The following is a 68589-nucleotide window of genomic DNA, read 5'->3' on the forward strand; positions in this document are numbered from 1 at the left end:
TCCCTCAGCAGTGCCCGGCCCCGGGTGGTCCGTCCCGCCCCGGTGCCCGGTTCTGTCCCTCAGCATTGCCCGGCCCTGGGTGCTCGGTCCCCTCTCCGCTCCCTCCCCGTGCCCGCTCCCCGCCGCTCGCAGTCCTCCGAGCCGCCAGGGGGCGCGTTGGCGGAGCCCGCCCCTCTTGCGGCGCTCGTGCCCGGCGGCGGAAGGACGCTGCTCCGGCACGTGCCCATGGAGGCCGGCGGGTCCCGCCGCCTCAGGTGGGGCGGAAGGGGGGAAAGCGGGGAGGCACCGGGGGAACCCGCGGTGAGGGGGCCGAGGAGGTGCCATGGGGAACCGCAGACACCCGCGCTACGGGAGGTCGCGGGAGCACCGGGGGAGCCTGCGCTATTGGGGACCGGGGAGGCACCGGCGGGACCCGCGGTAGCGGAGAAAAGGAGGCACCGGGCGGAGCCACTGATGAGAGGGCCGGGGAGGTACCGGGGGGATCCGCCATACGGGGCCTGGAGAAGCACCGCGGGAACCCCCGGTACGGGGATCTGGAGGGGCTGCCGAAGCACGGGAGGACCGGGAGGCCCCGGGGGCACTGCAGTCCGGGGTCCCGGGGCTGGCGGCCGCTCTCCCGTCCCTCACCACCCCGCTGTCGCCCGCAGCACGGCGGAGCTGCCGGAGCGTCGCCAGGCCCCGCGGAGCCCCCGCGGGCAGAAGGATTTCCTCCCCGACGGCTCGGCCCGGCAGGCCGAGAAGCTGCGGCGCTGCGGCGAGGAGCAGTGGCGGCTGCTCTGCGAGGAGCGCCCGGAGCGGCCGTAAGTCCATCCCCGGAGCGGCGCTGGGAATGGCTTTCCCCGTGGAAGGGGTGATGCCGGCGGGCAGAGCACAGCTCTGGGGTTACGGATGCGATCGAGCTGTTGGTAGCAGGAGGTGTTGGTCAGCGCAGTAAGCCCCCCGCAGTTCACCTGCACTCAGTGCCCGTGCTGGAGCAGCAGCAGTGCGACACAGCCTGGCTGTCCCTGAAGGAGCACAGGGACATGCTGGCACACCTGCGGCTTCAGAAAGTCCCTCACAGGGCTCTTGGTTTTCATAGGTGTGTGTATAATCCTGTAGCCATAGCTTTCCTGGGCACGATCCAAGTTACAGAATGTCTTGTAGGTGCTCCTGTGTGGCCTTGTGCCGATTTGACCAGGTGTCAGTGCCCCTGATTTATCAGTCTTGGTGGTTTCAACAGTGCTGCCAGAGTTTGGCGCTTATCACTTGGGAGGCATTCACACCCACCTCTCAACACAAGCCTTCTCTGCTTGGCCTGCAGGTATTAATTTTCCCCTGTGAGTCCCCGTGGGTGGGGTACAGTGATTAGAGCATGTCTTGGCAGCAGCTGAGTGCTGTGTGATACAGAATCACTGAATGGTTTGGGTTGGAAGGGACCTTAAAGATCAGCCCATTGGACTCCCTGCCATAGGCAAGGACACCTTCCACTAGACAGGTTGCTCAGAGCTCCATCCATCCTGGCAGTGAATGCTTACAGGAACGTGGCAGCCACAGCTTCTTTGGGCAACCTCTGTTAGTTCCTCAATATTCACGCATCCTGGCTTAGGCAGTGCATCTCCAGCAAGCTGCTGTAGCCTGTGGACATGTTTCTGTGGTGCTGACTGAAGACATTTTTAACTGGTTGGTGATGATAAAGTGGTGCTGCTAGATCCAGGGGAGGATGGCTTTCTAATGCCTTGTAAAAATGCCGCTTGGAAACTTCCTGCCCTTTGACACCTTCCTGAGCTTGTTTTGTGTTGCTACACCAGGAGCTGGTTTTTTTTTTTTTTTTTGTAGGTCACACTAGCAGTAACAAACTAATCTTTATTCTTCTCAGGGAGAATCTGGTGAAGGCTGAATGGAAACCAGAACAGGGCATCGTGGAGCTGAAGTCCCCTGCGGTGAGTGCTGCAGAGTGTGCTCTGCGCCATCATCTCCTGCTGCCTCACAGATTCCCTAATTTGCTTCTTGCAATGGAAGGGAGCCTGGCTGTCAGCAGGGTACAGAACCAATCAGGGATTTCTGCTCCTGTTCCAGAGAAAGTTCTGGCACACCATGGGGTTCTCAGAACGAGGCAAACAATGTCTGCTGCCCGAGGAAGCTCTGTACCTGCTGGAGTGTGTAAGTAGGATGAGGGCACTGGGCCCTCACTGATTGGAGGAGCTGTAACAACTGATAAACAGCTGATTCTCAAGGAATTGCCTCTTTTAGTGTGTTGCTGATGGACCTGTTGGTCACCAGGCTGTGGGTTCATACCCTGTACTCTCAAGTAGCCTCTGTGTCACTGACAGAGTGTGTTAGTTCGATCTGTGGCCAGTTTGTTCAGCCTAAGCAGAGATCTTTGGGCTTGCTGCTTGGGATTTCTTCCCAGTGTATATGGCAGAAAGAAATTTAAATGTGGCAGACAGAGTAGTGAGACCATGTTGTGTTCAGTGCTCCTCTGCTTGCAGAAATGCTGCTTAGGGATCAGCTGGCTTTCTTTGCTGTGGAAAGGGTTTTTTTTTTGTCTCTCCACCAAATCCTGTTATCAGTAGAATTGGTGCATTGATCTAAAGGGAACTTTTATCCCTCAGCCAAACAAACAGATTGTGAGCATCTGATGCCATCTCTTAAATCCTGGCAGCAAAGGTGGGGCTTTTTTACCCCTGGCATTCTGAGAAATAGTTTGTAAACAAATTGATGGCAATAAAATGGCTTAATCAGATGCTGAGTACAAAACCCCCCCAAAAGCAGAAAAGACCGGTGAGATGCCTTCAGCCTATGTAATGGAAAAGGTGTGGTTCCTAGGGTTTTGTTTTCTTTATGAGTAAACACCATTTAAAAAGACAAAAAGGAGGAAAAAGAGGTGTAGCCTAAAACAACCTCCTGGAGGTCATTTGCTGTTCCCAGGGGAAGTTACCTATGGGATCTCTGGGTCTGTAAAGGAAGTAAATGCTTCTGAGGAGGCACCAATTGATGCCATCTGAAGCTGCTGTTCATTCCTCTGCTCCAGTTCTCAGTTATGCTGGTCATAGGTGCTTTTGTTGTTGTGCTGTATCCTGAATCACTTAGATCATCAAAGTTAATTTATCTCTCCAAGCAGTGGTTATTTTATCAGCTGAGCATTTTGCTTCCAGCTGCATCCTCTGAACAGATGCAGGAGCTGAGAGCTGGGGGTGGGAACTTCTTACCTGGCTGATCAAACCAGGGCATGGGGGAACTGGGTATGAGAAAGGGACTGTAAGGTGGCACATGGGGAGAGATGAATATCATGGCAGGGAGGGTGCTGGGACCAGCTGTCAGGACCAGCGGGAAAGGACAGGTTGTGAGCTTGCATAGATTTGTTCCTGTGACTCACACCAAGCTTCTGCCCTGCAGGGCTCTGTCCAGCTCTTTTACAAAGATGTGCCCCTGTCAATCCAGGAAGCCTACGAGACCCTGCTGTGCCAGGAGGCAATGAGCCTGTCACATTACCAGGTGTGTTGGGACCTCCAGCTGCTGGAGGAGGATGAAGGCAGAAAGCCCAACCTCTGCCACACAAGCTGGAAGCAGGGTAGGAGGATCAGGGAGGGAAGTTATCTTTAGTTGTTCACACTCACCTTCTTCCAGATGTTCAGTTCCTGTTTCCTCACCTTTGTTTTGAGTCCTAACCCTGGTATTTGCTCCTCTGCCAGTGCCACATTGTGTTCACTGTCCTGGTTTAGGGCAATTTTGGGAGAAAAACCTCCAAAGAGGTTTCTTCTAGAAAGCAAATTCAAGTGGCCCCTCCCCCAGCTGGTTTGAGAAAAAGATTTCCTTGGAGAAAAGTGGAAAAAACTGTTTATTCAACAGGCAAAGCATTCACCAGTACGAAAAATGAACAATATTAAACAATAAAACCTTCCCCTCCAAAAGAGATGACAAATCAGAAAAGTCCCCTTTGTGGGCTGTAGCTTGGCTCACTCAGTCTCTTATCAGTCCCTCTGGCACTGGAAATGTTGCAGCCCAGGCCTGGCCCAGTGGGCCACAGGTGTGAGCTGCTGGGGCTCTTCTGGTGTTCAGTCCAGAGCAGGTTAAACAGGTCCAAAGAAGAAGAAAACTCACAGGCCAGGGAGCTTCTCTGCCTCAGCTAGCTAAAAACCAACTAAAAGCGAAAGACAGCTCTGTCCCACCATCTGCCTGTCCGCAGTCAGCACAGCCCAGGAGCAGGAATGTGGAGGAGTGAGTGCTGTTTCTGAAAACAAACTGCATGCTTCTTCTCCCCCCACCTTTGCTCTCAGAACCAATCTTAAAGGTGCAAAACCTATTTCTGGGCTAAATAGATGAATGGGGATACGAGCATCATAAAGTCACCCCAGGACTTCACTCAGTTGTAGTGGAACTGAAGTAAATTGTGTTTAGAGCTGTCATTTAACCTTCTTGCTTTCTTTTGCTCTAAGGTGTTCAGCCACTTGAAGCAACTGGGTTATATTGTACTGAGATTCAACCCCAGGTAACCAACTTTTCCTTCCCGTGCTGCTTTCTCCTTGAAGACCTTGAGACTCTCTGTACCCACTGCCTGGCCCCAGGGAATGGGACCAGAGAAGAGGACTTTGGCCCTGCATTCCATCTCTTGGGAGGATTAATGGCTAAAAGTGGCACTCTACCCTTCCTTGCTCCTCCCTCCTGAGGAGGTGATTTGGAACATGAAATGGGGCGTGAACTGAGGGCCATCGTGGTCCCACTTGGGCATTTTCCGTGTCTTTGGTTGCTGTGTCCTGGGGGCTGAGCAGAAGGTAGTTCCTCTCTACATCACCCTGCTCTCAGCCTCCGTGTTGGTCTCTCCTTCCAGCACTGTCCCATCTTCCTATGAGAGGCAGCTGAACTTGGAAGGTCACTGCAAGAGCTCTGGGAAGCACCATCGCAAGAGGAGGAGAAGTTCCAGCCCCCGGTAAAGATGTGGCCCAAAGCCTTCTCCCATCCTCTTCATGCCACAGCTGCTTTGCTGCAGTGTCCCCAGGCCCTCCGCTGGGGTGACCTTGTATGGCACCTTGCTCTTGGCTGTTCCCAGGCAGTGCAGCACTTTTCCTGGAGACTTTGCAGTGGTCCCTTTTGTCACGTGTGTTGTCATTCCAGGGCTAAGAGGGGCAAATTGCCCCCAGCTGCCCCTGCTGTGGTGCTGAGATGTCAAAAGAGAAGGGTGGAGAGGCCAGTGCAAAAGGAATACATGTCAGGTGCCTCCTCCTACTCTTTCTTAGCAGGAGCACAGCTACCACAGTGCACATCTTGCATTTATCTACCTCCTCAGTCCAACTTACCTGCCAAGACTCAGCAGCAGAGAGCAGACTTGGGTCCTAGGGCTTGCACATGTCTGAAATATCACCACGACCTGACAATGAGCAATTCTTCTCATAATTCTGACAGTTCCCAGGAGGTGGCGTCAGCCTTTCAGAAACGGGGAGGATGAGGCTGGAGAGTCTCTGTTGACAGTAAATCAGTGCCCAGGGAGTTGTGGAATTGTAGGAACTGGGAGATTAAACTGCTGGTCTAAGAACTGCCCCATCTTCTCTGGAATCAGGGTCTGAATCTCACCAAGAAGAGGTGCTGGCAGGCAGGTTTCTGTCTGTGCTGCTTTGGCTGAAGTCCATAGTGTTTGCATGGAGGTGTTTGGGTCAGTGTCTGGGGTGTGGACCTGGCATGGCAGGTTGGGAACATTGTCTATACAAATCAAGGCTGAGATTCTCTTGGGCGTTGAAGTTAAAACTTGTGCAGGACTTCTCAGAAGTTTAATCTGCCTTTGGCATTCACTCATTAGTTTTGCCTGCTTTTTTCTTTTCTCATTTGTCTTACAAAGAAGTTGTTGTAAAGGGTTTGCAGACCTAATCTGGGGGCTCCTGCCACCTTTGCTGTCCTTCCTTCAGCCTTCAGACTGCATTCTTCCTGTTCACAGGGAGCAGGCAGAATTCAAAGGAAAGAAAGCTCTCCCTGAATTTTTTACTGTTCCTTTGTCTTCAGGTTGCATGAGAAGAAACATAAAGTATATGAAGACCTTCCAGAAGGGGCCTCCAGCAAAGATGGAGATGACTATGGAGACTCCATTCTAGTGGATGACAAGCCCTTGTCAGTGCAGCCAAAGGAACCAGGTGCTGGCAGTGCAGAGGGGGAGTCAGTGCCAGTTCCTCTTGATACAGGACAAAAGGACTCTCTGAGCTTCTCCAGCAGGCAGGCTGGAGACCACAAGGAGAACAGCACTGGCACCCATGCACCCCGCTGGGATTTTACCACCATCACCTTTCCCAACATGGCCTCAGACCAGCCATGCACACATCTGCCCTCCCCTGACAGCAGGCTCCTGCCAGAGAACGTGCCAGGCAGGGAGGTGGATGCAGCTTCCTGGTGCACACAGATCAATCAGAAACAGGAGAAGCTGTCGCGGAAGGAGAGGAAGCAGCGGGAGAGGGAGAGCAGGTACAAGAGCAGTGTCAATGCTGACCAGGAGGTGAGGCGCTGCTCCAACTGGCAGGAGTACAAAGCCCTCTTGGAGCAGAGGAGACAGCAGAGGCTTTGGAAGCGACCCTCACACCTCTGGGACCAAGCTGTCACACCACTGCTGCGGCCAGAAGAAGTGACCTCGCCAGGTAGTGGGTCTGGGAACTTGACAAGGGACCATTATCTCCCCCCCCAGCTCTGAGAAAGCGTGTGGTATGCAGCAGCAAAAAGGATGACATGGAGAAGCTGAACATCAGTTTTGGGGACAGTACATTGAGCAGGAGAATCTTTCTATAGCCCACTCAAGTGCCAGGATAAACAAGGCCTTGGGAGGGTTTCTAATCCGTTCCCCATGTCCTGCTGTATTGCAGTCCTTCCTGCTGGGCTGTTAGGCATGTGCAGTCAGGGCCAGCAAGATGCAAAGCAACTGCAGAGTGTCTGGGCTGTGTGCTGGGAGGAGATGAGGAAGTTGAGTCTTTGAAGTAGCCAGTGGTGACTGTGGAGCTGCCAGCCATTGTCAGAGGAGGAAGGCTCTTGGGTGGTGTGGAGTGCTTGGAGTGCCCTGGGAGGGAAATTGCTGGTCTGATCCTTTCCTATTCCTTCTCCCTCCAGCTGCACTCCTCGAGCAGATCAGTGTACTGCAGCCCTCCCACATCCTGGATGGAGCCTCCTGGTTAGTATCCAACCAGTCAGCTTGGAGCTGTTTGGGGAGTGGGAATGTCTTGTGGCTGTCCCTGCTTGTGAGGTCTGTGAGGTGCTCCCAGCAGCATTTTGGGAGCTGCTGCACATCCAGGGTGCCAAGAGAACCCAGTGTATGACCCCCTAGCATCTCTAGTGAGGGGGTGACATTTCCATGGAGTAGCAGGTCCTGCAGCAACAGAGCCAGGGCTTTCCAGGCCAGTTAAAACAGCTGGCTTCCTCTTTTATCCCGCCCTTCCCTCTCTGCCCCCCAGCCAGAGGTTTGATTGGTTTTCACCTGTGCCTCATCCCTGGAATGTGTTGCCATCCCTGCTTCAGTGGTTATGAAACCTTGGCTTTGGGACTTTGGGTTCTGCTCCTACCTCAGAGTCTGTGTGGTGCTTGTGAGCAGTTCCTGCAGAGCTTTGCTCCTGTCTTTGTTAGTGCTGCTTCTTGTAAGGGTGTGGGGTAGATGTGGGCCAGGATCTTGCTCTGGTCTGACCGCAGGAAAGCTCTGCAAAGGAATTAATACAGTTGCAGGGTCAGTCCTTTGAGGAGTGAAGCCTTTCAAGAGACCCAAACTAGTCAAAACAAGATCCAAACTAAAGGGAGTTTTTGCTCCCTCTTTCCTCTGCTGTACGCATATCCTACAGTGTTTCTGTCCCATACCTGTGTGGGTGTGTTCCCCTGCAGGCTGCAGGAGGACCCAGAGGCCATGAAGATAGACTTCAACGTGTATCAAGCAGATGCTGTGTCCAAGTTTAAGAAGACAAACCCTGGGAAGCCCCATGTCAGGATGTGTGTTCGGAGGTACCCTCGAATCTTGTGCTGTTTCTGAAACTTTGCAGTTGTTGTGGAAACAAAGTCCTAATAATCTGTAAATGATCCAACATGTGAGATTTACAGATCATCAGAGTGTCTCCCTTGAGGGTGGTCCTGCCCAGGATTTTTTTTTCTTTCAGTTCCTCATTCTTTGTTGGAGGCTGTGTCCGACAGTTCTCCCCTCTTTCCCCTGCCCTTGCATTCAACCCACACTGTTTGGTCATCTGGTTGCACTCATGTCTGAGTATCACTGGGAGTCAGAGAAAGAAGTCACAGCCTTTATGCAATGCTCGTGAAATTCAGGTTGAGCCCAGTGTTACCGGAGCTGAATCCTCAGTCAGTGCAGATCACTGTGGAATTCTGCAGAGATGAACCTCCCCAGAACTTGCTACAGTCTCTGAGCCATAGGTTCAGTGTTTTGATCTTTGTCAAGTGTAACGTTCAAATCACTAAGAACAGAGGGTAGGTGTCTCCTTTCTTGCTGGATCCAGCACCTGATACTAGAACTCCGTAGCTAGGTACAAAGTTCAGTTTCTGCCTTTTCTCATTTTGCTTTATTAAAACTGTCCCTCTGCTCTCTGCAGCTGTAGTAGACAGAGCAAGGAAGGTGGTAATGCAGTTTTACCAAGGTATGTCATGAGCCAGTAGGATGATCCTTGTTGCCTAAATATTTTCAATGATGAGCAAACAGACTCTGAAGAATTAAAAGGAGGGAAAAGCAGGTCAGATGGTGATCCCAGCAACCTAAAGATCTTCCCAGCACAAAGGCATTAAGATTGCAGTGGATTGACCATTTGCCAGTATCCCTGTGAGCCACATCTAATGGGCACAGTGTGGAGCAGTGTGCAGTTATCTTTGTTTTTGGCAAAGGATTCAACAGCTCCCAGTTCCAGGCATGCTGGGTACTCACTCTCAGGGCTGGCAGGACTGCAGGGAGAATCACTACCAGCTCCTCAGGCCAAAGGGAGCTGTTGTGATGGCTGGCCAGGACAGCTTTGTCTCTGTGTTCTTGTTGCTTGGAGAACAAACAGGATGTTTTTTTCTCTCTGTAGCTTTGATGAGCAGATCCCCTCCCTGCGGGCTTTGAAGCAGGTGACGTATCTGAGTGGGGACGTCCCTCTGGTCTTTGCACTGGTGGATCATGGAGAAATCACCTTCTATTCACTGAAGGAGTTCAAGCTGCCCATTGATGTTTATCACTGAAGTTGCTGTCACTTGCAGAAATGGGATGGGATAAAGGGAAGAGTGTTACTCAGGAGTTGTTTTCCTGATTAATGAAATATTACAGAAAACAGAGCCTGGAACCTTGGGAAGTTGGCCACTGTATTGGCTGTTACAGACTTCATCCACCCAGATGGCTCAGACATAATGTGCATTTACAGCACACGAGTCTGTTTGGCTTATCTGGGCTTTTTTGGGCTGGAGTACACACTGCTTTGTTCTTGAAGCCCCTGGCTCTCCAACTTTCTCACCTCATGGACCACCAGCCTGCCTTTCCTGAGTCATCTTTTGCTGACTGTGGACCATTAGAAAACACTTTGCTGGTTATCCTTTATTCACATGTAAAGAACTACTGTGCTACACCAATGGAATGGTTGGAGTGTCACTGGGGTCAATCAGGGACAGATTAAGCTGATCAGTGCTGGTGGCCTGAGCCTCTGTCATTCAGCTGTGCCAAGGACCATCAGATCAGATTCTGGTCTGAAAAGGGCACAGCCATAAACTCAATCATCTGGAGGAAAGTTTCCAGACACTTGAGAGCAAGAAACTGTGCCTTGAACACAATTTCATCAGCCAGAGGCCACAGAAAGCCCCAGAGCATTGCAGATGGCAGCTTGGCCTCCTGCAGCAGCTGTGCTGAGATGCATTTTGGCTACACAATGCTAAAACTTGACCACCAGTATCAGCACACTGCATCTGGCAGTCTTACCAGGGCTGAACTGCAACCCCTTTCTTTCAGCCCAACGTCCTCTTTCCTGGCTGTGGATCCTCGTTATTTCTTTTGCACGTGTGAGGTCCCTAGGTAAAGAGAAAAGCTACAAATTCCTCATGAGCTTTCCACTCTGCTCTCCACCAGGGCCTCTAGGTACCAAATTTGCTTTAGCCTCTATGCCAAAAGTGCCAGGTGCCAGAAGGTCTGCTCAGTGGGTGGAAGTGAGCTAAGCATGGCTGTGTTTGATATCAAAGTTTTCAGAACTGTAATAGCAACTGGTTTAGATGTGTTTTATTTGGTATTTTTTTAATTCATTTTGGAGATGTGGAGAAGGCTAAGCAATAAAAAAATCTTTTTCCAACGATTCAAGCTCCTCGGTGTATTTCTTAACTCCCCTAGAAATGTTAACTTATGCAGAGGGAAGCTGTGGAGACTACTGGGACGGGAGCAGCAGCAGCTGGTGAATGCCTGCTCAAGGTCATGCAGCCCTGTGGCTGCGTAACCCTGGTAACCCTGCTCCTACGCCGCCTGTGCTTGGCTGCAGCCGCTGCCCTGTTCCCGGGGAGGGCAGCGTGACTCAGAGCCTGGAGGTGTCCCTACATCCGCGTGCAGTTCCTGTCGGCACACGACACCTTTTCCTCGTTCATCTTCCTCCTGCGTGGTCAGAGGTATCGTAGCCCAGGGTGCCGGGGCTCCGCTGCCAGCGCCGGCTCCTGTTTCACACACACGCCCCAGTTATCAGATGCTGGAAGGCGGCGGGGCTCTCCTGAGGTGAGGGGTCTGGCGGCTCCTCCCACGCTCCCTCCCCTTCCTCTTCCTCCTTCCAGCAGGGCTTTGGCTCTGACAGTTTTCTCTAAAGCCGGGGTTGGCAGCCCCAGCTGCCCTCAGAATTCTCCCAGACTGTTCTACAGATTAAAGGCAGTGGGAAGGGAGTTTCTAAGAACAGGCGCAGCCAGGAGAACTCCAGCCTGACCCGCAAGGCTCATGTTTGTCCTGGAATTAGGTCAAACTCATTCCTGTTGATTTCAATCAGTCTCATCTCTTTATGCCAAGGTGGAATTGTATCGATGAACTCTATGAGAGCCACCCAGTGAGTTTCACTGGAGCAGAGACTCCCTGATTCAGCACAAGACAATTACAATTTAATAACCACTGCAGGCAGGATTGAGAAACTGTGGCTGCCTTGCTCAGCACTGTAACATCTGATGGTGCCTTAACCCACCCCAGAATAGGAGCATGATCCAGACTGATACCACTGCTCCACTTTGGCCTGCAATGCAGATTGGCTGAGCATTGCACGATGAGAGAACTGAATGTTTTATTGAAAAACATCACTTTTGGAAACATGGGTGAAATATTGTTACTGGACCCTTGTCAGAGGTAACTTCATGCTTTTGCATGGATGCAGAGTGGGCAGACCTTCACCTGCCATTGCCCTTTACATAAATGCAGCTTCCTTATCCATCTGCTGTTCCCTGCAGCAGGACACAGGGTGGCTGCTGCGGGACGGTGCGGTGGGACATTGTATTCCTTTCTCCAGCAAAGGCTTCGACTTTTTGCAGTCTGCCTATTTTCACAGGCAAGGCTGTGAGAGCTGGGAGCTCCCTCGCGGGGCTGGAGCGGGGAGGAAGGGCCCTGAAGTCCGGCCCCGGCTTTCCCCGCCGCCCTTTCCTGGGCCGCCTTTCCCGGCCTTTTCTCGATGCCGGGTGCCCGCGCTCCCCGAGCCGGGCGATGCCGCTCTCTGATTGGCTACAGCCAGCGCGCTGCTGAATTATTCATGAGCGCGCTGGCTGAAAGGGAGGCGGAGCCGCGGTCCGGCCTTGTTTGCATGCGAGGCCACGCCCACGCATGCTGTTTGCATAGCACGGTGCCGCCTACTGGGCGGTCCCGCCCCCGGTCCCGCCCTCCGCGCCCCGCCCGGAGGTGCCCGCGGAGCGAGGCCGCCGCGCAGCTGAGGGGGAGCGGGCGCGGAGCGAAGCGCGGCCGGGGCGGCCCGGCCCCAGCCCCCGCAGGTGAGCGCCGCTCGCTGGGTCCACGCGGGGAGGCGGGAGGGGTCCCGGGGGGTGGTCCGGCCGGCACTGCCCCGGCAGAGCTCGCCGGGGCGGCCCCCGCCATGCCCGCCCGTGCTGGGCTGCGCGGCGGGGCCGGCAGGTGCTCGCCGGTGCCGCCGCCCCCGAGGGGTTTCACTTCGCCGGTGCCCGGGCTCTCCGCACTGCCTGGGCCGGCTGTGTCGGGGCTGCCCACGCGTGAAGCCCCGGCGTACCCGGGGACTCCAGTAATGTCTCCCCGTGGGACTTGCAGTCGCGGCGCTGGTGGGGTTTTGTTTGCTGCTGTGTCCGCTCCCGGGCTCGCTGCGCTGTCTGTCCCGGCCGGAGCGCGCAGCCCCGCGGGTACCGCGCGGCCGCTCCGCGTCCCGGGATTCCCCGGGGGAGGTGGCGGCAGTGGCCGCTCCGGGACTTCCTGCCGGGCCCTCCAGCGGGTCCGGGCCGGGGCCGCTCCCGGGGGCTGCGGGAACCGCTCTCGCCCGGTCTTAGGTCGGAGATGCCCCTTCCCGCAGCCCGGCCCCGCGGGTCTCCAGTGCTGCCGCCGGCTCCCAGCAGCGGGTCTTGGAGAAGACAAGAACAAGAACTGCAGTGACTCTGACTCCCTCGGGATATTCTGTTAGCATTTTCTCTCTTTTTTTTTTTTTCCCTATGCCCGTATTAAATGCATCTTGTCACTGTTGGTTTTCTTTCCTCTCCCCAAAGTTGTGAGAACTTGCTGAATGAAGGAGCGCGTTACTTCCAGCAGGCAGCAAACAGGTGTAATAAACCGATGAAGGAAGTTCAGCCTTTGTCTCAGGTTGCCCTGCATTGTGCCGTGGGAACAGGCTCTTGCTGGTATCTCCCCTCCTGGAGCCGAGGCTTAACCTTGGTGTTGGAGAAAGCTTTGCCTGTTTGTGTTTAGTTTTGTTGATGGTGTAGTGCAGTTGAATCAGGTTCCCGGGTCTGTGTTTCTGCAGCCAATGGCACAAAGCCATGTGTTGGTATGGGGGCAGTGACAGGACAGGGGGACGGCTCCACTGAGGTGGTAGAAGTAAAAGTTGTCCATTGTCATGTCTTACTTGATGGGGAATGGTGCTCTTTGTAGTCATCTGAGAGCACTTCAGTCAACTGGAATATCTGGCTTTACCAAGTCCCAGCTGAAGCTGTGTGCCCAGAGCAGCTGCCTGGTGATCTGAGCTTTGAATCGGGAAGCTGGTGCTGCTGGCAAGCGGAATGCAAAGTGCTGGTACGGCCCAAGGCTCCTCCATGCATCCTGGCACGTTCCTTGTAGGGACAGACTGGCCCATGGAGGAGATGAGGATGATCCGTGCCAATAGTGAGCAGTCTCTAATCCTGCTCAGTGCTGCTTGTAGCCTGTCAAGGGGCTCTATATAGTTCGTGGTATTGGAGAGGGAGAAGAGTTCTCAGACGACTTCCTAGGATGGTGCTGAGGAACATCTTTTATTTCGTTTTGAACAAATTGCATCTGCTGTAACAGCTGACCAAAGAAAAGTACTGGAGGAGTTAAACCAGTTGAGAGCTCTTTATCTTCCAGTGGCCTTCTGGTATGGTAACATAATTATTCCTGGGAATTGCTTATGGAAGAGGTGTGTCTTTTCTTGGCTGACACAGAAGCTTGAGAAATGTCAAAGAGCAAGGGAGGTTTTAAATGTATGTCTTGCAGTTAATACATGGCAATAAGAGTATGTGATACTCCCAGTACCATCATCTTTCTTTAAAATACCAGAGGAGGCGCTGGTTTGGTTTCTGTGCAGAAATTGTGTGAAAACTCCAGTTCTTATATAAACGTTTCTCATAGCTGGATCTCTTTCTGTTGCTTTGTGAAACAAACGCTCCATCGTCCCACTGTTTGTAGAGTGCTGCTCCAAAGTTACAAGCCACTTTTCTGTTTGATTCACGGCTCCTTAGCAAAGCTTACAAAAGGTTTTGCATCATGGGCAATAATGTTGTTCAGTGCAAAGACTTTGTTCTGCTGTAGCATTTTGAAACTTTGTGTTGTCATGCCCTCATGACAAGGAGAACACAATAGGAGTCCTAATGACACACAAGGTTTGCACAATTCCCAAATTCATTGCAGGTGGGTGGTTCCTGGTAACTCCGAGTACAAGGCTGTTGGCAGTACATGAACTCGCCTGAGTTGTGTGATTAGTTCTCGATTCTTTTCAAAGAGTTCTTGGAGAATTGATGTCTGATACTTTGTTTAATATTATTTGTGTTTTAGGAGGGCAGCTACATGCACATAGTGTTGCCACAGTCTGTTCAGCTGTTCATTACGTTGTCTGTCTCTACAGGTTCACTGAAATAAATTCTTTTTAGAGGATCTTTTGGTTTTCCTATCTGGCTACTGTATGCAAGGTGCACATAGACACTCTGCTGTTTATGAAACTGCAAGTGGTGGGGGGTAGCAGTGGCTCAGCAGTTGTGTAAGGGAGATCTCTGCATGGTCTCATTAAACTGAGATTAATGTTAGAGCATCTTCTCCTGGGAAAAGGAGGTGGTGTCTTAGACTTCTCTCTGGGTACTGCAAGTGCTCCTTCCCTTTCTTTAGGTGTTCTGCTTGGCTTGTGCTTTCTTGAGTATCTGCCTTGACAGTGTGTCACGGCCAAGCAGGGTGGTAGAGATGAATAGTTAAAGAGTAGCTCAGGCTTGTTTCATTGCTTTCAAGCTAAAATTGTTCTTAAATTTGTCCTCTCACAGTGCATCATGGCACCTGTAATCAATAAATGTGATAAATCTGGTGTTTAAGTGATACTTTGCTCAGTTCTGTTGGTGTGAGATCACTGGTGCTAAGGAAGAGCTTTTTGCTGTGCAGCTGACCCAGCCTCTGTTGTCTTGCTGCTGACTGTGTTGGTAACAGCAACAAGGCAAGCTCCTGGGTGCAGGACAGAGCCTGGTTCAGACAAGGCCATGGGAGTGACTGTTAGTTACAGCAGCACCAACTGCCTGGAGTTCAAACAAAGCTGCTCGATAAGGCCTCTTTTATTTTAGCAGAGTTGATAAAGTGTTATCAGCTGCATAGGTGGATGTTCTCCCTTTAAGTACCTGTAAGCAGGAAGGAGTGCTGAGGAAGGAATGAGAAGGAAACCTAAATCAAGGCAGGATTTAAAAGTTTTGAGATACTTGCTGGCATTTTTAAAAGAAAGCTCTTGGACTGTATCCCGTTGAAAACCTGTTCAAGCTGAGTACAGGTTGCCAAGGAAGCACACAGATGGTACCTTGCAACTCTGCTAGGTGAGCAAAATAAACTCATTATGGGTATGTTTTTGTTGTGGGGTTCACTTGAGACTGCATCCACACTTTATACTGTGTACGTAATAAAAACTTCTGACCTGGGCTTCCTCTTCTTGCAAGACTGGATTAACTTGTGTGATTGGGACTTACAACATTTTGGCTGGAAATTCCACTCTCATGAGAGGACATAAGGAAAAATTGCAACAAATTTCTGCACAGGGTAGTTCCCTGCCAGCCTATGCCAAGCTGATGGAGAAAATGATGGGGAGTGTCTCAGCAAGCTGTGCACGGGCACCAAGACACATTGCAGAAGCAAGGAAGCCAAAGGAAAACGTGGAGCTCTGGATTGGTGACACTCAGCAGTGAGGAACAATTAATGCTGCTCCTGGGAGGGAGCATTTGTCCTTCTGTTGAATGTGGGTTCACATTCCACGTCTCAGGGCATCTGAAATGAATGGAGCTGAGCAAGCAGGACGGAGTGAAATCTGGTTGTGATGTTAAACTGCTCCGTAGCTGTCTGACTGGAAACAGGATTGTCTTGCCACTCATGCTTTTGTTGCCTTTCCATATGAATAGTGAGGAGATTTTGCTTTGTGTCTGGATCTAATCCAATGAGGTGAAAAAGGGGACTTAACTGTATTTAGCTGAGCATTCAGGTAAAGAAGCAGCAGGAGTTTGATGTTCAGGGCACTCTGAGCTCTGCTCTCAGGTGTCCATGTCCGGAGTACCAGCAAAACTTGGGTTGGCTCAGCCTTGGGCTATTGTTGCCTCTAAACAACTGCCCTCAATGCATCTTAAAAGAAGAGAATGTTGCACATACTTTCTGGTAAAAGACTTGTCTTTGAAAGCCTAAAGAATTGTTTCCCTGGAAAATGAGAACATTAGATACATGCAGACCTGGCATAGCTTCAGAGGCTACTGGAGAATTCCTCTCTGGCTACTGGTAGCCACAACTGTTACCAGATGGTTGTAAATGCTGACTGGCAGACAACTGCAGAGCACATGGGGCTGGAGTTTTATGTAAGACTCCAAAGGTGTGTGGGAGAGAAACTAAACTGCTAAAATGTAAATGTGCATCTGGAAGATAAGATTATACAGATTGTGGAATCTATTTCTAGAATTGGAAGAGATACGTGCTTATTGTACTAAAACCAAATTTCTTCTCTTTGATAAGAGCCTTGTAAACTTGTGATAACTCTTGGACAACCTGTGCTGTAGTGGATGCTATTCCTTCTTTGCCTTTGTTCAAAACTGCTTGTCCTCTCATCCTGTCCCATACTGTGACACTCAAAGGTTCTTTGGTAAGAAAGAAACTCTGATATCAGTCTATGAGAGGTGACTTTTGTAGTTTGCCTTCTCTGATCCTCTCAGCCCTGCAGGGTGATGGTTCTTCAAGTGAGTTACTGCTCGGTTCAGAACTACTACACTTCTTAGCCTGTTGAACAAGTTGTTGTGGGCTGGAGTGTGAATGTTGGAGCTCTTGCATAAGCAGGCTCAAACAGCATGCTTCAGGATGACATTAATATTTTAGGATAAAACATTTTAGCAAGTTTTTAAATGTAAAGTTGTGTCTCACTCAAAACAAGTCCCCTCTTCTTTGCTCCTAACACTGAGTTTGTCTCTGCTGGCATAGCTGAGGTCTTTTGTTCTAAAGTGGGGAGGGTAATTAGTAGAGTTTCTCTGTGGGTTTGCCTCGTTTAACAGGTCCAGGATATTGATTGACAGTGGGAAAGGGTGCGTCTCCTTGGCACTTTCCTTTCCTTGTCTGGCTCAGGGCAAGTTGTGTGTTATACATGGGCATGATGTGCTGTCCTTTCATTGCACAGCACCTTGTCACTGCTCTGTAACTTTTGCTAACCTAAATTGATTGTAGCTTTGTGCAAATATGTCCCTCTCTCAGGCATACCTAATAAAAGAAGTCTTACAATCTGACACTATTTTTGAAATTTCAGTTGAGGTGCTAAGGTGTGGAAGGATTTACTTTCCAAGTAAACCACACTTTTATTCTTCCTCTCTTTTCTGAGGTCCTCGTTGGTTTGTTTCTGTGCACATTCTTCACCCCTGTATGTGCTGGTGGCCCACAAACACAGACAGCTGCAGCTGCCCTGCTCAGAGCCAGTTTTTCTGTGGTAGTTGGTGCTGTCAGTGATTCTAGGTGACTGGAATGGCACGTAGGTGACATATTCCAGTCATGTCGATCCTAGTAATTCTAGGGACTAAGTGACTCAGGTGATTGATCCCTGTGTGATTCTCTGGTCCCCTGAACCAGGGCTGCATTGCAAGCCTTTGGTGAGCTCAGAGCAGTGCTGCACAGGTGGCTGGAGATCTTGGAGTGGGAGCAGGAAAGGTAAAAGGGCAGTAGTGCAACAAAGAGGTACAAGTTCAAGCTCAGGGAGTTTCTAAAGAGAGTTCTCAAAATATGCCTGTGGAGCATCCTGTTTATCACACCATTTCCTTCTTTTGGACCTTCACAGCTGGTGCAAGGCCTTGCTAGGAACTCTTTGAAAAACAGCTCAAGCTCTTCAGGAGTGGCTGCCTGGAGATGGAGGTCATTATCCAAAGGCCATTGTTGCTGGCAGGAGCACAGAAGCAGCCACCCTGTCTCCAGCTGTGCTGTTCTATCTCTGCAGGTGTGAAAGCTTGTCCCCTCAGTCACTCACCTCCAGCCCCACTGTTTGAAGGGTTCAAGCCCCTCTGTTCACATGACAGTTCCTTTGGTGCTTCTGTCCCTCTCTTTCTCATGCAGTGTTGGCCCCCTGCTCCCCACCTTGCTGTAGGTGTCTACAAACCTCTTCTGACCATGTATAATATCCATTCTGACCCTTCACTGCACCTCAGAAGTTCTGGCCCCCGCTGCACATGTGTGTCATGTACAGAGTAGCTGGCAAATTGCTCCCTGTCCAGCAAATTAAAATAAAATACTGAGTGAAGTGTCTGTAAACTGCAGACTGTGAGAGACGGCCAGGGCAGGTGGGAGCACTAACACCAGGATAGGTTCTCAGGATGTGAATTCGAGCCTTTGCTCTTGAGTTCGCAGGGTTTACTTGTTACTTAGTACTTGTGCAGAGGGGAGATGTGACAGCCTCCTGAGCTGTAGAGAGCAGGAAGCTGGAGCCTGGGATTCCCCGTGTGATTGCTGGCTGGCGAGCCAGGTCTGATTTATCCTGCTTGGATCCTCCTGTGAGAGGCCAGGCACTGGGACGCTGCTTTGTGCTTCAGCTGCACTGTGAATTGCAGGTGTGAAATTCCCTTCCCTACCCCCACGTCGAGCAGGGAGTTCGGCTTGATATTTTACAAAAGCAAGTTAATAATTAATGCAGCTCCCCTGCAGGCAGCACAGCGCCCTTTCTGCTGTGCCCATGGAGAGACCTGAAAATGGGATTCTTTCTCTCTTTGGCTCAATAGCTGGAGGGTTACCTGGGGTGAAAACTGATGCTAGTCAATAATGCCTGAGCCTGGGAGTTGGCCTTTAGGTTGGGTTTGTCTGAATGTTTATGCAAATGCTGCAGTTTTGCCTTTTCTTTGGATAAGGTCAACTCAAGGGATTGCAAAATGGCCAAGGTAGCAAAATCCTTTTTAGAATCCTCTGGTTTTATCTGTACTGGTTTGCTTTATCAATGTGAAAATAGAATTGTGAAGTGCTGCAGCAGAGAGCTGTGCTAGACTGGTATCAGGTTTTAGTCACTCGATAGTGATGTTGTCTCAGTCTGCTCTGGCTGATTTGGTACCTGCTAAACCAAAATAAATAACCTACTTCTGCCTGCTTTCTGCTCAGGCTGCTTTTGTTTATGTGGGCTCTTCTTTTCTATTTTGTTAGGATTTTTGTTGCCAAGATACTACAGCGAGGAAGATGAGAAGGTTCTTAAGACCCGGACACGATCCAGTGCGAGAGAGGCTCAAGCGCGACCTTTTCCAGTTCAACAAGGTACGGGGCTTTCCTCAGGCTGCAGGGCAGATCTGTCCTGAGCCACTGCATCCTGCAAAAGGAGGGAAAAACCACTTGAGTGTGGGTGGAAAAGTTAAATTTAGGAGAGGTGCTGGTTTGTTCTCTTTCTCAGTTCTGCCTGTTTCTCCCCCAATGTGCCTGAGTAGTTTGCTTTAAGGTCCTGGGCATTTTCTCAATTCTGTCTCCTTTTTTAAGAGGAAGGATATTGTGATGCTGTTGAGTGGTACTTGCTGAGAGACGAGATCTCCACAGCGGCTTTTCTGTCCTCTGAGTGGTCTGTCACTTGTCCTGCTATTTGTTGGGACTGTTTCTGTTATAGGTAGTCCTTGTTAGGAAAATAAACATTTTTCTAAAGATACACATGAGCCACAGCTTGTGTTGCAGCTGAAGCCAGAGTTCTTTGTCCCTGATTATACTTTGGATTTGCAAGTGTACCCCTGCTTTTAAATGTGCATTTAAAAGGCTGGGCTAGCACCTAGGCAGCACAATGGCCATTAATAATGAATTTACTATTATCTTAGTCTGAATCTGTTTCTAGATTTTTTTTCCTTCCCTCTGTGAAGAAGAAATTGCAATGGCTATGCTATCTATCCAACACTTTTTCTTTTGAGCTCTGGCCAGGAGCATAATGCTTTTATCTTTGAAAATGCCTAGTATTAAATCATGGCTAGGCTAATGGCTTCTTACACTTTCTTTGGGATGCAGAAATATATTTGTAGGTTTTGTGTTTCCGAGGTTTAAATGGAATTTTGCTGAAAAGTGTAATGGATAAATGAAATCAGCCTAGGAAATAACCTCCTTGATTCATTGTAATTGTACTGTAGATGGATACTTGAAGTGGAACTGTGGATATTTGAGATAAATGATTTAACGTAATCGGTACTAAGCACATCAATTCCATGCATACCTCCCTGCCATTGGGGAGACAAAGGAACTCAACAGTGCTTGGGGTCTGTTTTCTGCCTGTTACCACGAGGAAATCCTAATGCAGATGCAGTTGAAAAATCAGTGAGTGCAGACCAGGTTTGAGTTGTTTGCATCTGGCTAAATGCGATGTCAGCTTCAGAAAAGATGTCCCAGGGATGGGTCAGAATTGCTTATAAGCATTTAAAATTATATATACCTTGGAAAAACCCTGCTGTTTTAGGGATGGCTCTTCCTTGAATATGCCTTTCTCTTATGAGAATGTTTGGCTAAGCTTTACCTACCTGCCAGAGACACACTAATTTGGATAATGCAAAACAGGGTTGAAAGAGGTAACTTTTGCAGCAGAGGGAACTTCCAAATATATTAGAAGCTGACATCAGGATTTGTGACTCCATTTGATTCAGTCCTGAAGGTAAATATGACATCTTGTTTCTAGGGAGACAACTATTTGGACACTTCCTAATGTTTACTCTCATTAACAGCCTGGTAATTAAAGGCCTTGTAAAATTCATTTGCACCTTTAAGCCACAGTAACTTGTTCTTTTCTAATAAGATTCAGAAGGGAATGAACATTATACCAGAATCTTTTACACTCTACTTTTTTCTTGCATAAAAGTGAGGGTATTTTTTTCCCGAGTTTTGTGTCTCCCATTCCAGTATTTCTAGAGATAATGGGTCATTTGAAAGCCTCTGCCCTTTGATCCAGTAAACATCTACTCACAGCTAGCTAGACTGAGAAAATCTGGGAAAGTCAGACCTTAATTCTGAGCTGTTGAAGGTTCTGGCTTCAAGGAGCCAAGAATCATAGTGCTTTGTGTGCCAAGGCTGTCCCGGTCTAATGTGCTATTAGAGCAAGCACATTAGTGCTGGTAAGCAGGTTTTTAAACACTTGTTATTTGAGGTCTTTGAAAGACTTCTGGTTAAGAACCTGCTTGGGAAATATTTTGTGGGCCTGTAAAGTTGCTGATCAGAGAAATTGCACGGTGGATTTGCACCTCTTCAGTGTGTGATGCAGGCCGTGACTAAAGGCAAGGTCTGCACCTTAAAGGTGCTGTGGGTTCCTGCCCTCATTTTACACTTAAGTTGAACATAAATGCATGATGCCTCACAGATTTAGTGTTAGTGCAGTGGAATGTATTTGGCCACGCTGACCTAGAATGGACTTCAATTTAGAAATTCTATTTAATTGGTGGTGGTGGATTTTTGTTTGTTTGTTTACTCTGTCAGTTATAAATAGGCTGTGATCTTACTGCTTCTCTCTTGCCTTTCTGTTTTGCATAAGAGGTGGTCCAGATGATTTTAAAGGACTGATTGATGACTGGACTAGCACTTCAAACTGTCTTCAAAGTTGTGTTTGTTTCAAAAAACACCTTCCTAAATTCTGCTAGTCACTTAGCTTTGCATATCTGTTTCTCTGTATGAGTAAGAACTTCCCATACTTGTGTGTACCTGTTGCAAGAATCTGTTTTTAGCTCAGTGGATAGAATGAAGGATAAAGTATGTGGACTTGGCAGTCTACTTCTTAGAGTTTATCCTGCTTTTGGAAGTAGTATTTGGATGCCTTTGGCTCAGTCCAAGCCCTGCAGAAGAAACATGTTCAGGCTGGCATTGTCAGACTAGATGATGGGTAACACACAGGTGAACCAGCCTGTCTTACAGCTGAATGTTACCAAACTGGGAGCATTGCATTTAATTTATGGCTTCATGGTTTTTCCCCTGTTTTCAGCCTTCCTGCCCCTTTGCTGATGGGTGTGATGGAGACCTTACCTGAAATCTGAATTAGTTTCTAAGCAAAGTGGAGTTAGCACATACAGGCTTCATTGTTTCTTCAAAAGCTGAATTAACAAAGGGACAGGGCTTGTATTGCCTGTGGTTGGGTTTGTCTCTGCTGTGTCATAAAACAATCTGAGAGGAGAAGCAGAGACAAGTGAAAGGAGGAAGACAGAGCTGAATTTCATCGGCACAGCTTTAGTGTGGGCTGGGAACAACTGTTCAGTTTGGCCACATTTTTCCTGCAGTAAATATGACTGACATGAAGCATTTCTGTCGGTGCTGCTGACACCAGGCTTGCTTGAGTCTGACAAATCTGTGGAGAACAAGAAAAAGCTCCTACCTTTCCCCATAGAAACAAAGGCCCTTTTGAGAAGGAGGGCACATTGTGGGCACTCCAGTTTCTTATTTCAACTCTGCTGAAAGGCTCCATTGTATCCTCTGCTGCCTCCTGCCCCCCTCTCTCCCTCTTGCTTCGTTTACCTGCTGGGCAGGTGAAAGGACTGGCTGATGAAAGCTGCCGAGGGGAGGGAGGGCAGCCCAAAGCTGCCTTGATGTGATTTAACAACTGGGTGCAAATAAGTACAAGGAAGAGATCTGGGTAATCAGGACAGTGAATGTGAATGCCTGACCCTGGTGGTGTCAAATGCAGCCCAAAAGCCACCCTGAAGCTTTTCTGCCCAGCTGTGGAAACAAATGACATAAGAGAGTTATCTTTGTTACATCTTCTGGGCATCTTGGTTGAAGATTCAGAGCTACCAGAAACCTTTAGTACATTTACTGCTCTCCATGAGCAGTTGCATAGCACACTGTGGTTGTTACTGATACTTCTCTTTTGCAAATTTCTCTGTGGAATGGGGGTGCTTAAAATTTTTGGTTGAATGAAAACCTGGAGGAGAAAAAATCACCCCCCTGTTATTATTACTGAATCATACACACTTGGTTGTGCAGTTCATAGGTCTCATACTTGAAAATTAAAGCTTTTATTGACTTGTCTAATGTGTTTACAAATTAACACATCAAACCCAGGATCTAATTAGGCCAGTATTAAAGCTGGTGTTGACAGCTTCCTAACAGGCAGTGCAGTATTGTATAAGTCATGGTTTTCTGAGAGTTGTGGCTAAAGCTTTATCTTTTGGGCTGGATGAAATCTTAGAATAATCACAGTTTCTAATTGATGTGTCACTGAAAATTGCACCTGGTTGTGCTGATTACATGACAGTGCATTGACTGTGAACAAGTTGAAACTAAAACTATCAGGGGGAGTTACACTGGTGTCTCCCTAACGAGTTCCTCACTTTGTTTTGGGTGAGAGTGGAATGGTGTTTATTGCCTGTGCTACACCTGATTCATTTAAATGTCTGATTTATTGTTAAGATAACGCTACCTTGGATCTTCTTCCCAGAATTTTGCACCATAGCTTTATACTCCCACAACTTTGACAATTAGGAAGCTTTTCTCTGTTGCCTCAGTAGCTATCACAGTGCAGAGGAATTCCTCTTTGCCTGTGCTGGGTTAGGAAACTGCCCTGTTTCAATTCTGAGTCCATTGATAAATTCCTAATTTCATAAAACCTTCTCTAGGAAGTTTTATATGTGTAGCTAGGCAAAGGTTGGTTAGCAGCAGGTTCAAGGGTGACAGTAAAAAGATTGACTTCTCAAAATTTGTTTTTAATAATGCAAACCTAACACTTAAATTGCCTTCTTAGAATATAAAGAGCTAAGGCTAAAGATTAAGTTATCAAAAAAGGAAGTAAACTCAGTGGTCTTGGAGCTTGTAGTACTAATCTTGGCTTACTACCTATAAAAGGTAAAAAAATTACTATCACTCTTTTGCCCAGCCTAATGAGTTGGCAAGCAGAAAATTGGGAAATGCTCCAATATTTTCAGTTTCATCTTCTAAAGAGGCTCATCTTCCCTTAAGAGAACCTCAGGCTGGGATACCCAGTATTTAGAGGGGGGAGGTCTTTTCTTGCAGCTCAGGAATTGTGATCAAACGGGTAAAACCAAAGCAAACTGGCAGACTCTGGAGTCAGCTGGATCCTCCTATGCTGTGTCTTTGAGCAGGACATTAAAGTGCTTTGCAGCAGCTGGGGCACCTGGGGCTATGGCCTGACCACGGAAATGAAACCAGCTCCATTTGATTCTCGTGCAGGGGATTAAGTTGGGAAATCACTATGCAGGAAATAAAGTCCAGGTGTTACTTTTAGGCTGAATTAAGCATAAAACTTAAGTGATGTGGTGGCTTTGCTTCAGACATGATGGAAATGAGGATGGGAGTGATGTGCAAGTGCTGTAGAAGGAGAGTTCTCTGCTTTTTTTTTTTTTTTCCAGTAGTGAATGTAATGAGTTCCTATTCTGTAGTTGGCCAGCTTGCCTTAGAAGAAGGTGTTTTCCAGAAGTTGGGCCTTTAAGGATCAGCATTTTCCAGGAAGCATCCATCTTAATCTTCCCTATTAATCTCTGGGCACACCAGTCCTCTTTACCTGTGTGTTGGTACATACTGGTTTTGCCTAAACCAGGATAAGAGCTGTGCATTAGCACTTCTGAAAACCTCACTGAGCTATTTTCTAAGCAGCTTGGTGGCATCCTGTAAGTATGGCAGGATATTATTCCCTGGTGTGTAAATGCATCATTTGTGTTGTGTACAGATGCTCCAAATCTCCCTCCTGGAGAAGTTGTAAGTTGTACTTTAGGGAAGCCACCAAGGCCAAGCCATGCTGCTCCCCATGGCAGTGACATTTTTAGTCCCAAATGGCTTTGAATTACTCTGAGGTGGCCTAGCAGGCTCCTGCTCTCATTAAATTCCAGTGTTCCTCGTGTTCCCTCTGGAAAATGGATATGGATTACATTAGTTTTCCTGGCTGCTCATAGGAAATCTGTTCAGTTTCCTTGATGAGCACTGATGTTCACTCGTAGCTCTGCATTGCTTTGCACTATTTCTTCATGTCAGTCACCAGAAAGAGGTCAGGAAGGCTGACCTGTGTGGAATTTGGCAGATAAAGCTGGTCTTACAGTGCACAGTATTTGTGTCAGACTTTGAAATTGTGCTGAGCAGTTGGTTTACAGAAGTGCAGCTGATGTGGAGTGATGGAGTGTGTTGTATTGACTGACTAAGCTGTGCTTATGCAGAGTTATTTATAATCTTAACATCAAGAGCTGCTCAGGCTACTGTTTTCAGAATATTTCTCTTTAATTTCTGTTACACTTCTGGATATCCTGGCTGTGGAGCCAGGGATTCTTGGCACACATGCATCATGAGGCTGTTATTCAGCAAATCAAAAAGGTTTGAACACCTTTCAGCAGAAAAGGCTGCCATTAAGTGCTGTATTTCAGAGTGCCATACCATGTTGAATTTCTGCCCAACAATGCCCATGAAACAAGCTGCTGATCATGATTTTTCCTTCTCTCCCCCAGACTGTGGAACATGGATTTCCCCACCAGCCCAGTGCCCTGGGCTACAGCCCGTTTCTCCGCCTCATGGCCATTGGGACACGATCAGGAGCCATCAAATTGTATCCTTTGAACACCTTGGGTGAGAGTTCTCTAACCTCAGCAGAATTAGTGCAGCTTTGAAGACACTTCAAAAGTTAGATTAAGCATGAATTTGCAAGCAAGGGTTACTGGAACGCTGAAACAGTTTGCAAGGGTTTGGAGTGATTTTGGTCTGATCATTGTGGGGTTATCTTTCCAAGAGCTGAGCTACAGCTCCAACAGGACCTGAGCTGATGCAGATATTAAACAAGACTCTGCTCTTGCTATGCAGAAGGTCAGACTAGATCTGGCCTAAGTTTAGCAATCCTTCACATTGTAAATTCCAGGGTTGTTTAAATATTTGGGGCAGGGTTCCTTTTTCCTTTTTTTTTTTTTCCTAAAGCAATTCTATTTCAAAGGTTAAAGCTGAAGTCAGAAATGCTTTCTACTTCCTGAGTTTTTGACCATCCAGGAATTAAAGACCTAAACATTGAAGGTGGTAATTATTTTTTGTAGCTAATGACATCCAGTCTGATTTTTGTGTGTGTGAGATGATTCTCATGGCAGAGACCAGTTAGATGAGCTGTAAAACAGGCATGTCACCCAGCCCAGAAAGGAAAAGTTGGTGCTGTCTCTGCCAGCTTAATCATTCATTGCTGGTGTTGTTTGTGCTCAGAGGCTGGGCTCCACATGCAGGCAGTAGCCATCTGTCTCCTGGTTACAAATTAGTTAAGCAGGATTGTAGTGTCTGGGAAACCACTGAACATCCCTGAGAAAAAACAGGGTCCAGGCACCTCTTCTGCATATACTGAAGGAAGAAGTGAACTTCCCTGTTTTCCACAGTGAGCACAGCCTGCAAATTTTACCAGCATGTAAAATCAAAAGTAGATTTGCATTGATTCTTTGCAGTCCAGCTCACCAACAGTAGAACATAGTTTCAAACTAATCTCTTTCCGTCTTGCTTGCTAGCAAGCTTCTTGTCAATTAATTGTACCTGTGGGTCATCTTAGATACTGTAGATCCTCAACAAACTCATCAGATATGGTGCTCCTGGGGTGGAGTTCATGGGTTTACATGAAGAAAACAACACTGTAATGCAGATTCACTTTATACCTGATCAGGTAAGTGCATTTTCAGTACCTCTGTGACTTACGTAGCTCTCTTCTAAACAGGTGTTGATTTTATTCCAGGGATCTGGGCTCCTATTACCAAGTATATTCAAATACTGCTTGTTTGGGAATGTTTATCACAGTGTATTTTGTGCTCTCAGCAGTGCTTGTTGCTGTGGAGATGCTCAGTAAAACTAGAAGAGAAGCTTTGAACTAAAGAGTAGCTTTATTGTTCATAACTGTTACTCATTTATCTCCAGTAACATCCTGGGAATGGTAATAAGGGCAGGACAGTTCAGGCAATCTGCTGCAGAAGCAAGAACTTCCTTTTCCTTTTGCAGCCCCTATTTTTTCAGTAGGACTGAGTAGTCTTTCCTCTGCACAACAGACAGAACAGGAGCTGCTGCTGAGCTGATTTAATTATTTTCAGGAGCTCAGAACAGCACTGCTACCCTCATCTGCTGTTAAGTTTGTTGCCTTTGTGTTTGGGGGTATTGACTCTTGCTCCTGGGGATTGCTGAACAGTTATTGCCACGCTCTAAAAATAGGAAAGCAGAATTTTCCAGATGTCTGGTGGCTGTCTAACCACTTTCCCTTGACTGTCCAGACTGCTGTCTTACTTGCAGACTTTGTTCCCTGATGCCCCCAGTGTAGCACAAGTGGCCTCTTTATGAGAGGGATTTAATTCTTGAGGCGGTTTTGGGTGTCTGTTTGCTTAACTAATGGTATAAACTGAAACTCCCATGGGGAGTGTTGCACCAGGTGTGGCTGCAGCAGGTAAAATGCTTCAATTTGAACATCCAGCCAGCAGGGCTGGGCTCATAAAAGGATTCTGACACAACCCTCAGAATGAGGTTGGACATGAAGAATGTGAGGACTGTGGTGTAGCAGAGTATATCAGCCCCACCCAAAGCTGGGGTGTGTTCAGCAAACCTGTGCTGAGCCAGGAGGAGGTGAGATACAGCCTGCAGCTGCATGGCTGGGCTTTGCAGCACAGGCTGATCTGCTTCAGGAGCCTAAATCCTTGTCATCCCCCTCAGTGATAACCTGTGCCTTTATAACAGGGTTTTTAGCCTCTAGGCTACTTCTTGTCTCCCTCCACCCCCCAAATCCCATTGCTGCAGTGTTTGTCCACTGCCATAAAAAACTGAACCAGCTCCCCAGTCCTGTTTTAGCAAAGAATTATGAACAGCAGCAAATCTACTGCTAAATTTACTGTGTTATATTTAATACTGGCGTTCTGAAAAAAGCAAGTTGTGTGATTTTGCAGTGCCAGCTGGTGACACTGCTGGATGACAACAGCTTGCACCTCTGGAGCCTGAAGCAGCACGGAGGAACATCCGAGCTGCGGGAGGAGAATCGCTTCACCCTCAAAGGGCCACCTGGGTAAGGCACAGGAGGGGCTTGCAGCTGGTCTGGGGATAAGCAAGCCAGAAAATTCTGCTGTTGTTTAGGCTACAGCCTGTCCAGTTCTTACAGCCTGCCACTCCTCTGAATCCATTCAAAGGGCATCCATGGAAATCAACCAAGAGCTGGCTAGGGCATGGGAGACCAGCTTACAAATGTGCTCAACCAGTGCAAAGGGTGGCATATTTTAAAATATTGTGCATTCACTGCTGTGAGTACAGGAGCTGTTAATCTTAAGGTTAGGTAAATCTAACCATGCCTTAAGTCAGACTTTGAAATGCTGTTGTGGTTTTAGTTTGACTTGATCTTGCCAGTTTTAGGTGATCTGTTTTTAGGAACACTTAGGGTTCTGTAAAAAAAAGTGTCTGGTTCGTTCTCCATGCACTTGTCAAACATTTCTTATGTAATTTGTCTTAAAGCTGATGTTTTCCTTCTTAAAAAAAAATCATGCCTCCAAAACAAGTGACACTGATAAATGTCCCTGTTATGTTGTTAACTCTCCCAAATTCAGTAACAAGAGTCTCTTTGCATCCCCAGCTCTCCACCTAGTGCCACCCAGGTAACAGCTGTGCTTCCCCATTCCTCACGGGAGGTGCTGTACCTTGGCACAGAGAGTGGCAACATCTTTGTGGTGGAGCTGCCCTCGTTGCGAGTGCTGGAGGACAGGACCATCACCCCCGAGGCCGTGCTGCAGCGGTGAGTGAGTGAGTGAGTGAGCAAACAAGATGTGGAATCCCATTACCAGACACATCCTTTGTTAAAATGTCACCCCAGATTATGCACTGGGGCCTCGCTGTTGTGTTAAGCATTGTCCGTATCTGCCCGCCTCTCATGAAAGTAACTTTTGGTCCTGGTGTGTGTTAAGTAACAATTTCTGTCCTGGTGCAGCTTGGTGTTGTCACTGTGGAGATAGAGCATGTTCACTTGGGGTGAATCTGCAAACCTTGTGCCCTAGCCCTTGTGTTTAGTTTTAGAAAAAAAATTATTTTGTTTAGCTGTAATTGCCCATTTATTTTTTTCAACCGCTGGCAGAACATCTGGTACTACTTTGTTCAAATGGAGATTTTATCACTCTGCTGAGTGCTGCTGAAAACTGTCCTACTGCACTTCTACTGGCATTTCCATCTTACCTTTATTCTGTAAGAGAATAGGGTGGGTGGTTCAAACTGTCTTTACAGTCCTGGGATGCAGTCCTGGAATTCATTGTAAACCCTGGCCTTTCCTTGAAGAAAACAGGACTAGGTGCATGTCCATGTAGTAGGCCTGATGTGATGTCTCCCATAACATATTTCTGCTGCTTGAAGGATTTGTGGGATCAACTGTTTCAACTTTGTTGCTTAATTTCTCATTCTTACAGCTTTTATTACAGTCCTTTCAGGTTGTACCTAGAATCAGCTTCTCTTTGTTTTCTCTTCTGCTCCTGCAGGATACCAGAAGATAACTGCAGCAGGCGATCCTGTGAACTGGTGGAAGCCCTTCGGGAGCATCCTAAGAACCCTGACCAGATCCTAATTGGATACAGCAGGGGCTTGATTGTCCTCTGGGACCTGCAGAATAACAAAGCAACACACCATTTCCTGGGCAGCCAGGTATTGATTCAGTCCAGAGTCAGTTCAGCAGGGCAGGAAGGGCTCTCACTGGCACTAAAGACAAATCAGGTGCAGGGAGAGCCTGACAAAGCTGCATTTTTAGTAAGAGCAGGTTGTTTTGGGGAGATAACAGCTCTCTGGAGAGCAGTCATTTGTATGGCTTTCTTTTCAGCAACTGGAGAACCTCTACTGGCAGAGGGATGGCAGTAAATTCATTAGTTGTCACTACGATGGAAGTTACAGCCAGTGGCCAGTATCCAGTGACAACAGGCAGTCAGAGCCTCTGGAGAACACTGTGCCTTATGGTCAGTAAGTGAAGTTTAACTGTTGTGTATTTGTCCAAATTCATCTAATTCTGAGCTTGTGTAGGATATTCAAGTCACAGTTCTCCCTAGTGTTTAATGGTAAAATGCAGAGGTGCCTCTTGAACGGCTTGTAAGCCTTGACTAAGGGATTTTAGCCCAGATTTTCTCTTGGATTTGAAACTCCTTTGCATTGTTGAAGTCTGTCCTGAACATGGAGAGCAAGTCTTGACAATATTAGTGCCCCTTATGAAGAAGGGTGTTGGTGATTCAGCTCTTTGTTTTAGCTAGTGTCCTGTTCAACAGGAGTTGCTGTGTAATTAATAGTGAGCTGAGTGTATTTTTTGTTGACCTGAGCAATGATTAAATGAAGCCTCTGATTTGCTGGAAACCATCAAATGGGGATGACCTCACCTTTCGAGTGCAAAGAAGCTTCTAAAGCTGTATCACTTTATATTAGTTTCAGGAATGGCTGTGATTTTAGCAATCCTTTCTAGTTAATCAGCTCCTCCAGCAGCACTTCTGCTCCCTGGTAGCCATCAGCAGCATGGTTTAGAACTGCCCCTGAGCCTAAGCTGTGTTTTGCTGCAGAGTTCTGTAGTCAGTGTGTCCCAGAAGACTTGTCTGATGTGGCTTGGTCTAGGGAGGTGATGCTGGCTCCTACTAATTTAGGTGGCTCCCCTTGGGGTGGAGGGTGAGGTGACCTGGCTGAAGCAGAATCAGCAGCTTGTGATGTAAAGATGCCCTTCTTGAATTGTAGCAAATAACTCTGTTTTCTCAGGTCCTTTTCCTTGCAAGGCCATCTCCAAGATCTACTGGCAGACAACAAAAAATGGGTGAGTTTGTGGTGTATCCCTTCAGTCTCAGCTATTTGAAGGGTGCAGTGTGCAATGCCATATGAAGCCTTTAGAGTAACATTATAAGAACTTGTTGTCAAACTTTCTTTGACATTTCTTTTAAATTTTTCTCGCTCCCTACTTCAACACAGACCACTTTAACTCTTTCTTTCTCTCAAGGCTTCCTTACATAATATTCCAAGGAGGAATGCCCCGGGCTAGCTATGGGGACCGGCACAGTATCTCTGTTATCCATGGCAGCCAGCAAACAGCCTTTGACTTTACCTCACGGCTGATAGACTTCTTCATAATCTTCAGCTCAGATCCTGCTGCAGGTATGTGATGGAAGGGCATTACTGAGGAATTAGGGTAGCTGTGTACGTGTGTGGCAATCTGCCTGGTATAAATAGCATATGAAATGTGATAAGGAGGTCAGTTGTTTGGGGAGTTTCTGAGACTTCAGCAGAGAATCACAGAATCATTTCGTTTTGCAAAGACACTTAAGATTGAGTCCAGCTGTGAAAGATTCCCATTTAAAAGTGAAATGTAAAATACTGGTGTAAGTACAGGGCTGGTTACAAATGCCATACATTCCTCAAAAAAATTAGGCTACTCTGTTAATGAGAAAAGATCTCTTAAGCCTATATCTGTTTAAGCTGGACATTGGACGTAACCAGGTCGTGAAATGAGGATCTGAATATTGTTGTTTGAAAACAGCACTTCAAAGGAGGCTAATAATTAAAACCAGAATTTACTCCCACTGAGACACTGCTTCTTTTAATTAGTACCTGGATTTGTGTCTGGAGCTTTGGGTAACAAATCAGCAAAGGGTGACATAGAACCAAGGGTCAGTATATGGAGAACTTAATTTCCTTACTGCTGGTGAACATGAATGTAAACTGAATAGTTCTCATTCCTGGAATTGTGTAGAGCTTGTCAGATTCTTGCTTCTGTTGAAGAGCTTTCTTGCCCTTACTTCTGCAGTAACTGTACATTCTTCCTTTTCATGAAACTGTAAAGGGTTTGTTTAATGCTGGTGTAGTTCTTGCTTCTGGTTAACTTGGAGTAACTGATTATAAAATGCTATTTCAAGCTCCAAAAATGTGCTGGATCAAACTAAATTGCAAATTGTTTAGGAGCTTGAAAGTTAATCTTCTGTTACTGGATCTTCTCAGGCTTTTCTAGTCTCTGATTTGCCTGCTAGACTGGTTTCCAACCCAATTTGTCTTGTGTCCTGCCCGGGAGGGTGGTAGCAGCCACAGCTCCACATCCTGGTCTGTTAGTGCAGGCTGGATCCCTCCAGCCTGTTCTGGAAGCAGAGCATGGATTCAGGGGAAAAGAGGAAGAAAAAAACAGCTTTTGGATTCTCTCTTGCCTCTCTTCCTAGATCTTAACAGACCCTCTCAGGTCACTGAAAAGAGAGCAGAGAAATCAAAGTGTAACTGAGCAGAAGTACCTGTATGTGTCTGTTACTGATTTTCCCTGCACAACACTGCCCTTCCTAAGCATCTTCCAAGTGTGCAGAACCTACAGGTCTAAATCTTCAAGTACGCAGTGCTGATAAACTTGAGGTACTGTTTCATACTTCAAGTCAATACCTTTTGGTGTTAAGGAGGGAGACCCTTTTACTTTCTATGAAATTGTCAGAGTGGAGATTGTGGATGATGAAACAGAAGTATTAACAATGAAAGAAATCTGAGTTTTTTAGGTCAGAGTTGGACTGCTTAGAGTTCAGGTTCTGGATATGATTAGAAATCCTTTAGGATGAAATAACTGAACAAACAGGCTTTATATTTCTGCTTCCCAATAATTGAATTATCCAGTTAACACTGCTGCTGGTGGGTTCAGATAGGAGCTGCTACAGGAAACTGAAACTGTTGTACTCACATGAGGAAGTTTTTTACAATAAAATGAGGTTTCTGTGGTTGACAAGCTTCCTTGTGGCTGATTGCCTAAGCTTAGTGGATCTACGAAGCTTGCCTTGTTTGCCCTTAAGCAGTCTTCCCTGCAATGGCAATACCAAGGTATTAATTGTATACCAAAGCCACTTAATTTAATAAGCACAAAGCTTATGCATTGCAGCATGGTCGTAGCTGGTGACTTTTCACTACCCTGAATATGCTGTGGAAACAGTTTTTTAAAAGGTCAGCCCTTCCTGTTTCTTTTTTTTTTTTTTTTCTGGTTAGGTGGGTGAGTGTGTGGCAATCGTGACAAATTTTACTGTGCCTGCTACTTCAGCAACTTTAAATAGATTCTTGCCACAAGAAATGAGCTTAGATGTGGGTTTTTTTGCAGGGAAAAAAATTGTTAAAACAGAGCACTTTTGGTTAATGTTGGCAACAGTAAACTGCAGAGCTGTTACAGTACAGGGATGATATTACTATTTTATTGTGAAGTCCTGTGGACAACTGCAAGTGATGGTACATAGGAAAGCAAAGTAAAACTGAATAGAAAACTTTTTTTTTTCATGATGAAACTGAAGTAATTAGTGATGTGTTGTGGCTGGGCCTAGTCAGAGGTGAAACTTGGGGTGCCTCACTAGTGATGCCAAGTACTAATTACTTGAATTTAATTTTGCTGAGTGAACAGTGTTGGTATGTGACTTCTTGCAAGTGTATACCAGGTTAATCAACCAAGTAAAGGAGGGAAGTAAAAGTACAGTTTAGGAGGGAAGGTCGGGGAAAAGCTGTTCGGTAGTTTGCTAATGGCTCAGTGTTGATCAGCCCCAATGCAGCTTTATGTTAACTCAGATTTCTGTAGCTCTGTTAATTGTCTCTGCTGTGAACTGGTCTGTGGTTTTGGTTTTCCCCACCAGTTTGCTGCTGTGGCTGACTCGTCAACCTTGCTGCAATAATGTCCTTGTAGACTAAATTTTTTTCAGTCAAGATTGTCTATTGTAACATGAATTACAATTCTTGTTTGTGTCAGATGTCAGCAGTCAAGTTTTACATTAACATATTTCTTTTGTAGTTGTTCCTAATACACATAAGAATTATTAGATGATGTACACATCTTTAAAAAGAAAGTCTAGAGGATGTGTCACAACATATGAGAAGAAGAGAAAATGAAACGTAAAAGAGCTGAATTGTAAATACTTGTCAGTTCAAGCAGAGAAGCATTCTGCAGAACCCAAGGCATTAGCATGTTTAAGCAGCTTAGCCTGGATGGACTGTGGTCCTAGCACAGCACTAAATGGGTCACTGCTGGGGTGAATATATGTGTCTTTCCACCCAGTGCTGTTAATTAGCTGCAGGTAAAGTCTTGGGAATTCTGGCAGTTGCAGTAGTAAGTACAAACTTTGTGTTATTTAGTCATTGTTGTTAACAAATTTTATCCTCTGCAATGGAATCTCTTAAAAGTCACTGTCACAGTCCTAGGAGTAATGTAAAGAAACGTGAATTTGCTGTATATCTGTGAGTGTCTTCAGATCCATTCATACTCAATAGGCCCAGTATAACACACAGAAGCATTTCAGGTTTTTTCCAAGAAAAATGTTGATGTGGAGGTACAGTTTTCAAAGCAGCCTTACAGGAAGCTTGTTTGCACTGACCTTGGCTGGTCAGTTTTGTCAGCCTCAATGAATGTTGTTTCTGCAGAGTTTGATGACCCCTCTGCCCTGGTGGTGCTGGCAGAAGAAGAGCTCGTGGTCATAGACTTGAAAAGTGCAGGCTGGCCAGCAGTGCACCCTCCATACCTGGCCTCCCTGCACTGCTCAGCCATCACCTGCTCTCACCACGTCTCCAACATCCCACTGAAGCTCTGGGAGCGGATTATCAGCGCTGGGAGCAAGCAGAACATTCACTACTCCAGTATGGTATGGCAGCCGTGTCCCCCCGTGTGTCCCCCATGTTCCTACGTGTTCAGGTCAGCGTGACTGCCCATGGTGTGGGTGGTCTGTGTTGCTGATGATCTGCAGAGGGTTCAGCCCCAGCAGACACTCTTCTGCCTCTTAAAAGGGTGGAGAGAGGCCTTTTCCCAAAGCAGAACAGTTACACTGGAGAATTAAAATGTGATATTTTTTAAGCTTTGACAAGCCAGAGGGGAGGTCTGAGTGTTCCCAGCTGTCGGTGGTAACAAAGTTCTCATGTAAAAGCTTGAAGCTTGTTGGGGAAATGTGTAGAACGCCTTCTAGAAGGCACAGTTGGTGTCAGAATGGGAACATCTAATCACAACAAAAGCTGACAGCATGGACTGTTTCTCTGCTACTTGCACTGGGGTTCATGCCCTCCTGCTGACTTTATGTTCTCTCCACACTGTCACTGCCTGGGCAGTCACACACTTCTCTTCCTGTGTTTGTAGCCGTGGCCGATTGATGGTGGCACCAACATCGCCCCAGATCCTCCGCAGAGGGACTTGCTGCTAACAGGGTAGGTGCTGACCTGAGACCCATCAGGGAGCCCTTTCCAGTTCCAGTTCCCCTTTTTCAACTGACTGAGATTTTCCTATGGAGTTAAAGTCTGCTCATCTTTAGGGCAGAGACTGCAGCTTTACAGTGCAGCTTCTCCAAGCTGTGCTGCTGGCTTTGTAAAGCCAATTTATTTTGCTGCTTCTGAGCAAACAGGTCATGATGTCCACAGATAACCCAGAAAGAGGCTGATTTTTAGTTTTGATGTGTTATCCATTGCCCCTACTCCCAAAGTGTGTAGGAGTGCAGGCACTAATCCAGCCTGGTTCAAAGGCAGCAGTGTTAAAATGAAGCTTAATCTTTCATGTTTTGAAGCATTTTTCCCTCTACCTTACACTCTTAATCTTAAAATAGAGGTTAGCTTGGACTCCTGTCTGCTTTGATCAGCAAACAGATCAGATGAACAGATCTAGCTAAGAGTTGGAAGTAGCTGGCAAGAGATTGTCTCATTGCATAAAAATGTGCCATTTTCTTTTCAAAGCACTTTTGACAGTCTCAGGGGGGCTGTTCCTCAGATTGCATGTTAGAAGCTCCTACCCTTGTGTTGGAAGACTGTTGCAAATCTTCACCTGGAGAGCTGAGATTAAAGCTTGATTTTAAAATTTTTTTTTTTCCCCTTCCCTCACAGTAACAGTATTTTTGCCTGGATGAGTCTTTCCTTCCATATGTTAAGCTTTTTGCCTTTTCCATGTTTTTTTCGCATAATCTTTAATTAGTATAATGGTGTCAGATCACCAAGAACACCTGAATTGAAAAAACCCAACAACCAGAAACAAAACCAAAAACCACAAAAAATACTCAAGAAGCCAAAAATCTTTCTCTTTGTGATTTGTTTTTTTGATTCTGTATTTTCCCCTCTGTTTTACCCTCCATGTGCTGTTCTCCTGTGTGATGTGTGTTCCTGTATCCTCCCCCTCAGGCATGAGGATGGCACAGTGAGGTTTTGGGATGCCTCTGGTGTCTGCTTGCACCTCCTTTATAAGCTGAGCACAGTGAGAGTGTTCCTCACAGATGCTGATCCCAATGACAACATGAACACCCTGGGGGAGGATGAGTGGCCTCCACTCCGCAAGGTGAGACAGCTGCTGCTGGTAGAAACTTCCTGAAAACCCGGGGAGCTCTGATTCGTGCCCCAGTTAAAGACCAGCCCCTCTCTGTTCTCCTGCCTAGGTTGGTACCTTCGATCCTTACAGTGATGATCCAAGACTTGGGATCCAGAAGATCTACCTGTGTAAATACAGTGGATACTTGGCTGTAGCTGGTACAGCAGGACAGGTATTGGAATATGAATAATCAACATAAACATTGTTTTCAAGGCAGGTTTCAGTGCTAAAACTCAAAATGCTCATTTCTGTCATGGTAAATTGATCTGTTTTCTGGAAGTGATTCATGGAACCCTGCTCTGGTGATGCCCCACTTTGAGCAAAGCATCCAGCACAGGAAGGACATGGAGATGGTGGAGTGAGTCCAGAGGAGGCCACCAAGTTCATTAGAGAGGGATAGAGCAGCTCTGCTGCAAGGAAAGGCTGAGAGAATTGGGATTGTTCCGCCTGGAGAAGGGAAGGTTTGGGGTCACCTAATTTCACCTGAAGGAACCTACAAGAAGCATGGCTAGAGACTTACCTACAAGGTCCTGGAATGACAGAACAAGAGGGAGGGGTTTCAAACAGAGAGTAGGTGTAGATTGGATATTTGATAGGTAGAACTTCTTTGCTGTAAGGGTGGTGAGGCCCTGTAGCAGGTTGCCTGGAGAAGTTGTGGATGCCCCAGCCCTGAAAGTGTTTAAGGTCAGGCTGGATGGAGCTCTGACCAGAAAAGGTGTCCTTGTGCATGGCAGGGGTTAGAACTAGATGATCTTTAAGGTGTCTTCCAACCCAAGTCATTCTGGGATTTTCTGCTTTCTCTAGTTGGTTTTAGACATTATCTGCTGTTATTTATCTGTCCTGAGAGGTGCTGTAGTTCAGCAGCTGTGGGGAAGGGCTGCAGCTTGGAGATTTGCATGCACAGCAAAAGCTGCAGCAAAGGTTGTTCTCTTCCTTTCAGGTGCTGGTGATGGAGCTGAATGATGAGGATGCAGAACATGTGGTGGACCATGCTGAAGCAGATCTCCTGCAGGACCAAGAGGGCTATAGATGGAAAGGTCACGAGAAGCTCAAAACTCGAGATGGGCCTGTTCGATTTGAAGCTGGTTTTCAGCCATTTGTCCTTGTCCAATGTCAGCCACCAGCTGTGGTCACCTCTTTGGCCCTGCACTCGGAGTGGAAGCTTGTGGCCTTTGGCACCAGTCATGGGTTTGGGCTTTTTGACCATCAGCAGAAGCGACTGGTCTTTGTCAAGTAAGTGTCATCTTTCCAGGGGGTCTGTGGTTATCCTTAAGTTAATGATGTCCTGGAATTACTAACAAAGCAAGGTGTGATAAGTGGTTTCTCAAGAGCTGTCACTGTCACAAGAAGCTGTGCTTCTTTTTTCTCCACCCTTGAAGATCTTCCAGAACATATAAGTGTGTTCCAACATTTGTGTGTATCCTGTTGGACTCTTGGGAGTGATTGCCACCCAGGAGAAAGTGACCACGTGGTAACTCTCCCCCTCTTCCAGGTGCACACTGCATCCCAGTGACCAGCTGGCCTTAGAAGGTCCCCTGTCTCGGGTGAAATCCTTGAAGAAGTCCCTCCGTCAGTCGTTCCGGCGGATCAGAAGAAGCCGTGTGTCCAGTAGGAAGCGGAGAGGAGGTGGTGGGAATGCCTCAGAGGTGAGGGGTTCACCTTTTTGGGGGTCTGTCTGTTTGCAGCTTGGGGCCTGCTGAGACTGCCTGGAGCAGGAGGTGGTCCCAGTGCTGCTGTCAAATCAGTAGTTATTGGTATGAGGGAAAAATGGCAATTTCTGATGCTCTGTTAGATAAAAACAGGCACATTTTTAGAAAAGATCAGTTCAGAGGACAAGTTCACTGGTGTGCCTTTCTGTTGCTGCCACGCTCCCTCTCTCTCCCTGCTGTGTCTATCCCTGACTGACAGTGTCTCCTCACCTATGAAGGTGCAAGAAGCAAATGCCAAGTTTGACCAGGACGTGTTGCAGGAGATGGAGCTGGCTCCAGTCCAGCGCAAGATCGAAGCGCGCTCGGCAGAAGATTCTTTCACTGGCTTTGTGCGAACCCTGTATTTTGCTGATACCTTCCTGAGAGACAGTGAGTAGGAAAAACATCTCTCTCTTCTTCCAAATCGGTTTTTACTGCTTCTGCCAAGGAGTGTGTTAGGATTTACTGCCAGGAAAACTCGGCACCTCCTGTGTCCTACTTGGTGCTGTGCTAAAAAACTGATATAGAACAAGAGCATATGTTGTCATGTAGAATTGTTATTTAGCCATTCTGGGCTGCTGGCTAATCTAAGGCAAGTGGCCATTCATCTTTGAAGCAAGTCTTTATGTATGATTTTCAAATGTGCTGTATTGGCATCTGACTTGCTAATATAAACTTTTCCTTCTCTCATTCCTCTGAAGTTCACCCCTGTCTCCAGCAAAGCCTTTTAATTTTAGTGAAGGTGGTGGCTGGTTGTGCATCAGAGCCTAAACTTATAGCATGCACAAGTTTACTCTGCTCATCTGTGATATACATGTGTGAAAACTGGACACAGCAATTGTCGTGGTTCACATGGTGGTACTTTTGCCTTTGCTCAAGTGCAGTGCCCTTTCTAAGGGCTGCTGCTGTGTTGGGAAAAGAATGTTAAAAACTTGCAGTTTGTGCCTGGCAGGTCTCCCCTAATATGAAGATATTTAGGGTGCAGATGGAGGTTTTGTGTAGCCAAGGAAAGCTGTTATGTCGTGGATGGTGCCTTCCTCATGGGCGTTTTTGTCACTCCAGGCTCCCGGCACTGCCCGTCCTTGTGGGCTGGCACCAATGGAGGGACAGTCTACGCTTTCTGTTTACGTGTTCCTCCAGCTGAGAGGAGGATGGATGAGCCTGTGAGGGCAGAGCAGGGTAAGTGCCTTGTGAAAGCAGGGTTCTGCTGAGTTATAGCCAGAAAAGCAGGGTCGCTCAATCAGTGCTGCTTATCAGTGATTGGAGACAAGTGAGGCAGTGTCTGAGTTAAGCAATGCTCACTGCAGCAGCTGAACTGGAGCTCCAGCACTGCTTGATGGACCTCAGCCTCATTTCCTACTCACTTCAGACATGTAAATTTGTGTCAGCTGTCACTGAATTTTGCCATCAACCCTCGCTGCACGTGTCCCTTGTTCTGGCAGCTGGGCCTGTTGTCTTTATGTAACAATGGTTTCTGCACATCAGTCCAGTCAGAACACCCTTCAACTACCAAACCTTTTTGGGCAGCATTTCTATAACCATTATATATACGCCTCCAGTGCTGAGACAGTGTGAAGGAGTTTCTAACAATGTTTCTGACTAGACTCCTGTTTGTTTTCTCTGTTTATTTTTCCTCCTTATCTCGCCTGTCTAGCCAAAGAGATTCAGCTGATGCACAGGGCTCCTGTTGTGGGGATACTTGTGTTGGATGGACGCAGCACTCCCCTCCCAGAACCTCTAGAAGTAGCACATGACCTTTCCAAGAGTCCTGATATGCAAGGCAGCCACCAGCTGCTGGTGGTGTCTGAAGAGCAATTTAAGGTGAGTGTCACCTATTGAGGGAGGGAGGTGCCTATGAATTGTGCATGAAATCTGCTAAAGCACTGGGCACTGCTCAGTGGAGAGAGAATTCTTGGGAGTGCTTGTTCTCCTGTGCCTCAAGAACAGCCCTGGGACAGCACTTCTGTTTGGTACAGTCCATAAATCAGGTGTGTGCTGGCAGACTGGTGTTCAGCATAGTGCTGCACATGCTGAATTTAGAAATTTTATGCCTGTATTTCATTATACTCTTTGGACAAGGCTGCTTCTGCTTTTGGGTAAGAGCTTTTCTGATGTTAGTGCAGAAGCAGGAATTTGCAGGTATTTTTGTGAAGTAGCTTTAAAGTTTCTTGTTTTGCACACTAACTCAAACCCTGTTCTCTTTCTGTATTGATTTGTAGCCAAATAGGGAAGAGTTTTGAAAAAATGGGGGAGAAAGTGTGGTTATAACCTGAAGGGTAAAACTGATGTCAGAACAGAAAGACATTTTCACACTGCCTGGGATGATTCATTCTCATGCCATGAGCAGGGGGTTGGCTCTGGTTACACCTGTGTGTATTCCCTGTGAATGGAAACATTATCCAGGGAGGGAGCAGCAGATGTCCTGGGGAGCTGCTGCTGCCTTTGTGCAGGAAGAGGTGTCAGTGTCTCATTTCTGTGACAGGTCTTCACGTTGCCCAAGGTCAGCTCCAAACTGAAGCTCAAGCTGACAGCCCTGGAGGGCTGCAGGGTACGGAAGGTGACAGTTGCCAACTTTGGCAGCTGCAAGACCGATGATTACAGTGAGAACGACCTGGCGGTGCTGACCAACCTGGGAGACATCCAGATCATCTCCCTGCCCTTCCTCAAGCTGCAGATCCGCTACCCCTGCATCCGCAAGGAGGATGTCAGCGGCATCGCATCCTGTGTCTTCACCAAATACGGCCAAGGTGAGCTTGGCTTCTCCCAGACCATCCCTCTCGTTGTGTGCTTGAGACAACGGGAAATGGCTTCGTGGTTTTTAGCTGTACACGTGTCAGGCTGTTATTGTTAGGTTGCATGTGACATATATATATATACACCTGATTAGGATTTAAAAAAAAAAAAGTTTTTATTTTGCGTGTTTTCTAACTTATATACTTCTAACAAAGCGTAATATTAAGTTATTAACTACATCACAATAACTTATCTTCATTAATGCAAAGCAATTAGCGTCAAAATAATTAGCAAAAGTTTTACAGAAACTTTATAAAGCACATATGCACATTGTCTAGGTTACAAAAATTTTCATGTATCTTTTCTAATCTGTTTCTATACTAACAGCCTTGTCTTCTTTTTTGCTATAAATACACTCAAAAATCATCAATTGTTATTTCTTCTATTAACTCAGTTTTGCTTACAAGCCAGCTGTCAAGCCCCTCCATATGAGACTGTTTCAGGAATGTGTTCATTGTGTATTTTTGGGCAGGAGCAGCTGCCAACAGGTACCAACACATGAGTTAGAAGAAGCAGGAGTGAGTTTATTCCATTACTGTTAATGAATACAGGAGTGAATAGTGGTTTTCAGTTTGGTTGTGCCTCTTAGATAACTTCCACCTGGCCACCCTCCTCTTGTCTGGTGTGGGGGAATGGCTCTCTAAGCAGCAGGCTCTGAGAAATGGCTCCACTGTGCCTGCCTGTGTCTCAGCACTCACATTGCAAAACTGGGATCCTGTGGCTGCTGAAGATGGATTGCTGCTTTCCAGTTCATTTTTTGCATCTTTCTGTGCTGTTTTTCCCAAGTGTCAGTGCAGGACAACAGAATTATGTCACAGCATAACCTTAAATTGCACAGTCTCTAGGCTAACCAGAGGGGAGCTGGGGTAATAGCTTCCTCAATGATCCCTCCTTGCTTAGATAGAAGGAAAAGCAAACCCTTTCTGCCAAACATAGATCATGCCTAGACCTGTTCTTTTTTAGGATCACCTTTGGTTCTGGAACTGTTTGCTGAGAATTGCCCTTATCAATTCCAATCCCCTGCAGGTTTCTATCTGATCTCACCCTCGGAGTTTGAGAGGTTTTCCCTTTCCACCAAATGGTTGGTGGAGCCCCGGTGCATCGTGGACATGCCAGAAGTGACAAGCAACAACCACGTGCACAAGTCTGGCACGGAGAATGCTGCAAGGAAATCCAGGTAATGTCTGTAACACTCTTACACATGGCTGTGTCTGAGTAGGGAGGAAAGAAAACCCCTTTGAAGTTAACATCCATAGAGGGGCTGGCATCAGGAAATGTCACCTTCCCCCTGATGGTTTTCCTACTTGGAGTACATTTGGTAGGACAAAGAAGGAAGCTTTGGAACTGGTATCCCTAAGCTGGAGTCACAAACTTAGAGAAAGCCCTGGCTTGCTTTGCTTGTTCCCAAATGCTGAGACTGAGCTGTTGCTCTCTGAAAGGAAATCCAGTGTTCCTCCTCTCCTCTTGGAACATCAGTGAGTAACAGTAGATCTGACACCCACAGAGATCCTACAGGATTTTTATGCCAAGAGTTTAGAAGTGTCCTGTGGTGCCTGCAGACTTCTGCATCACCAGCACGTGGTGAAGCCCTTCCCACACTCAGCAAACCATTTAGTTGATGTGCACTAGAGCTTCTTGTAGCTGTCAAGAACACACAGGAATTCTCTGCACTCCTCTTCTTCAGCATCAGTAATTGTTTTTTGCCTCCTCTCCTTTTTTAGGGGGCCAGGAAATAGTCCAGGTGACTGTGGAGAAGATGGTAAGTGAAAAAAATAAGTGTACTTATTTACAGCGGGTAGCATGGCATGTGTAAACCTCAAAATGTCTTTCCTATTGCTGCAGTTGATATTTTCTACCTAAGATAGGGAAAAATGAGAAAGGATGTGGGGGAAACATTATGATCTGCCTGGACTGTATTTTAGTTGATAGGTCTGAAGTAAGTTGTGTGTGGAAGATTCTCTTAAAGGGTAGAACAGAGTTTGCTGGAGGAAAGGTCTGAACTTCTTTAGATCTTCTATTATCCAAACTGGTACTGCTGAAAGAAACAGTTCAGTGTGTGAGAGACTTTAAGGATTAGTTGTGAAGCATTCAGTAAAGTCAAAAAGTACTTAACATGGGGAAAAAATCCATTTCCATTGTGCATTTCTCCAAAATTGCACTTATTTCAGGAAAAGGGGAAAATATTGTTAGCTAAAAGAAGTTTTCTTACTCCTTTTTTAGAAAGAAAGTCTGGGAGGCTGATGGAACATGCCTTACTCAATGACGAAAGTGAGTGAGTGAAGTCTTGCTGCTGAGGGGGAAGGTGCCTTTCTGGGTGGGAAAAGAAGAAAACTGCTGGGAATTTTGTGGATTCCAGTTCCAAGGGATCTGTAATTACTGGCAGAAATGCTGGGTTTTCTTGAATCCCCGGAAATGAGGGGTTGGACAGATAGCCATGCCCTTGGGCAGGGGTTGTTCTGCAGAGCTGCATTCCCTGCTGAGATAAGAGAAGGATCTTTATTTCCAGTAGGACTTGTGTGAGATGACAGCTGGAACAGACAGTTCCTTTGGGGCTCTGGTACACAGGGATTGGCAACATTTCCTCAGTCCTGTGTGCCAGCCTGCCCAGTAAAAACCTGGTTGAAGAGGCAGTGATGATCTAAGGACTGACCTCGGAGCTGTGGGAGGCAGGTTCTGGAGGCTGTTCCCTGGGGAGGTGGAATGTGGTCAGGCAGCTGCCTGAAAGCTGATTCCCTTTGGCTCACTGCTTTAACTCTCTGCTTTCCAGAAGTGCTGAAGGAGATCCAGAGTACTCTGGAGGGGGGCAGAGGGTGAGTATCAGCCAGCTTTTCTTCTTGATGACTTGGGCTGGCAGGGGAGGGCAGCTTGAGGTGACAGCAGGGGAATGCCCGCTTGATGGCAGGGATCCTTCTGCTGGAATCTGGTCACACGTGCATCCCACAAGCTACCAAAGGGCAATAATGAGAGGCAGGTTCTCTTTCACATGCTGTCCCTTGACATTTTTTACCAATAATGCTTTGTCTCTTTCTCTCCGAAAAGCAGGAGAGATCACATTCCCACATCCCCAAGGAACAGGACTCTGAGTATTCGCATACAGGTTTCTATTTGTGTCAACCCATGCTGATCTAAGGGCAGGCCACACGGGCTAAGGTGGTCAAGGATGGGACTCTGGAGTTTTAATCCTGGCTTGACACTGTCCCCTGGATGTGTTCAGTGTCTCTGCTCCCATTCTGTCTGTACAATAGAGCTGAGCTACCACCACGGCTGCGGGGCTTTATCTCATCTCCCTAGAATGGTCAGGGGCTACCGAGTGCAGGCAAAGGACTACTGTCTGCAATGGATGCAGGAGGCTTGGTGGGACTGGTAACTGCTGGTGTGGAAGGATCAGTGACTGCCTGACATGCTCTGCTCTGTGCACTTCCTCTGGACACTACCTCATCCTGGTGGTCTGTCGGCATCTGGGAGTGGATGGGATGAGACTGCACTGCAATAAGGAACCTCTTCTTGTGTCATTGCAGGAGCTATGCAGAAAAAAATTCGGCAAGAAGTCCACTAGGACACGGACTAAGTAATGGAGGAGGTAGGTGAGGCTAAAGATATTTGAAATGGCCAAAGGAAGCAGAAAGTGGAATGAAATTTCTTAATAAGTTTCAGCTTATTTCAGTGCTTTGTGCAGAACTCTGACCTGAATTTCCGGGGTGGGAATCTGCAGGCTGAGTGGTGTGTGAGCACTATTCAGCACTTTCCATGCTACACCAGTGGGAAAGGAAGAGCTAAAAATCCTTTGAAGGCTCCTGACTCTTAGCCTTATCACAAAGTGAGCTGGTGAGGTAGCCAGAGCTCCCAGCAGCAATCTGAGTGTATCAGCTCATTAGCTCTCATTAGCTTTCACTGCCTGCCTTTTCAAACGGCTTTTGCATTCTTCCCTCCTGCAGCAGATTGACCAGAGCTCGTGGAGGAGTCGTGGCATTGGACTGAGTGCCATAACACTACTGACTGGGCAAACCGTCCCTGGGGAGAAGGCACAGTGCTCCCAGCAGCCAGCCTGGGGAGCTGCAGCTCAGTGCTCCTGCCTCTGCCTCCCCTTTAGTGCCTCTTGGAGACCTCTCCTGCTGGAGCCTGCCTTGCTTTAGGACAGCAGTGGATGCCAGCTCTGATGCACCACAAGCCTCTGAATACACCTAACATTCAAATGTTTGCACATTTCTCTTTTCTACTGGGCTGGGTTTTAAATTATAAATGTTTTACTGCCTCGGTGCAGGATTTTAATAAACGCACACTGTTACCTCCAACAATTATTTTTTGTACATTTTTTAAAAATCTTATGGGTATTTCAGTTTTAACAGAAACAATTTAGAAATTTACTTTAAGAAAAAAAACATTAAGTAATATATGCTAGATTCCTGTGACTGCTGTATGTGGTATCTGAATGAGTAATTTTGGGGTTTGTTTGTTATGGTACTGTTAACTGGCTTTATGGATTTGGGTAGAATCTATTTTTGTAGCCATTCAAATTGGAGGAGAACTAATTGAATTTGATTTTTGTTTCAACACTACATTGCTTTTTTTTTGGCAATAAAACTCTGAATTCCCTTTTGTGATCCTTGTCTCCTCTCATATCTAATCTGTCCTTCAACAGCTTCTTTTATATTGCCCACAGAACCCTGGGAGAAGGTGGAGCTGCCCTCTGAGCTGAGGGGGGCAAAGAGCACTCCTGGAGGCGAAGGAAGGTGGTGGATGGGAGGAGCAAAGTGATTGTGTCACCATCCTGCAATCCATATGGGATGGGGATGCCAGGAAAGGGCACTGGTTCAGATCATAGTCCCTGGAAGGTCATTGCTGGTTTATCCTGAATAAATGTGCATGACAGCACTGAAGGGAGACAGGATTGATCTGGCACTGCTGCTCTGCTCTCTGCCAGTGCATTTGGAATTGAAGCTGGTGAAGCTCTGCAGAGAGCAGTTTGGTCCTCTTCAAAATTTCTTTCCTTTATCCCTGAACCCAACAGCACTTTTTTTTCCAGCTAAGAAAAAGAACAAAGCATTCTGAAATGTCTCTACTGTAACTTGCTTGTAGCACTGTGACAGCCAGTGAGGAAGAACTAAATCCTCCTGGAAAGGAGCCGAGTTGCTGTCCTTGGCACACTTTGGAAACCTTTCCTTGGGAGCCCTCTGGTTTCAGCCTCTCCTTGGGAGCCCTCTTGATCTTCCCAAGCAAGGCTGAGGAATCCTTTCTTACCTACAGCACTTGGATGGCACATTCTGTTCTGCAGGGAAAAAATGCTTGTAGAGTTGCTCTGCTGGTGCTTCAGGCACCCTTCCTTCTAAAATTATTAATACCTCCTTTGAGACCTAATTTATTGCTAATGAGGTTTTAGAGAGCCTTCTCTTTCAGTTTCCATTTCCAAAGTAGTTTTCACTTCCTTATTTTGGTTTGCTTCATTATTTCCTTGTCTCTTGCTGCAGGACTGAAGTTGGCAAGGAGGTGTCCTGCTGTTTCCACTTCTTGTGCCAGGCATTGATGCTGCAAATTTACAGGAAATTATGGTTTAATCAGCAACTTCTGAGCTGCTGTGACCGTGTGCATGTGCATCATCCTGGTGCACCCAGCTGCTTCTTTCTGCTCCTCACAGATTGACTCATTCTAAAGCCTTTTCTGAGTATTTATTTGTTGGCAGGCTTGGGAGAAGAAATGTGACAGTCTTACTCAGAAAGGGCAGAAGAAATTTATTATCTTCTCCCTGTTTTCATCCACATAACTTGAAAAACCCAGTAGATCCACTGGAATAGTGAAAGAGTCACAAAAATGCTATTTTTTGTAAACCCTGAAGTGCATTTAGATTCAAAACCAACAGAAAAAAATAAAAATAATCCAGGCTTCTTACTTTCTTCAGAGCACAAGCCAAACTACAAATGGGATTGAGTAGTTTAGGATATGTGCTATGGCAGATTTTTTTTTTTCTAGCAGAGTTTTGGAACTGAAGGATTCACTGGAACGAGATCTTTGACTTGTTCTGGGCAGAGACATTAAGAATCCTTTTAGAGCTCCTATGCCTAAAACATGGGAGAAATTGCAAAGGGACAAAACAGGGCAAGGCTGGAACTCATGAATTGTGCTTTCAGTTGTGTTCTGAGTTGAGCAGAAAGGGATGGAAAGGCTTGTGACAGAATTGGGGTGTATTTTTTGTGCTGTCAGAAAACGAGCAGCAAGTAAAATTGGTGATGGGATGAGATGATCATGAGGGGTGGAGCCTTCAATGAATGAATGTAAGCAGCTTTTGAATGTAGTGGGGGGAAAAAAAATCCCTTTTCATCTCTTCCCTTTCAGGAACTGCCTTCTGAGCCTTGTGGTTACTCCTAGCCTGCCCCTCAGCTGACACTAAAAATAATGGCCTGCTTCTGATCAGAGGATTCAGCTGCTGCCAAACCCCTCGAGTTTTGTGCCTACCTCTGCTTTTCACTTGAACTCCTTGTCTGGGATCTGACAGAAGTTTGCTGGCCCTCTCCAAGAGCTGATGCTTTAGTTCTTGGGAGCGCTCTGAGGGCTCATTGGCCCTTATTGAGGTTATTGCCAGTCAGGCCTTGGCAGTGTCTCCCCCTTCTCCTGCTTTGTGCAGCCTCACAGGGCTCTGGCACTGGGAAGTGTCCCTTGGCTGCAGGACCAGAGTTGCTGTTCACACTGACTTGAAAAAATCCTTCCAGCAATGCTGGCACAGCGTTCCCTGACCCCCACAGACCTGCTGCTCTGCAGAGGGGACAGTCTTGGATCACAACTAAAAACAAATTTTCCACATCTGAGTACACATTGGGTCCCTAATATGGGATGCTGTTTTATAGAGGCCTGGGCTTTAGGTCAAATGCTTTCTGGTAACGTGAGCTCTTTTATAGGGTGGTGTGTTTGCTGCCAAAATTCTCTACTCCTAGAAAAGCTTGGCCTGGAGCTCTTTTTTTTTTTTTTACTTTTCAGTAGTAATACGTGCTTTCCTCAGATGTTTAGGACTTGAATATTTGCAGAATTTGTCTAACACTTCTATTAGAAGAACATAATGTTGGAAGGAAAAGTGCTTTTCATCTTGGTCTTGAAGCCTGAGGCCTGTCTGGTTAGTGAGAGAATGAATTTTTTTTTTTACAGCTTAATTGGTCTGTTTCTTAGAATATGGCTTGTGTCTATGGCAGCTCAAAGGATTTCATGCCTGGGCTGTGGTCCTGAATTCAGCCTCCAAACCACTGCCTATGTGGCCTCATGGGTTGGGATGTCTTTAATAGGAGCAGGAATTTGTATGGCTGAAAGATGAGACAGACTTCAGTGTAAAATTGCTTCTAAAACCCAGCAGTCCTTGCTAAGCCACATTAGACTTTATCTCTTTCAAGCAAAGCCCAAGGTTGTGTTGCAGCTGTAGCTGATTCCCTGGGGTAAACCAGGTGAAAAAATTCTTTCAATATCTGCCACAAGCCCTTGGTCACAGGAAGGAAACTCAACACCTTCACTCACAGCACAAGCCCCAAGTGCTTGGGTCATTCCTCAGCCTCTTCCTCCAACATGATGATGATGATGGGGGTGTCTGATGAGCTTTCTGGGTTAGATGCAGCTCTCCAGAGGACCTGCAAATCCCTGTGTGAAAAGGCTGCTGTAGCAGTAGGATGGTCCTTGAGATCATCCTGGCATTGATTAATTTGCTGTTGCCCAGGTGGAAATGGCCTCTCCCAGGTGTGGTTTTCTTGTAATGAAACTGATGTATGACCACACTCCTCATTTCCATCTTGCCTCTCGTGCCTTTTGTGCATGTTGGCTGATCCATGGGGATGGAGGGATGAGTTTGCCGGGAACACAACCAAGACAGGAGAGCTAAAAGGCTCCTTGCACTTGTGGCCTGTTTCAGTAGGGAGGAAAACAGATTAAAATGTACTTTGAGGCTCTTCCTCAGCTAAATGAGTAGAAACTGATCTCTCCAGCTCCTTGTGGCACAGCTCTTGTATGCAGAGCTAAGTTATATGTTAAAAGAGTTTTTTGGCAAGGGAGCCCTCTTTAAGATGGATGGGCTTGAGTGTGTGCTGACAGCATCAGGCAGGGTCACCCAAGGCTGGAAGGACCTGTATCTCCAAGGGCAGAGCCCAGCCTGCCCCTGACTCCTGCCCTTCAAAAGACAAGGATCTCTTCCTCCTGTTTGCTCCTCTGGCAGATGAGTCTGTGCATTGTGTGCTTATTCCTACAGACTCTGCACATTGTTCATTTGTTTAAGCCAGTCTCCTCTGCTTATGTTTAAGGCAGGGTCTTCAAGAAATGAAGCTTCGATTCTGCTCACACTCTCCTTCCTTAAAGAGAACTTACCTGTATCAGATTGCTGTGCTGAGCCCTTGAAAAGCAAGCTGAGCTCCTAATAAACCCTAATTGGCAACACAAGGACGTCTCTGAGCTATTGAACATCACCCCAAAAGTCAGATATTGCAGCTCAAGCCCTGATGGGGTAAGAGTCCAAGGAAGCAAAGACTATGGCAGGATAAGAAAAGGCTTGGTGTTATTTCTTAGGCAATAAATTGAGACAAGAGGCTTCAGCTATAGCTGGGGGAGCTTTATTCCAAACTGCAAGTTAGCCACAGGAATGGAATTTGGGAGAGGTGTTTTTCAAGGGTGTGATTGTCCTGTAGACAAACACATCCTCCTGACTTTATTGTGACAGAGATAAGAACAGATGAAATTCAAGAGGTATCAGAGTCCTTAATCAGTTTGATTACCTGTGATCTTGTCAGTGCTGTGGCAGTTTGCTCGAAGTTCAGAGCTGGTGACATTTGCCTGTACTTTAATTACAGGAAGATGTTTTATATGTAAATTAACAGTAATGAGGATGTGAAAAAAATCCATCTCAAGGAAATTCAGTTCTGTCAAGGTAGATCCATGAGGCACAGTTCATGGAAAAAATAAAATTTAAGCATTAAGTGATAGTTACTTACTATGGATTGATTTAATCTTTAAAAAAGACTGATTTAATTTTATACTTGAATTACTGAAGCTCCAGAGCAGGTGGCAATACCTCAGCCCTAAAGGCTCCTGAAGCCCTTTGCAAAGAGCAGTGTCAGTCCAGGCACTGGGATTCCTGTTGTGCAGCATCCAGGGTCCATCCTTAAAACACCCTGTTTTGAAATTGGTAAGTGATACTTGAAAATTTCAAAGTGAAATGAAATCATGTCATCTCTCTGAAGAGCTTTGCCCTTTTAAAGCCTCAGACCTCAGATTGGATAGAAACCACTCCTGCTCCAATTCATCTCTGTTAACCAATGTTGCACAGGCAGACTCCTCCTGACAGTTCTCTGCCCATTCAGCTACTCAATACAGGTTTGTTTAAACCACTAAAAAAATCCTGTTTGAGGGTAAGATTTTCAACTAGTAACTTTTAGTGCACAAGAAAAGTGCCCATTTCTCAGTAACTGAATTCAAGGCATGAATTAATGTATCAGAACTCTGTGTGCCTCATTAATTAATGACATGGGATGCAGGTTCCATTAACCTGGTAGATTTTCTTTGAGGAGAAGGAACAGAAGGCAGCTGTGATCACTTCTTGTTCAGAAGACTGACCAGGCTTGATTCTGCAGGTGAACTTGCTCACTGATGTGCTTGCTTTGATCTGCTTATGCACAGGAAGAGCTTTCCATTGGGATGTGTCCTGCATGGAAGTGGCTCAAATTCTAGAAACTATTTCCTTGTCACAGTGATATCTGGTGAGAGTGATTTATGTGAGGATCTCTCCTGGGCACAGGGAGAGGTGAGACCTCTCATAAAATGAAGAAGGATTTATCTACAGAAGATTAAGGGAGTTAAATATCTGCAGTGGAACGGAGCACAAGATACAGGGTAGTTAATATTAAACGAGAGAAAATGTTTGTCATCCTGTAAAATAAATGTCAAGTTTTGGAAGCAATCACCTTGAGAAGAGTCTTTGAGTGTTTTCAAATGCCTGGCTCAGCAAACAACTCCCAGTTAGTTTCAGATCTTCAGTAAAAGCAAAATAACAGTGCCTCTGCCTCAACTGTAAAGAAAATATCACAGGGCATAAATAATGTGAGTGGCCCAACATCTCATGAAAGTTAAACTTCCACCATAAGACAATGTGCTTTTAACAGAGCCTCTGGCCAAGCTTCCAAACCAAACTTTCCTCCAGGTGCAGTGGCCTTCCTGTACCCTCCCCCTCTTTCCCTCCCAGAGTTCAGGAGCTCCAGAAGAGTTTCACCTTTGTGGCCAAGGTCTGTTCTGCCCTCCTGTGTTGCTTGTTCCTGTTCCCTTTCTTCTCTTGATGTACGTGTGTGCTTTTAAATTTAATTTCTAACTAACTAATGCCTTATGATCTAGAATAAGGGAATGACCAGCAAGGGCAATTCCAGGCAAACAGGCCTCTCGTTTAGGAGGAAGCTCAGCATGAGGAAGCTCAGCTTACCTGGAAGATCAAATTGCACCGAGGTGACCACCAGCACTGGTGCAAAGGAAACAGCTGGGGAATACAGAAACGCTGGAAGGAAGGAGCGGCCCCACAGAGTCAGCTTGGCTGTAACATGAGTCCTCACCCTCAGCTGCCTGATTCTCTCTACCTTTATCTCTGCAAGTTTATTAGAATCTGCTGGGGATTTTCAACTACCTGGGTGTAATCATTTCAGTCTGCACAATCTGACATTCCACTTTGAGCCTTTGATTTGTGCTTTGGGAGCTCAGCTGCCTTCTGCAGAGCACTCATTTCCCACGGGAGAACAGCCCTGGGGCTGTAGCCCACCCCCCACTCTTAAAAAGCCTCTTGCTTTCATGTATAATTGGGTGGAAACCCAGTTTAAATCCAGGGGATTTCACTGACTCAGGAATTCTCCATCAAACCCATGGTTCCCAGCTATGCAGAAACAGGGAAGGAGAGCAAGGACAGCTCATTTGAGGCCACCCAGGTTCCTGGGTGTGCCCAGTAAAAATAAAGTACAAACATCACCTCCTGATCCCAGAGCAGCACAGGGCACAGCAGCAGTGAAGGAGCAGGGGGATGAGCCTTGGGCTGTTTCTGGCAGCTGCTGGCACTGCTCTCCAGGAGCTCACTGGTGCTACCAAACCAGGACTGGATTCAGTGGAGGCTTGCCTGGCCTTGCCTCCTGGGTTTGCTCCTTTTAGACACAACCACAGAGGTCACCCAGGGGATTAGAAGGGAGAAGTCTGAGCCCTATCTTAGCACAGAGTCCTTCAGCTCACCCAGCTCAGGTCCATCCCTGCCCAAGCCTGGGGCTGTCTCTGACCCCTGGGCTGGCTGCCTTGCAGTGTAACAGGATCATCCAGCCCTGCTGCACTGCAGACAATTGGGCAACAAAATGCTCCTGAAATATTTAAGGGGGCTGTTTTCAAACCTATGTAACTTAATTGTTTTGGTTTCTCATTGCAATGAATATTTTATTTGGCTTCCTCGGGTTATGGCTGGGGAAGAGGCCCTTGGAGACCTTTTGGCTTGTCCTAAAATAGCTGGAAGAAAGCAGCAGAGCCCAGTTTGAAACAGTGAGAGGTCAGGAATGAGAGGTCAGGAATTCTCCCTCAGTAGCCTGGGGTACAGGATCAAAGGAGAATATTTGCTGTCAGTATGAGGCAGCATATGATATGCAAGTAAGAGTGGAGATATTTTATATGAATGCAGTGGGTGGTGGGGGGAACAAGGAGAGATACATAAAAAAGAGATATTTTTAGACAAGTCTTACAGGCTTCAGGGTCCTGGCTGGATTGTCAATTCTACTTGCTGTGGAGTCAAGCCAAGAGGAGACCCTATTTACATGTTTAGGGGGTTTATATTAAGAACAGGTGTTCTTAAGAACAGCTTTGACCAATCTCTTTACCTGAGCTATTACCAAGCAAACAAGGTGGTTGTGAATTCATGCAAAGTGTAATGTCTCTGATCAATCACAGCCAGTTTTTACTCTTTTATTTGTGTGATTTAGTGATTTTTAAAAATTGAGTTATCTTTTCATGTCTCTTTTATGCAATAGCATCAAAAGCTTTTCTTCTATGTAATTGACTTAAGAATTTCCAGTGTAAAGGTGATTCTGATTTTTTATCACTCTCTAATAACTTTTAAAAATCATAGTGGCTGAATTCTGGCTGAAAGGACCTGGTGTTTTGCATAAATGAATAAATCTTTAGGAAACTCCACTATCCAGTCTACTTGGGGATCTGGAGCTGAAATGTGGAAGGGTTTCATCTTTCCTGGTGCTTATCTGCCTCTCCCTTAACGAGATACGAACCAGGGGCCAGCATCTTGCCAGGAGCTCTTTAAAAGGCAAACAAATGTGTTCAGTCTGTGCAGAGTGTTCAGGTTAGAGGTGCTGGGACAGCCAGGCTGGGTGGGGAGGGAATATCTGCACCAGTTTAGCCTTTCCTCTCTCAGGTAGCTCAGAGCAGGCAGGAGTCTGAAGTGAATGTGATCAGCGGCTTCATCTCAGCCCTCCCAGGGTGAAACCCAAATGTCTGAGGCTTCTGACAGATCACAGAAATCAAAGCAGCAGCTCTGGTGCTGCCTGGGCTATGCAGAGCCTTGAAGAGGCTCCAGCTGATGCTGATGGAGTTTGGTAGAGCCATTTCCTCCTCCAGAGTTGAATTTTTCAGAGCGGCTTCTCTTCCCTGCCTCACACATTAGAAGCTTGGAGCTAAGAGCCCCGGGGCTTCTCTCCAATTGATGCTCCACACGGCCATCAGTCATCCTGGGCTTTACAGGAGAGATTCCCCTTTCCTGCAGAGAGGGATAGAGAGTGACTTGTGGACAGTTAATAAAAGAAAGTGATGAAATAATAACTGCACTGTTGCTCTACGGCCTCATTCTCGTGAACTAAGAGAAGTGGAGCATCCAGGGACAGAAAGCTCAGGTAAAATTCTTGAGTTCTCCATCTCAGTCCCCAGTTTTTATCTTTGCTTCTTAATGGAGGAGTCCTCAAGGTACAGAACATAACAGCCAGGGGCTCTTGGAAGGAGGTGGACAAACAGGTCCCACCCAAAGCAAAGCTGCAAAGCATCTAAAATCTTATCACATTTCATGTTTGAGTCACTTGTTCTGGTGGCCAGAGCTGAGTTCATTTTGTTTAATCTCCAGCTCCTCTGGAAAGGCTTTTTGGGAGAGGGCAGGAAACCCTGCAGAGCCAGTGACACCCTCAGAGCTGCTGTTAAATCCTGTTCTCTCTGTGCTGTCCCTTTGCAGCCTGGGGAGAGCAGGGGGAGGCTCACACTGAGCATTTGTGCCTGCTCTGTTACCTGATTTCATGAGAGCAGCCCAGGCAGGGCAAAACCATCCCTGAATTAAACAGAGTTTCATGGGCATAAACACTGCTGTGAGCAACCTCAGCCTCTCTGCAAGAGGAGAACAACTTTATTTGGAAATTCGAGTTGAAAGGAGATTTAGTTGTTCTGCTTGATTTGGACTGAGATTTAGGCATAATGAGGGCAAAAATGGTGCCAGTTTTGCTGCCTTTTTCAGTGCTGAGCTGGAAACTGCTTTCCTGTTTCAGCAGAGAGCTCGGTATTGGCAAGGAGAGCAGAGGCTGAGCTACCCGTGCTTGGCTCCCTGGAATAAAACTCCAGGGCTGCAAAAGAAAGGGGCCTATGATTTAATTCTTTTCACTGGCCTAAGCTTTTTTTTAGGTAGTTTTTACTGTAGCTTGTCTGGTAGCCTCTTGCATTACAGTGGATGTGTTTTGTTTTTGGAATTGACCCTTTCAGTCTTTCTTTGGGGGTTCACCTAGTCATGCCACATCTGACCCTGACCTAGGTGAAATCCCACCTCTTCTTTTATCCCAAACTCTGCAAGCCAGCTGCTGATATTACTAGTTGAAAAGTTCACAGGCTACCATGAGAAAGCTTGAATTATTGATGCCACTCTCCTTCCATATACGTGTAATTATCTGCTCTTGGGGCACAGCCCAGCCAGAATCCCTGCTGGACTCCACAGGCTTGCAAGAACTCTGGAACAGACCCTGGGCTGCATGGAAATAAGGCATGGGAGAGGGAATATGTTACCATTGCATGGATGGGACCTGTGATCCAGGTAAGGGGCAGCTAGCTGGAATCTGGGTAGGTATGTCACCAAAAATTACAGTGCAGAGTGATAAAAGAAGGGGTTGGAGCAATTTTACAGTGAATGAAAATAGAAACTTAAGAATTAAGTTCCAGGCAGTGCCTTTAATATTAATGATTGTATTTTCCTTTGTATGAGTTGGGAGAATCCACTGTGCTCAGGGAAGACAGACAATTCCCTATTGGTCTTAAAATAGCAGTGTGAGCTTTCTGCTCCTCTTTTTATCTGCAGGTTCATGCTGTGATTCTTGACAGCACTGAGGATCTCCTTTCTCTGATGTGTTATTGTCATTTCTTCTAAAAAGAGAGAATGCCATCGAATTGTTCTTTTTCCTGTGGTGACTTAGGTGAAGTTGGTGTGGTGAGGGGAGCTGAAACACTGATGAGCAGCACCTTTCACCTGCTGCAGTGTGTCCAGCAGGCAGATGGTCCAGGGCAGTTAATCAGAGCAGGTCTGATGTCAAAGGAGTTGTTTATATAAGCAGTGATTCAGCTCCCCATTCCCAGTAATGACAGTGGTGTAACAAACCAATCTGCTCTAAAGCCCTGTCTCTGAAGAATTGTCAACTCCAGTTTTTCACTTTCTAACCCAGATTCACTCTGGGGTCCTGTCTTTACAGTGAGTCAAACCAAACTCCTGTGTCTAAGCTCCTGACAAATTTGGGCAGTGTTCCTGACTTTCCTCCTCATCCAAGAATTTCAGCATTTTTGTTTTATGGAAGATTTTAGACACATGACTATCTAGCAGCAGCACATAAAAGCAGACCTTTATTTATTATTTTCTTCTGCATTTGGCACTGTAGAGAAGCTGAATCAACTTTAAGCCCCCAGGAGGACAGAATATTAACAACTATTCTGTACTGAGGATTTAGGGTCTAATTCAGCTGCCATTAATCTCAGTAACAAAAGTCTTGTTGCAGGATTTAGAGATCTAGGCCAGGAGTATTGGGGTATTAAGTGGGGAGGGAGGGGCTGAAATGAGGTGACCAGACACCTGTGTATGACAGGGAGAGGGAGAGAGGAGGATTGGTGCTCAGAGATGAACTCTGCACTGGGCAGAATGTCCAGGAGGGTTTCAACAGAGTCAGCTCTAGACCAGAACAAAAAAAAACAAGTTTTGAGGGAACTCTAAGGGCACATTGTTGGGTATGTAACTGCTTTCAGGGCAGCAGCTTTTTGGTTCGGTATCAGAGTTGCAGGAGGGGGAAGGGAAATGCTGTTTTTCCACATTGTAGATTGTTCTGTGGTGTAGAACAGCATAAAATAGGTGGTACAGAAAAGAAACCAACATTTGAAATAAACCCCTGTGCTTTACACACACCAAATGTGCTTTTTTTAGAGCATCATCCTTCCTGAGCTGTGGAAATCTCAAATGTGGTTTTGCTGCCCTCCTTGGAGTGACTGAGGTGAGACAAACTTTTTGATTCACTGAGTGGTTTCTTACAGAGCTGCTCCCAGAGTACTGGAATGTACTTTTTAATGGCCTTTTTGCAAAATTTATTTTACTAACTTGTAAATACGCTTGGACAATTTTCAGTCTGCCATCAGGTCATAAGATATTATGGAGAGTGGCTGGATTTCCATCTTTGCTGAGGTACTAAGTGCTAAACATTCTCATTCCTTGTCAGACTTTATAGCAGCTGTAAATGTTTAAAGCTTTTAAAGCTTGGTGAATTGCAATCTTGACTGTGTTTTCCTCCATCCCCTTCCCTGGGGCAGGGAGATGTCTGTGGATGGAAGTTCCAGGAAACCTTGGCCAAAATTCTTTGGGGCTTGTAGGCTGTGTACAGACATTGCACCCACAGCCACTGGGGTGCAGGGGCAGAGTGTCAGACAGGTAAATATATTGCCAGCATCCCATAATAGTCTAACAAGTGACTGGAGGCTTCCAGATGCTGGATTTAAATAAGGTAACACTTGGTGAAGTTAGAAGGAATCAGTAACAAAATCTTGACTGCTCCATCCTCTGTTACCTGCTGACAGAATTTGTAAATCTGTGAAGGCTGGAAGTTTCTCTTCTGCCTGTGGAGAATCCACAGAACTGGCTGAAAAACAAAGAGAAAGAAAAAAGGAGAAAATGGAGAGAAGACTTTAACAGAGAAAGAGATGAGAGGACGAAATATATCATGGAATTTCCCTATCCTGGTTTGTTCCCTGCCCATCACTGAGTAATGGAATTTCCGAGATAGTCCCAAATAGCCCCAACAAGAGCCTTTTAATCTGTTTTCTTTGGGAAGATGTTGCAGACTGATGGGTTTCCTTGCTGTAAGATTTTTCCCATTCTCCTCATCCATTCACCTCCAGGTTTTCCTTTCTCTGATCCATCGTTTCCTTTCAGTTGTGCTCTTCCTGTTTTGTGGTTTGGAGCCTTTCCTTGCAGTGTTTGGTGTTGGGTACCCAAACCCAGGCTCTGCCATCAGCACTTCATTCACTCATAGGGCCCTAGTGGGATGTCAGAAGCAGCACAAGGTTGACTCATATAATAAAGAGTCTGGAGAGCTGGAAAGGGCAGAAGTGATATTTTACATCAGCCTGAAAGATCAGGACCAACCCTTTGGGCACTTTTACATCTTTTATTCCATGCATCTGGTTAGAGGAAAGATAAAGAGATGAAGAGCTGGGATGCTGCCCATTTCCCAGATGCCAGGGAATGCCAGTGCACTCAGGGGCAGCTGAGCGCAGTTCTGACACACTGGAGCAGTGTTTGCTCCTGATATTTATCTCACATAGATCACTGGATGTGTTCCTCTCTTCTTCAGCACAAAGAAGGGGATTGGAGAAGCAGAAACTGAAATAAAATAATCACTCTGTCTTGAACTACAGTGTGTCCCAAGCTTTGTCAGGTGTAGAAAATCATGGACACGTGGCCTAATGAGGGATCCTTGGGGTGTCCTCTGCAGGGCCAGGAGTCAGACTTGGATGATCCTGGTGGGTCCCTTCCAGGTCATCATATTCTATGATGGTATGATTCGAATACAAGAAGAAAATCAGGGTGAATTGTGACAAAATAAGCCAGAGATTAACCTGGAACAGGGCACTCAATTTGGCACTGCACAGGCAAAGCTCTGCAAACATTTATTTGGCTCCACAGAAATAAAGAAAATTAGTGCTGAGGAGCATCTGGCTTCCCTTTGTAGATTATTTCACAGCAAAATGCACAATGTTTCCTTTCCCAGGTGAGTCAAGATAAGCCCTCACATATTCCTGAACACTGAGGAAATGCCTCCTTCCCAATCCAGGACTCGGCAGAAAAAGGCTGGGAAGGAGAAGGTGCTCAATTGTGAGAAAAACTCTGCAGGAGACTCAAAGATCTGCTGTGGGAAGAGGAGGGAAGGTAAGAGCAGAGGCCAAGGGAAGGGCAAAGAGTCACCTCCTGCACAAGGTGACAGCCTTGGAGAAGAGCCCTTAAAAACCCAGAGGCTGGGGAGGCCTCAGGAAAGCAAAGAGAATGAACACAAGAAGTTATTCCGGAGGAAAAGAGCAGGCAGGAGAAATTATAAAAGTGAATCTGGTCTGGGGAGAAAACACAGAGAACCCAGGTTGGAGGGGAAAAAAGGAAAGGACTGCAAGCAACGGGAAATGACATCAGGGCAGGAGAGTGAGGACAGCAGTGACAAGGAGGGAAAAGCCATCACAAACAGGAAGAGACGGAGTTTTAAAAGGAGACGTGGAAAGAGACTTGGTGCTGGTGAAACAGGCACTGAGCTGGGGGCTGTAAAGGCAATCACAAAGCAAGGTGCTGAAGGCTCTTTTCAACAGAACTTGGCAGAAAAGGCACAGAACCCCAGAGGAAAGCACAGAGGGAATCAGAACTTCAAGGAGGCTTATGAGCAGAAATCAGGTTCTCAATCCCAAGACAGCAAAGCACAGGAAAAAGGTGAGAGGAGTGGGAAAAAGCAAGCTGCAAATCTTACCAGGGTTGTCATCACTGAAAGTGAGGATGAAAATATTCTGGAAACCTCAGGTAACTCCTGCTCTGACTCCAGCAGTGAAGGCCATGGAACCCACAGAAAGGGAGCAAAGGAGGCTGTGGTGGGCAGCACTTCCTGCAGTGAAGAGAGGAGCAGCTCTTGTGAAGAGAGGAGCAGCTCTTCCGAGTTAGAGGGCAACAGGGAGAAAGAAGTTGTGCTCAAAGATCCTCCTGTGGGTGAAGGAAAAGGCTACAAGGAACTGCCTGATGAAAGAAAAGAAGCATCTATTGAACCTGAAAAGGAGCTGGTGATCACAGGTGGAAAAATTGAATCTGAGGCTGAAGGCACTGAATTTGCAGGACTGGAAGCAGAGGAGAAGATGAGGAAGGCAGACAACATTCTGAGACAACCAGAATGTGCTCCAGCAGAGAGCAGTGAGGCAGATGAGCAGTTAAGCACTTCAGGACTCCAAGTTAAGAGGTTTAAGAACAGGGAAAATATTGAAATAAACAAGGAAAATATACTAGAAAATGACAGAGTCGAAGATATGTCAAAAGATGGACACATGAATTCTGACAGCAGTGGGGAGAGCAGCACTGCAGAGAACATTGATGAAATAAAAGAAAACAAACCAGAGCCACTCCCAACTGCTGTGAAAGCAAAACTCCATGATCACCTTAGCAAATATGAACAGGAACAGAAAGTGAATGATGAAGGCAGAGAGCTGGAAGATGGCTCTTTCCTCTCCAAGCAGCAGAGGACATTGAAGGAGAAACCTGGGAAGTGTGAGATCCCAGAACAAGGTGAAGAGGCTGGACATAGACAGAGGGACAGTTCAGACTGCAGCAGGCAGGACCTACCAGCACTGATGCTTACAAAGAAATGTTCTTCTCAATCCCAAATCCCCCTCAGTCTGGAAAACCAGCATAAAAATACTGAGACCAAACTATCACCAAGCCAGAAACCAAATCCTGCCCAGATGGTTTTGGGAACCAGCTCAGACCTGAACAATGTTGAAAGCATCTGTTCAAAAGCCATGACTCTAGAAAATCCCAGTAAACAAAGAGAATCCAACACAGCTCAGAGTTTTGGAGAGAAAAGATTAAATACTTCAAGCTGCTCCACAATTACAAAAAAATCATCTGATAAGCAGCTCCTTGGAAAGAAGAAGAAAGTTGGAAAAGTTACTGGAAAAGTTAAACAGAGTTCGGGTCAGTCTACAAAGGCAAGAAAAGAGAAAGCAGAAGAAGTGGTTGCAGAGGCACCTTCTAAAACAGAACCTGTGCACGGTGGGGAAGGATCCAAGCACTTGCACACCCGCTCTGCTTTTAGAAAAGTCACCAGCTGGCTTGGCCAAAAACCTGCCAAGAAAGCAAGGCTGAAAGCTCGACTGCTGAGCGTGGCACGCGCAATTGGTATCTCCAGATGGCTCTTGAAGAAATTTGGGAAGAAGAAGAGGAGCAGCAAACCTTTTGGATTCAGAAGTAGAATGGCAATCCGGATTCTGAGCACTGCTGGGTGGGTTGGTCGGCCTGGCAAAGCCTTCCCTGGTGCAGCTGGACAGCTGGAGAGGGCTGAGCCGGGGAACAAAGAATCTTCTGCTGCATTATTGGAGGGGAAAGGTGGTCCCAAAAAGGCAGAGGAAGTGGGACACATTGATTTGCCTCCTGGTGATTCCCCTCTTCATGGAACCAGTTCCTTTCCATGCTCGGATGAGAAGAACAGTGCTACTGATTCCAAGTTTGCTGTAGTGTTCCCCAGAGTCCACAGCTTGGTTAAGGCCAAGAACTCCTTGTCCAGGGGCTCTGGCAATGGTTATTCCCTACAGAAACTGAAATCTCCATCAGAGAGAAAATCTGTCACTCCTGTGCACCAGGCTTGCAGACTCAAATGTGACCTTTCCAGATCTCTGATGGATCCAAGCCAGAGAAACAGCAAGCAGGGCTTCCTCCCATGCCGAGAAGAGGAGCCAATCCATCCCTCAGATTATTGCAGCAAGGTAGATACCAAGGAGGGGTCAGGTGTCCTCCAGACTGCAGGATCCATGGTCACTCCTCGTGTGCACTGGTCCCAGCAGCAGGGGCAGGGATGGGAGCCTGCAGCGTGGCTGAACTCTGAGCTGCTGCTGCCACGGCCAGTCATGGAGAACCTGAGCAAATGGGCCGCCTCCAAGGAGCCCCAGCTGGCCAGCAGCCGTGGGAGGCTCTGCAAGGACCAGTGGGAGGCAGATGATGTTGCTGACAACGTGCTGGAGATGGAGTTCATGCAGAAACAGGTACAGGTGTTGTCCCCAGTACTGGAATGGAACTGAACTTCCCCTGATTTTCAGTCATGTATCTGTGCATTTCAGGTGTACCTGTGTGAAGAGCACTGTGCAGAAGTTGAGGAGGTTGAAGATCTAACCAGACTGGAGTAGGTGTCCTCAGTGTCTGCAGCTCATTCAGGTCACAAGGGCTTGCTTGTTGTTCTGCAAAGGTGGCTCAACAATCAAAAACACATTAGCTAGATAGATCAGCTAGATCCTTAGCTAGATAGGAGAAAATAAAATTTTTCCTCTGTGGGAGAAAATAGAATGGATTGGATGTGCATCACAGCTGAGCAACTGATGCTCTGCTGAAAAGCTAAGTAAAAACTGAATTTTAGTAGCAAAGTTAAGGACCTACACTGAACCACTGGGGAGGAGCAGAGGTGCAGAGGGAGCTCCTGACTGTTATGTAGAGCGTGTCCCCGGGCTCTGCTGCACAGAGAGGGCACATTGAACCTCTGCAGTCACAGCCCTGAGCCAGCAGCTCAGCCTGGTTAACACACTTCTGTGCAGCTGCAGCCCTGGAACTCTGTCTCTCCTCTTAAATGATTCCCAGCCCTGAAATGGGTTCTAAAAATACCCCAAAATACTTAAAGGGTAGGGGAAATTAGGTTTAGAGGCTGATGTGAGTTCTGTGATGCAGCAGAAGGACAGAATTGGGAATTTAACATGCCTTTCTTACTGTATGAAGTGAGTGGTAAGGAAGGACAGCTTGCAGGATGAGAAGCACATTTCTATGTTCTTTGCCTACTGATATTGGCATCTGTGGCTTTAGTGACTCCTGTTGCCTTCAGCTGTGATAAATTCAGGTCCTACATCTTGAAGAGCTGCTAAGCCTTGGTTCACTGCTGTTGTTGAAAGATAAGCCCCTGACACTGCTCCTCACCATCCTCTCCTCCTGCCATCCTGCTGAGATAAACACCTGGAAAGGTTTTGCAAGGAGCTGGGATCACACAGACCAAAATCTGAGCATTGAATGCTCCATTCTCTGACCTGTTTAATCCTGAGGAAGTTGGAACCACATGAAGGCAGTGAAGAGTTTTAGTCCCATCACCCCACAAAATCTTCAATCCCATATGAGCCCTTCAGTTAAGAGTTGGACTCCATGATCCTTGTGGGTCCCTTCCAGAATATTCTTCCCAAGGACCACAGAATATTCTGGAAGGTTAATATTTAAAATTGACACATGCAAGAAAGGTTAATATTTAAAATCGACACATGCAAGGGAAGCTTATGGCTGACAAGTCCTTTCCTCTGTTTGTAGGGAAGTGTCTGAGAGCTCAGTCCTGCTGTGCCTGAAGAAGAGGTTCCATCAAAATCTCATCTATGTATGGATAGTGATGTTGGGTTTGGTTTGGTTTCCTTCAGTGCTTATTTGCTCTGAGCAATGAGCTTTTGGAGAAAGTAATTTATATTATGCCATCAAGCTTTAATAATGCACCAAGTATCTCACTCATTATTGGAAACAATGATTAAAACTATACTCATGTAGCTTTTGCTCAGAAATCAGGTAGCATGAAATATTTGGGGTAAAATCTGGAAGTTCCAGAGTTTTTCTGTAGTTTTGGTATTTGGTGCCAACCTGTGAGCATACTTGGGCCCCTTTTTAGCCTCAGCTGCTCCTAGTGGGAATCTCTAATTTAGCAGAGAAGTTCTGAGTTTAAAATTGTGGATCTTGAGAAGAAGCCTCAGAGTTTCTGCAAACATTTCACAGTGTTGCAATCCAGATCTGGTTGTGGAGGTTAATTGTTCTCTTTTCCATTTACCGGCTCAAGTGTGCAAACCTGTGCCTGTAACTTCATGTGGAGCATAGATGGTGGCTAGAGAAAATGACCACAGACCTGTGAGTGCTCACTTATCCCAAATTATTAATGACAGAGATTTGAAAATTACCACTGAAAAGCTGTGTCTTCAATAACTTGGCAGTATAGTCAGAATAAATAATATTCCTTTAAAGGGAATTTGTATATTTGTAGTAATATGTTTCTTCAGCTGCAATCCTTATTCAGAAAATTCTAAGAAGCCCCCAGATTTTTTTCCCCTTTCTTATTTTTGTCCTAGACTTACATTGGGCAAATTTTGATTTCTGTGAATCCTTTCAAAGACCTCAGTATCTACTCTGAAGATGTGGCTACCAAGTACCAGCAAGGGACTCTCTCAAAAAATGCCCCGTATGTTTTTCTTTCTCAAATAACTCTCTAAACCCTGTTCTGTTTGTAAAGTATTTTATTATTCCAGAAAGTATTTTATTGTCCTCCAGTTCTCTGGTAGAGCAGGATTGTGGTGGTTTCTTCATCACTCAGGGTCAGCAATTGTGACAGTGATCACAGGGGTCCCAGGATGAGGGAAGAGACAAGAAAGTTTACTCTATGTTCAGAAGGCTTGATTTATTATTTTATGATATATATAATATTAAAACTATACTAAAAGAATTTGAAGAAAGGATTTCATCAGAAAGCTACCTAAGAATAGAAAAGGAATGAATCACAAAGGTTTGTCTCTGACCGAGACAGTCTGGGCAGCCGGACTGTGATTGGCCATTAATTAGAAACAACCACATGAGACCAATCCCAGATCCACCTGTTGCATCCCACAGCAGCAGACAATCATTGTTTGCATTTTGTTCCTGAGGCCTCTCAGCTTCTCAGGAGAAAAAATCCTAAGGAAAGGATTTTTCATAAAACATGTCAGTGACACAGGATGAATGTCAGATTTGGCAAAGCTGTGGTTGCCTGGGCCTATAATTCCACAGAGCTAAAATTCATCCCAGGTCGTGTCCAAGGCCAAGCTGGACAGGGCTTGGAAAAGTCAGGTCTAGTGGAAGTTGTCCCTGTCCATGGCAGAGGAATGAAATGGTCTTTAAGGTCCCTCCAACCCAAACCATTCTGTGATTTTTAGGTCCAGTTTCTTTGGTGAAGACACTGGCCCATCTCTGATGTAGATCCCTGATGAGGAGCCTGTTGGTGCTGCACTTGTGGGGTGGAAATGAGGGGTCAGCTAATGAGAGTTTCTTTCTGTCCATGCAGACACATCTTTGCCGTAGCAGAGATGGCCTACACGCTGTCCCAGTCATCGGGGCAGGAGCAGTGTGTCCTCATCAGGTAGGAAGTGAAGGGCTTTGCTGGAGGCCCCTTGATTGCTTTATGTAAAAGTTCCACTTTTGTATTTCACTGCCTAGAAGTTGATCCTTCTGGCTTTTATGTGAGTGCTGCCTGTGCAGAACCTGATCAAGGTGGATTTTTATTTCACTCTGTGCATATAACAGTTTGAATTTAGTTTCACTTCAGAGGAGTGGGAGAGGAGGAGTCTGGTATTCCCCAGTGGAACCTTTTTGGGCCCATTTTGTCTCAGTGTTTCAAGGAATGGGTGATAGATCTTCAGCTGTAAATCAGCACACCCCCTCTGACTTGCTGTAGCAGGGCCTCTGATGTGCCTAGACCAGGTACCTCTGTTTTGATGCCAACTTCTCCACCTCTTGCTCCTGCAGTGGGCACAGTGGATCAGGTAAAACAGAAGCTGCCAAAGCCATTGTGCAATACCTGACCATGCTGTACCAGGGACCTGACAGCCACAGGATCAGACAGGTAACAGGCAAGTGAGCTTGGCTGGAGGCCCTGAGGGTTGGGCAGGGAAAAGAAGCCAAAGCCAGGGCAGAGAGGCTGGGGATGTTCTTTGGCTGGACTTGGGAGGGTTTGTGGTCCAAGGTGAAGCTCCCATAAAGACTCAAGGAGAGCTGGGATATTTGTAGTTCTGTATTTTAATACCTGGGGGATGTGATGCTGTGAAAAGTGCTGGATCTGTTTGAACAGAGAGCTGGTTGCTGCCACGGAGAGCTTTTGGCAGAGTCTGGGAGGTGAATCAGAACAAGCAGAGAGCAGAAATAAAGTGAAAGATTATAGCAGTGAGGGTAAAGAGCTCACAGAGCAACCCCACCACTGGCTAGAGATAATGATACAGGATACATTTTAAAATACATCCTTTACCCATGTGAGAATTATACCAGTGAAGTCCCTTTTTTTGTTTATCTTTTCAAACTGACAAGTACATAAACCCTTTTGAGTTTAAAAACCTGTGATTGCCACTGAAGTGTTCCCTCCTCTTTTCTCTACAGCCCTGCAATGTCCTACCCATCCTGGAGAGTTTTGGAAATGCAAGAACCATCCTCAATGACAACTCCAGCCGTTTTGGAAAGCTGCTGAGTGTCCACCTGAGACAGTGAGTTGAAGAATCTCCTCAGGTCCCTGCAGCTGCCAAGGGGTGTTTGGGTGAGACCAGGTGGAGCAGCGCTGAGAGCTCACACATTAACCCTCCCTCCCCTTCACTCTTGCTTTCAGCAGGGTAGGGAGAGGGTGAGTTTACACCCCTATTTTGCTTTTTTTATGTTTCCTCCCAAAAGAACAGATCTTGGTTCTCAAGATGAGTTAAATTAAGAACACAAGAATGGCTGAACTGGTTTATACCGAGGGCCCATCTGATACCCTCAAGCACTGCCTGAGGCAAGAACAGCCCAAATACAAACAATGCTTTTCCCTAAAACCCCTTGAGCTCTTTAACATTTGCAGCAGCTCAGGAGTTTTCCTCAGTCTCCTGAGGTATTCCAGTTTCCTCTTGGGCTCATACAAACTTGATGTTTCTGCAACAGCCTTCAAGTGTTCCACAGGTCTAACCAGTTCTGTGAAAAACACCTTTCTGTTTTCAGCCTGCCTCCTTTCTAACTTCTGGATTTGGTTGGTTTGTTTGGGGTTTTTTCCTGACTGTTGCCAAGTACTGAGCTGATTCTTTCATGGAACTGTCTATCATAAGCCTCAGGTCTCAGTCCTAAGGAGCAATGGTTAAATTTGAGCCTGTCTGTTTATATGTGAAGCTGGATCTGTACCCATCACTTGACATTTATCTACAGTGGGCCTCATGTGCCATTTTCTTGCTCATTCTGCACTGTAAGGTCTGTCTGCATTTATTCACAGTTGGCCTTCATCCTCACTGAATAATTTCATAGAAGCAGAAAGCTTTGTCCCATTGCTGTTCAGCTCCTCTTCTAGGTCACTTATCAAACCCTCAGTTGCACTCGCAGGTCAGGTACAGACACTTTGTGGAACTCTGATGGTTGTTTCACACTGCTAAGAGAATTCATCTTTATTCCTACCCACATTATGACTTTCCTTCTTATTCTGTGCTTGCTTGCTTGGTTTCCGTGAAAGTCCCACAGTTTTGTCAAAATAATTTGGAAATTCATGTGGATTATGTCCCTAAGATCATTCTTATCTGCAGAGACAAAGTCTGCAGAGAACCTGTCCCCAGGTTCTGACAGGATCTGTTGTCTTATGCTCAGTGGCACTGTGGTGGGAACATCCATCTCCCAGTACCTGCTGGAGAAGTCTCGTGTGGTGTTTCAGGTGAGGACCAGTGGCCCCCTCTTTCCCTTATTAACATTTAATCTTAAATTTACTGCTAAATAACAGGGGTGGGAATTAATATGAGAATTGCCTCCCATTTCTTCTGTCAGCAAGAGCTATGTCCCCTCCATGTAGCACAGGGTGATCACTTCTTTTATTTGAATAAAATAGGGGGTTTCTCTGTCTCAGGCTGACTTAAGCCACTTATTAGGGATTACTGAAAGTTGAATCTTCCTTCAATTAGTTTTTCTTAATGTCTGGAGTGTGGGAATGGTCAAATATTAGAGCTGTGTGGAAAGGACTTCTGGCAGATGGAATGTTCTTGAGGTGTCAGTGGGAAACCTGATCCTGTGAGTGTGTTCTGGGTGGGTTGGGGCTGGATATGGATCAGCTCCATGGATGTGTCCCATCAGGCCCACGGTGAGAGGAACTACCACGTGTTTTACGAGCTGCTGGCAGGGCTGCCCGTGGAGCAGAAAGAGGAGATGTACTTGCAGGAGGCAGAGTCCTACTTTTACCTGAACCAGGTGAGTGAGCTGAGGGTGCTCTGCAGCAGCTGGCACAGAGAAATGGTCCGGGCATCCCTTCTGTTTGGGTAGAGAGGCACCAGATCGCTCTGCTCCCCTGCATAAAGTCAGCTCTGCTCCTTCTCATCCTCTGCTCCTTCTCATACCTGATCTAAGAATCAACACCTTTGTCTCTTTTGTGGTCATTTTCTCACTTCTCAGGCCTCTTCTACTCCGAAAGGACGGACTTTAACCAAGAGCCGTTGTGTAGGCTCATGGCTCCATCGTGTGGTGTAAAACCTCTTTTCTCATTGCCTTTCCTTGCATTTGCAATTTACTGTGGGACTGCAAGAAGCACGGAGGATTTCTTTCTATCTTCTACAAAACACTTCCTTTATTGACTGAGCCAATGGATACAGATTTTAAACCACTGAAATATACTGCTGATTGCAATTGCAATTATTTAAATGGAATTTGTTTCTCAGACTTACATCAAGTCACAATCTTGGAATTGTTTTTCTCCTCTTTTTTTTTTTTTTTCTTCTTATTTTGGTGTTTTTGTTTTGTTTGAGTTTTTTTACGATTGCTTTCCGTAATCGAGGAGGTCACAATAGCAAGAAATTTTTCCTATTTCAGCGTGAGTCAGCTTTCCCACGTGGCAAATTCAAATTCCTCGCAGCAGCTGCGGTCAGGAGGAATCCTCGATAGTGATTGCTATCACCTCGCCTTCAGGCGAGGAATGGACCATTAATGGCTCTAGGATGGAGGGCAATTAAGGGCTCAGCCCTTAATGGGTGATTAATGGTACCTGGCTGGCAAAGCATTGTAAAGCAAATCTTCAAGGTGAAAATTATCAGGAATATCCCGGCCTGCTGCAGAGAAGGGAAGGGAAGAAGATGCACCAAAGATTTAGCAGGAACTGACAAAATCTGCCTTGGATCTTGACAAGTAGAAGCCCAAGGGCTGCCTGGACCTCATCCTTGTCTCACCAAAATCTGCTGAGAGCTGGGAACTATGGTCAAAGAATGTCCTTGAACACAAACAGGTTCTGCAGAACCCCTGACCCAGGATTTCTGTGGCCTTTAGGGTCACAGGCAGCTGCTAGCAGTGCCCTCCTGTAGAGAAAGAAAGAGGCAGAGGAGTGTTGAGCCCGTGTTGTAGCGGAGCTCCGTGGCCGGGATGACACAGGCTGTGACCCCGGTGGCTCCCTGGGGTTACAGAACCCATCGGGTGCCAGTGGGGGAGCAGCTCTGCCAGGATTTACTTGGGACTCCACTCAGGCACCGCTTCTGTCAAATTCCACCCTGGCGGCAGGGAGGGGCATCCTGGGGGGCTTGTATTGTAATTCCAAGAGAAACTTGGCAGGTGTGGGTAAGAGCGATCTTAATCTCAAAACTCTGCCGGGTAAAGACACTGGCCCCTCACAAATGCTGACTTTCCACCAGTGCTGTCTTTCCTCTCTGCAGATTCCTCCAGTCTTTAAAAGCTTGAACTACTTCTCTGAAGATTCCTGATGTTGGCTTAACCCTGCCTGAGGGCTGATCACGATTATCTGTCCTTTTTCTCTCAGGGCAGAGCATGTGAAGTCCTGGGGAAGGAGGACAGTCAGGATTTTCTGGTCTTGGTGCAAGCTCTGGAGGGAATCAGCCTCTCAGATGATCAGCTGAGCTCCACCTGGGCTGTCCTGGCTGCCATTCTGCAGCTGGGCAACATCTGCTTTGCGTCCTATGAGGTACAGTAACCCCAGCAGCTTGGGAATAGGATATTTGTGCTGAATATTGCTGTTGTGCCACGTGGTGGCACTGAGGACGTGATTCCTGACTGAGGATGACATCCTTTGAAGACCTTTATGTCCTTTCAGTGTTGGGCTCTACACTGGTCTAGGCAGGGACAGAAGGTGGGAGGC

The 68589-nt window shown here is 46.5% G+C and overlaps 3 protein-coding genes across 5 annotated transcripts in view; all 3 read left to right on the forward strand.

Annotated features, from left to right (window-relative positions):
• Positions 1-205: 205 nt before the first annotated feature.
• TSEN54 (tRNA splicing endonuclease subunit 54) lies at positions 206-10206 on the forward strand (the record flags this gene model as incomplete). 2 transcript variants are annotated; one of them, XM_084218330.1, is made up of 11 exons in its annotated part: positions 206-254; positions 648-800; positions 1856-1919; positions 2056-2139; positions 3376-3474; positions 4416-4468; positions 4808-4906; positions 5971-6593; positions 7057-7117; positions 7816-7932; positions 8997-10206. In XM_084218330.1, the coding sequence occupies 11 exons, from the start codon at positions 226-228 to the stop codon at positions 9145-9147; spliced, it is 1533 nt and encodes a 510-aa protein (XP_084074456.1). In that variant the 3' UTR covers positions 9148-10206. The 2 variants fall into 2 exon arrangements, with proteins under 2 accessions (XP_084074456.1, XP_084074455.1); XM_084218329.1 differs by having other exon boundaries at positions 226-254; positions 7776-7932; positions 8997-9135.
• Positions 10207-11786: 1580 nt separating this feature from the next.
• LLGL2 (LLGL scribble cell polarity complex component 2) lies at positions 11787-45045 on the forward strand. 2 transcript variants are annotated; one of them, XM_084218506.1, is made up of 26 exons: positions 11787-11889; positions 18971-19078; positions 25213-25310; positions 26309-26390; positions 27649-27764; positions 28323-28481; positions 29212-29374; positions 29547-29679; positions 30458-30512; positions 30693-30847; positions 34109-34326; positions 34812-34879; positions 35837-35990; positions 36088-36192; positions 36961-37253; positions 37513-37666; positions 37948-38098; positions 38771-38887; positions 39363-39529; positions 40191-40455; positions 41528-41678; positions 42223-42260; positions 42722-42769; positions 43269-43311; positions 44020-44081; positions 44437-45045. In XM_084218506.1, exons 2-26 carry the CDS (start codon positions 19004-19006, stop codon positions 44442-44444), a joined length of 3078 nt encoding a protein of 1025 aa, XP_084074632.1. In that variant the 5' UTR covers positions 11787-11889; positions 18971-19003; the 3' UTR covers positions 44445-45045. The 2 variants fall into 2 exon arrangements, 1 of the variants encoding a protein (XP_084074632.1); XR_014616626.1 differs by lacking the exons at positions 39363-39529; positions 40191-40455; positions 41528-41678; ... (3 more) ...; positions 44020-44081; positions 44437-45045 and having other exon boundaries at positions 37929-38098.
• Positions 45046-58147: 13102 nt separating this feature from the next.
• Positions 58148-68589, forward strand: part of MYO15B (myosin XVB) — a gene marked incomplete at both ends in the record, with an annotated part of 43644 nt that continues 33202 nt past the window's right edge. The window contains 11 exons of the mRNA XM_084218779.1: positions 58148-58929; positions 59161-60754; positions 60830-60891; positions 62049-62112; positions 62846-62955; positions 63811-63885; positions 64272-64368; positions 64896-64999; positions 66114-66177; positions 66591-66704; positions 68254-68415. Of these exons, the coding sequence (XP_084074905.1) occupies positions 58148-58929; positions 59161-60754; positions 60830-60891; positions 62049-62112; positions 62846-62955; positions 63811-63885; positions 64272-64368; positions 64896-64999; positions 66114-66177; positions 66591-66704; positions 68254-68415 (3228 nt within the window). The remainder of the gene's footprint in view (positions 58930-59160; positions 60755-60829; positions 60892-62048; positions 62113-62845; positions 62956-63810; positions 63886-64271; positions 64369-64895; positions 65000-66113; positions 66178-66590; positions 66705-68253; positions 68416-68589) is intronic.

This window comes from Fringilla coelebs, assembly GCF_963513975.1.
Source record: "Fringilla coelebs genome assembly, chromosome: 19".
Lineage (NCBI taxonomy): Eukaryota > Metazoa > Chordata > Aves > Passeriformes > Fringillidae > Fringilla > Fringilla coelebs.

What these genes read in the sequence shown, in the direction of transcription:
- LLGL2 (XM_084218506.1), top strand. Translation starts at nt 19,004, where the DNA reads ATGAGAAGGTTCTTAAGACCCGGACACGATCCAGTGCGAGAGAGGCTC. An exon ending in ACATTCACTACTCCAGTATG is followed by an intron (nt 34,327 to 34,811) that starts GTATGGCAGCCG and finishes CTGTGTTTGTAG; the next exon opens with CCGTGGCCGATTGATGGTGG. An exon ending in TGATACCTTCCTGAGAGACA is followed by an intron (nt 38,099 to 38,770) that starts GTGAGTAGGAAA and finishes TTGTCACTCCAG; the next exon opens with GCTCCCGGCACTGCCCGTCC.